The sequence below is a fragment of the Pan troglodytes genome, chromosome 18, assembly GCF_028858775.2.
Source record: "Pan troglodytes isolate AG18354 chromosome 18, NHGRI_mPanTro3-v2.0_pri, whole genome shotgun sequence".
Classification (NCBI taxonomy): domain Eukaryota; kingdom Metazoa; phylum Chordata; class Mammalia; order Primates; family Hominidae; genus Pan; species Pan troglodytes.
In genome coordinates this window covers 13,164,596-13,236,049 of record NC_072416.2, presented here as the reverse complement: position 1 = coordinate 13,236,049, position 71,454 = coordinate 13,164,596, and the positions used below count along the sequence as shown (strand labels likewise).

General features: G+C 47.9%; 1 protein-coding gene across 3 annotated transcripts; it reads left to right on the top strand.

Moving 5' to 3' along the window:
• Positions 1-11,918: 11,918 nt before the first annotated feature.
• On the top strand, positions 11,919-64,084 carry EMP2 (epithelial membrane protein 2). 3 transcript variants are annotated; one of them, NM_001105239.1, is given in 6 exon segments: positions 12,123-12,206; positions 45,003-45,140; positions 49,018-49,108; positions 54,620-54,766; positions 59,587-61,029; positions 62,977-64,082. In NM_001105239.1, coding segments are annotated over 4 exon segments (504 nt in total). In that variant the 5' UTR covers positions 12,123-12,206; positions 45,003-45,062; the 3' UTR covers positions 59,775-61,029; positions 62,977-64,082.
• The last annotated feature ends 7,370 nt before the right edge of the window (positions 64,085-71,454 follow it).

The following is a 71,454-nucleotide window of genomic DNA, read 5'->3' as shown; positions in this document are numbered from 1 at the left end:
TAGTTGAGATGAATGGCCTGCAAAAGTTAAAAATATTTGCTATCTGGCCCTTTACAGAAAAAGTTTCGTGACCTTTGATTTTACTTCATTTAAAAAAAATCAACTTATGTTTTTGACTTAAATTTATTTTAAAATGAATTTTTTTTACCACTACCATAAACAGAAAATCACAATCTCAAGCCTGAATGGAAGGAAATTAGAAAAATGAGCCAAAGCAAAACAATGATTTTCAATTCTACCTGGAGGCTGTTGCCTAACCAAACTTCTGAGTTGAGGCCTGTGTGCTCTTTCTTTAGGAGAGATATTATTCTTTCATTCATTCGACAGGTATTTGTTGAGCACCTACTATGTGCCATGATCCCTTACCCCCCACTCCTTTAGGTCTGATTTATACATTCTGTTCCCCACAATATTTCATTTGAACAAAAAGATAAAAGATTCTGATTCTTAAAAGGTTGAGACCAGGCACGGTGGCTCACATCTGTAATCCCAGCACTTTGGGAGGCCAAGATGGGAGGATCACTTGAGCCCAGGAATTTGAGACCAGTCTGGGCAACAAAGTGAGACCCCATCTCTTTAAAAAAAAAAATGGTTGAAACCAACCAAATTAGGGGAAAATCCACTGGACCAGGAGCTTGGTTTTCTTCTTGTTTTCTTGACCAACATCTTGTGTTGTCTCCTGACCTGCCATGTGCCCTTGAGCAAGTCAAGTCCTCTCTGAGCTTGTTCCTTCCACATCAGATTTTCCAACTCGCCTGGACATACAGTCGCCTAGTGCTCCACCCCTTACTTCTAAAAATGATAATTCTCAGTCCCTTCCCCTGGAGATTCTGATTCAGTGGGTTTGGATGATGGACCCAGTGATGTAAATTTTTAGCAAACACTCCCCTCCCGCCCAATCCACCCCCGCCCGGGGGATCACCTCCATTGTATTAGGTTGGGAAAAAGTCTTTGTGGTTCCCTCCGTCATTTCTCCAGCTTCCCAGTATTTTTTCAGCTCTGAGCACCCCGTCCCACCTGATGCCTCCTCTCTCTGGTTAGGGGAGTCTGGAGTGCTGCCACGGGAGGGGGTGACCATGTGGAGACTTATGCTGTAGGCTCCTGTCATGCCATAGGAACTGGCTGGTTGGAGAGGTGATTAGTACCCTTGGGAGGGGGAACATTTAGAAACCATTTCAGGAAAAACAGAACAAAACATCTCCTTCCCTAATCTTTAGGCAAAGGCTGATTTGCCAGTTTTCTGGCCACAAAACCTCGGATCCACCCTAGAAGAAGGAGGCCCTAGAATAACAGTTTCCAAGCACTAGGACTGGTGTCTAACAGGCTTTTACAATCCTGGAGCAAGGAATGAGCCCGGGCATCCTCAGCCTCCATGCTTCAGCACCAGGCTGAATAGGGCTGGGTTGAAGAGGATCCCATGGGCGCAGATGGACGGGATGAACTTATAACCGTGTATGGTCAGCGCTAGCTGCTTCTCCAGGAATCTTACAATCTGAGCTCTGACATTTGAGGTTCTAATTCACTTGCATGATCCAGGACAAGACCTGGGCATCCATTCTAGAATCTTCCAACTCCTTCAAGGACCACCCACTTTCCATGCTTAAAAGACACGTCTTCAGAGAGGCCTTCCCTGGCCCTGGCTGTCCTTGGTCCTTCCCCTCCTTTTAACTCTGTGTCTATTCTGTCTGCCACAAATCCCTCTCCAAGTCTGCTGTTTGTCTTATGACTTTTTTTTTTTTTTTTTTTTTTTGAGATGGAGTTTCGCTCTTGTTGCCCAGGCTAGAGTGCAGTGGCATGATCTTGTCTCACTGCAACCTCCGCCTCCCGGGTTCAAGTGATTCTCCTGCCTCAGCCTCCCGAGTAGTTGGGATTGCAGGCATGCAGAAACACGCCTGGCTAATTTTGTACTTTTAGTAGAGATGGGGTTTCTCCATGTTGGACAGGCTGGTCTTGAACTCCCGACCTCATGTGAGCTGCCCGCCTCGGCCTCCCAAAGTGCTGGGATTACAGGCATGAGCCACCGCATCCGGCCACAACTTTTTTTATACTTTATCACTTGGATCTTTTTTTCCTTCTTGAATTTCAGCTGCTACAACTTGTAATGGAATGTTTGTTTGCTTGGGTATTTATTAATATCTCATAGCCCCCTCACTAGTCTGTTCCCTTCACTGAGTCAGGGACTATGTCATTTTCATTTGTCACTGTGCCCCAGCACTGGGACAGAGTCTGGCCCTTGGGAAGCCCTCAAAAAATAGTTGTGGGATGAAGGAATAAGTACAGCAGCACTTCTCAAACTTTAACACGCAGGTGACTCACCTAGAGATTTTGTGAAAATATAGATTCTGAGCCACCAAGGCTGGGTGGGACCTCAGAGTCTGCATTTTTCACAAGTTCCCAGGGACGCTGATGCTGCTGGTCCATGGACCACACTTTAAGTAGCAATGTCCTAGATAAAGTCTGTCCTCATCAGTCAGCCACCCCACCATCTAAGTCTCCCTCCCATTGCTCAATGCCTGGGGAGAGGTTTCAAGCTTTTCAGAAGCAAGGAAAGGGCTACTGAAACCTAAGAAAGGATTAATAAAGAAGTAGGAGAAATTGCAAGGAGCACAGAATCAAAGATGCTCTGGAAGCTTAGCTGAGGACAGCACACACACTAGATTTTCAAAAGCATCACATCGCTACACTGTCCACTTTGTCTGGTCCTGGAGGCTGAGCAAACATGGTCCCACCTTGTCTGCCCAGAATCACTCCCAGGAGGGAGAGTGGCTGTTCCAGGGCTGGAAATGTTAACCCTTATCTTACCAGCTCATCGTCATTCTCAATGCCAAGTTGACCATGCATATTCCAGCAGTTTACACACTTAGGCTGGTTATTCCAGTGCTGTTTGTGCCATGGTGCCTTGGTGGCAAAATCCGACTCCTACCCTAGCCAAGGATTCACACAAAGCCCTCTCTAGTAACAGAGAGATGCAACTGAAGGTCAAGGTAGTTCAACTGAGCCAGTGATGCTCTCCTATGGGCCACCTCTGTGGGAATATAAGGCGGCTCTCCATCAGCCAAGAAAACCTTTCTCAATAGGATGTCAGCTCACCATCGTGCCTAGGGTGTCAGGGGCTCCAGCGTTAAATCTGATACTCACTTACTATGACTGCATTTGCTGAAAGGATTAAAGCGGTGTTTCTTGAAATGTGGTCCATTCATCACCTATGTCAGAATCACTTTGCAGGGGAGGGAGGCTTGTTAAATATGCAGATCCCTGGGCTTTCACCCCAGATCTACTGTACCAGCAGCTTAAGAAGTGGGGTCTAGAAATTTACATAGTTACTGTGTTCCTCGGTGACTCATAGGTGCATTCATCTTTCAAATCTCTGGGCTCATGTATTTGCTTCCTCCTCCATCTGTGTAGTTTGTATTCCTTTTGTGTCAGCTCTATTGTGTCTGTGTCTTTGATGGTAAGCTGCCCTAAGCTTCCCTTTGGAAGCCAGACGGGTAAATACATGAAGCTTCATTTGTGACCAGGCATCCTCGGGAACCGCCCCTGCCCCCTGCTCTCTGGCCAACCACTCCATCATCAAAATGCAGCTCACATAGAAGCTGCCCAGTGAATTATTCCTTATTACCTGAGTTAGACCATCCTATCCCCAGAGTTCAGTGTGTCCCCAGCACTTTAAGAAACATCTGCACCATCAGACACTCCAAGGCACCGAGCCAAACCCTTCACATATGGCCCCCAGAGAATTGTCCATTTCATCCGACCCCCAGACTCTTCAGTCCTATAAATAACATGATTTTCTCTAGACATCTCCCCAAAAGAACCTCGGAATCCCCTTTGGATTATTCTTCTCCTAGACCCAGCATCATTCTGCAGTATGAATGAAATCTTGATTTTCAAGTTACTATCATTTCTCATCTTGTTATTTCTCCACCTGAGTCCACACTTTCCCTCCCCAAATTTCTCCACAGAGCAGTCAATCAGATCATGTTGCTACTGACTTAAAACCTTCAGCTGGGCACAGTGGCTCACCCCTGTAATCCCAGCACTTTGGGAGGCTGAGGCGGGCAGATAATTTGAGGTCAGGAGTTCGAAACCAGCCTGGCCAACATGGAGAAACCCCGTCTCTACTAAAAATACAAAAATTAGCCAGGTGTGGCAGCAGGCACCTGTAATCCCAGCTACTCAGGAGGCTGAGGCAGGAGAATCACTTTAACCCAAAAGGTGGAGGTTGCAGTGAGCTGAGATCACGTCACTGCACTCCTGCCTGGGTGACAGAGTGAGACTCCATCTCAAAAAAAGGGGGGGAAAAAAAAGAGAAAAATCCTTCAATGGTGTTCCATTGCTCCTAGAACGAATTCCCCAGCCTTACCATAGCCCTACCATCTTTCAAGCCTCATCCTCACTCTGGCCTTTCTAGCTGCAATGGCTTCTTTCAGGCCCTCCTGACTTTCATGTTCCCATCCACGAGGCCTTTGCACAAGCTGCCACCTCCACTTGGTGCTGTCTCCCATTGCTTTCTGCGAAGCAACTCCTACTTACCATTTGGATCTCCGGCCTAAGCTCCAGCACCCTTCCTCAGGGAAGCCCTCTTGATATCTCTGCTCGGATCAATCCCCTTACGCTAGATTTGCAGAGCACTGGGTTTCTCTTCCTTCATAGCACATTGTCATGCTGATACATTCACATTTAGTTGAGGGATTACTTAGTTGATTATAGTTAGGGCAATTGCACACCCTTGTCACCCTGGGATAGTTCTAGGTATGCTTACTGTCCCACTGCAATTACTAATAGCACCCTTTTCACTCTCAGAAGTGTCCTACTTTGGATGATACATGTTGTGGCCATCCTAATAGTAGTGCATCCCACCAGACTGTAAACTTCATGAGGCATTGAGCTGTATTTGTTTCTGCTCATCATTGTAGTCCCAGTGCCTGGCTCAATGCCAATAAGTAGGTGCTCAGTAAGTAGGTCCTCCAGAGAACCAGGCTGAGCATGCATGGTCTTTTATGACCTGGCCTTGGAAGCCACATACTTGCTTGCACCATATACTGTTGATTGACTGGACACCAATCAATGGGTCCAAAGCTCTCAATGGGCTGTCACAGAATTTGCAGACATTTTTAAAAACCACCACACATCCCCCAAGGATGTGCCTTTCATTCGTTAACTCATTCATCAAATATTTATTGGTTCTCATGCCCCTTCCTCTTGTATAATTTGTGCCCTGCACAAGGATTCCCAGCCTGGAGATTAGAGGGTGAAATGCAGCCTACAGACTCTTCACCAAACCATATGCCTGGCTTGGGGTTGTGTCTGCCTAGAGGAAGGGGCATTTTTTTCTCTTTGCACCGAGGTGCTATTTGTCAAGCTACCTGCCCTGAGAGGTTACTATTTTCTAAATCATTGGCTCAGAAGAGGCACATTTTTCTAATTGTCATATAGGCACTGTAAAGATTAGTGGGGCTGGGTGCAGTGGCTCGCACCTGTAATCCCAGCACTTTGGGAGGCCGAGGCAGGAGGGTCACTTGAGCCCAGGAGTTCGAGACCAGCCTGGGCAAAATAGTGAGACTTCGTCTCTGCATAAAATAAGAAAATTAGCCGAACATGGTGGCACACACCTGTAGTCCCAGCTACTCAGGTGGCTGAGGCAGGAGGATCACTTGAGCCCAGGAATTTGAGGCTGTGGTGAGCTATGATCTCACCACTGCATTCCAGCCTGAGCCGCAGAGCGAGACCTCCATTTCTAAATAAAATAAAATAAAAATTAAATTAAAATTTAAAAGACTAATAGGAACACTGGTTGTTCACCCACTGTGTGAAGACATTGGTGGAAAAGCCACGGGTAAGATAGATGAAACCTCTGCTCTCGGTAAGCTTGTGTTCTATTGGGGAATGAAGACAATAAGCAAGAAAGCACACACTTGAAAAAAATACAAATCTAATTACAGATTGGAAACAGCATTATGGAAGAAAAGCCCCTCACGTGAGCATCTCCACTGTGCTGGTTGCTGAAGGCAGAGGCTGGAGTCTGGAGGCTGAGGCTGCCTTATCTTGGACCCCCACCTCTCAGAGGACATCAAACAACGGAGGAACGAACAAGAGCAAACAGACATAGCCTGTGTCCAAGAGGATTTTAATCCCACATTACGAGGGAATTCCAGAATGTCAACATATAAGGCCTTTAAAATCAAGAATCTCATTCATCCAGAATAGTTTACATACCTTCCTGCCAGGAGGAGAGAATGGGGAGGAATTCCTAGGCCTCCTCCCGCCACGTCATTCTTTGAATTTTGAACTGTTGGACCATGCATGGGGCAGTAGGGTAGAAATGGAAGGCATCCTCACTTCCCCAGATCCAAAGATTTGTAAGGATGCGAGAGTCTGGCCAGAGTCCTAAGGTTGAAGTTGCCTGCGGCGGGGTAGGCAACTGAGGTCACTTGGATTAGGAAGATATTTCCATGGTTTTATAGCCTAAGAGACACCTCACAAAAAGATACCCGGCAATCTTGGAAAGAAAAATAAAACACATATCGGTATGAAGAAGGATAATGAGCAGAACTGACCAGGGTTGGATAGTGAGTTCCATCAGATCAAGGGGTTTTGGGGACAAGTTGTTTCACTCACTGCTATATTCCCAAAGTCTCCAATAATGTCTGGCACATGGGAGATTCAAAGTATGTATACATTGAGTGAATAATTGGAAAAAAATCACCTTTTTGGCAGAAGGGAAATAATTTTTTTGTAAAATTAAAAAAATATATTTAGAAAAGTACAAGGATGGCGCAGTGGCTCATGCATGTAATCCTAGCACTTTGAGAGGCTGAGATGTGGGGACTGCCTGAGCTCAGGAGTTCGAGACCAGCCTGAGCAACATAGTGAAATCTCGTTTCTAACAAAAATGTAAAAATTAGCCGGGTGTGGTGGCAGGTGCCTGTAATCCCAGCTACTCAGGAGGCTGAGGCACAAGAATTGCTTGAACCTGGGAGGTGGAAGTTGCAGTGACCTGGGATCATGCCACTGTCTCCAGCCTGGGCAAACGAGTGGGATTCTGTGTAAGAAAGAAAAGAAAAGTACAAGGATGCTCTCATAGACTGAGGGATCGCTTTTATGACTGTACTTGGGATCCTGGGAAAATGACAGCCCACTCCTGGGACATTATTAACAACAGAAACATCTTTTTTTCTTCTTCTTTGCAAAACTTTTTAGTGCCAAACTGTTCTTTTCAGAAGACAGGCCAAGAGAGCTGGCCTCCATCCTCCTTGCCACTCTGGGGACACCTGGGGACTTTCTTCTGTGACTTGCCAAGAACATCCCATGAGCCATGCTGGGTTCCAGACGTTTGGGTAGTAATGACTCTGGTGATGGAGCACAACCCCCACCCCCTGCTTCCTGTTATCCTTTCTGACCGTATTTCAGGGAAATTCAAATCTGGGAGAGCTCTGAAGCTCCATTCCTGTGGTGCCAAACCTCCTGATGAAAACAGAACCAGAGTCAAGCAGCCAGATGTTTCTATAATGGGAAAAACCCGGGCACAGCCACTTACCTTTGTTCTACTCACAGACATTTGCATTCATTTCATGTGATGGCTTTAGGAGACACGAAACAGCCTAAAACAGCATGGTTTGGGGCTGTTTCTCCAGAAGTTTGGAAATTCTGTGGTTGTTGCCTTTGGTGCTTAGTCAAACCTTTGTCATAAGTCAAACGGACACTATTTGTACTGTTCATTCTTATTGCATTTGCAGGATGTTTTATGACAGCAGTTTGTAGGTATTTCTGTGACAGAAATCAGAGACAAAAGGAAGCAGGAAAGGTCAGACTCAAAAGGTATGGCTTTACCCCCTGACTCCTGGTGAGAAGCTATGAGACCCAGAGCTCTGAGCTTTAAGTTGGACGATACTAGGGCTTGAAATCATTATCCCCATCCTTCCCCCAACCCAGTCAGTGGAGGTGGGCGGCAGGGAGGAAATGGCCTCAAGAAAGCATGTTTCTCAGGTCCCACTCTAAGGAATTCAGATTTCCTGACTCTTCATACAGTAAGGACTTGGGGGCTACCCAACCATCTGTCTCACACCAAGATGGCAGCCAGCTGAGCCACACTTAGAAGTGCCTTTGTGGCTGGGCGCGCTGGCTCACACCTATAACCCCAGTACTTTGGGAGGCCGAGGTGGGTGGATCACCTGAGGTCAGGAGTTCGAGACCAGCCCGGCCAACATGGTGAAACCCCCGTCTCTACTAAAAATACAAAAATTAGCCAGGCATGGTGGTAGGTGCCTGTAATCCCAGCTACTCGGGAGGCTGAGGCAGGAGAATTGCTTGAACCTAGGAGGCTGAGGTTGCAGTGAGCCGAGACTGTGCCACTGCACTCCAGCCTGGGCGAGAGAGCAAGACTCTGTCTCAAAAAAAAGGAAAAAAAAAAGAAGCAAGTCATTAGGTGCAGCCCACTCTCAAGGGGAGAGAATTACACAAAGGCATGAATACCAGGAGGCAGGGGCATGGGGGTTATCTTAGCAGCCTATGAACAGTTTGTTTTCAGTGGAAGCAGCCACTGAATGGAAGTTAGTAAAACCCCTGGCATCTGTTAAGATTCAGCTAACCCACCAACTAAAAGTGGGTTATGATGGTTGAATCACATTCATATTCAATCTATTCCCATCAGGAGTTTGTGGCTCTTTGAAAATATCTCCATCCTTCTTAACAAGAGTCCACGTTGTCTTCTCCATGACCTATGCTGCTACAACGTTGAGTTCTGTTTGGCTTTCTTAAGGTTGGGGATCAGATTTGCACCCAGGCATGGGCACCCCTAGTCATTCCTTCTAAGAACAAGAAAGAGTGAACAGGATCCAGGTACAAGAGACTGCAGAACCCTAAAATGTTCAAGCCAGGAAAGACACATGAGAGATCACTGCATAATCAATTATCTTCTATCCCACCCTGAACCAAGCCCCCATCCTTGATGACTTTCCATACCTTCAAATGCCTTCCTTACAGTTCTTTCTCTCTCTCCATATAGACCAGCTACTGCTGTGAAACAAACAACCATGAGCTGCAGTGGCATGCAACAATTAGCATGCATTTCTCATTTACATGTCTGTGGCTTGACTGGAGTAGCTCTGTGTCTCTGACAGAAGTTCTGTAGGTCCTCTAGGGTAGCTCTACTTCACATGTCTTTCATTTTCTGGGACCACTAAGCTGCCAGCGGTATACTATGCTCATGGAAATGGCAAAAGAGAGAGAGGGCAAATCCTACCACCCAGGCACCCTTTCTTTCTTTGTGTGTGTCATCTTTGCTAATATCTCATTGGGCAAAGCAAGTCACATGGCCAAGCTCAAGATCAAATTGAGGAATATATTCCTCTCATCACAAGGCTATGGCCAGGGTCAGGATGTATACTATTAGTATAAGGGGCTGAAGGACTGGGACCAGAACTCCATCAAAAACACTCTTACTTTCCCCCACACCAAGTTCATTATGGAAACACCAGAAGCAGGAATACAAGCACGTATGAGGCAGGTTTCTGTCTCCCATCTTCCTAGAGGGACAGGAGTATATTTAAAGACAGAAAACAAAGAATAGCAAGTAGCAGGTGAATGGGACAGACAGGTTGGGCTCTGGAGAGGGTTTAGAAACAAGGGAGAGGAGCAATTGTCCTGTTTTTTTCTCTGGGTCTTGGAGAGGGATCTTGGGGGTCTGGACGGGTTCTTTCAGGTTGGGACACACCCCACCAGCTGGTGGCTTGGGAGACAGTACAGGGAGGAGGCATCTCCTGGCTCTGAATCAGAGTGAGAACATGACTGTCTTTTCCAATGATCTTGCAATAGTTCTGATAACAGAAGAAAGACTTCTCTGTGTTAGCATGCTTTTAACATCTTACTGATCACCCCCACTGTTTTTTTAAGAGACAGGGTCTTGCTATGTTGCCTAGGCTGCCTCGGAACTCTCAGGCTCAAGCGATCCTCCAACCTCAGCCTCCCGAGCAGCTGGGATTACAGGTAAGCACCACCGCACCTGGCTCCCTTTTTAATAGACCCTAAACCTCAGACTCATGGACTCTTTCAGGCAACAGTATCTGGCTACAATTTACTAACACTGTTTTATTTCAATAGTGTTTATATTCATAAGTTTGTCTTCTATTTTTGGCAGATGGCACTGGTTTCCTGTTTACCATGGCAATATAGGGCTTTCTTTTCAAATAAACATATTAAAATCAACGGAGTTAATTTAAAGAAAACAATTAAGTGAATACCAGTTCAGGTGGAAGGTGGATATGGCAAAAATTAGAGCTTGAGTGTGGTTAGCATTTGGTAAATAGTGATAGAGTGGAAAGAGGAGAATGGGGTTTGCTGCAGTGAGTCTGGGTTCAAATCCAAACTTTATCAACTGCATAGAGACTTTGGGTAAGTTACTGGTGTAGCTTCTCTGAGCCTTAGTTTCTTCATGGATAAAATGAGGGTAACTTGTTTTGCAGGGCTGCCGTGTTCTATTGAAGGTTATGTTTGTAAAGTAACCGGCACACACTAAGCCCTCAGCAAATGCAGAAACCTGCCTGCTCCATCCCCTACCTGGCCTTTCCATTCTGGGAGACTCTGGAGTTTTCTCTGTCCTCCACGTGGCCATAGGCAGGTAGGTGGGCCCTTCCTGGTCCTCCTCTATAGCAACCAGACCTCACCCTCCTCCCCTTTTATGGAGGAAGAGGACTCAGTTCATATTAGTGCCTTCCTGTCCCCTCTCCAGCTCCAAACACACACACACACACACACATACACACACACACACACACACATACACACACACAATTATCTTGGGGGATGGGAGTCTTGGTTAACTGTAGAATTAAAGGAGATTTGGCAGGTCAGACCCTAGGCCAACTTGGGAAGCTCAAGGCCTGGGGGAGGGGGTGGCCCTTTAGAGGGGATCTCAAATCCCCCAAGGATCTCTAATTTAGAGCCAACAAGGCCCTCTCGTGACAGAGCTCCTCAGCAGGATTAAAAAAAGATGCTCAACAGAAAATACAAACATGGAGTCCAACCAGAGCACAGGATTGCACAATAAATTAACATTTCTTAAAAGGGTTTCTCATTCTCTTGTCAGTAGCACAAGTCAATTGCCTTGTATTCTGGGGTATGTGCAAGTAACATGAACTTGTTAAATTAAAAGTTTAAAATATACTGTTATATGTTGTGACCCTGTTTTGGAATTTCTTCAATTTGTAAAAATACACTGACTCCCACTCCCTCCTTCCACACACACACGATGGGGCTCAGGCGCCTCTGGTCTCCTCCCCCATCCTCCCAAGAGCCCCTAGAGCAGATCAGCCCTCCCAGTTTCCAGATGGGGAAACTGAGGCTGGAAAGAAAGGCAGTTCCTTTGATGTCATTTCCAGGGACACTAAATACCAGGACTGTGGGTTGAAAGGCTGTGGGGAGTGCTTTGTGTGAGTGTGTGTGTGTGTGTGTGTGTGTGTGTGTGTGTACTGGTGGGGTGGGGGGAGTGAACGGGGGGTCCTGGAAGAGTCTGAAGACTGGTTGCTGGGCATCTCGCACCAAGGCCAGGACTCCAGGTGAGATGATAAAAATAACAATGGCTGACGTCTACGGAGCAGGTACCATGAGCCAAACATTGTGGACGTATTATCACCTTCCGACCTATAATCACTCCCATTCCCAGAAGAGGAAACTGAGACAGGGGAGATTATGGACGAGCTCAGGAAGTTCATAAAAGGCCACAGAAGGGGTTCTAGAGCAGGGAGCCCGGATTCCAAAACTCCTTAGCGAAGAGGAAGAAAAGGGGAGAAGAGGAGAGGAAAGAGAACGAGAGGGATGTGGAAACCTGCAGAGAAGGGAAGCCCCTTGCTCCCAGGAGCCTCCCTTTCTCCCTTTTCCCCCGGGCCCGTGCCACCGGCTCCGCCCCAAAGTTGGCCACAGAGCCGCAGGGAGGCGGGCGGGGACGGTGGTGGGGGGGCGCCAGGGCGCTCCCGGCCTCGGCCTTTCCCTCCAGGGCCCCCTCCTTTCGCCGGCGGCCCCTCCCACTCGGCTCTCCTGGCTCCTGGCGTCACGGCCCGGGAGGCGGGATCGGGGAAGGAGGGGCCCCGCCGCCTAGAGGGTGGAGGGAGGGCGCGCAGTCCCAGCCCAGAGCTTCAAAACAGCCCGGCGGCCTCGCCTCGCACCCCCAGCCAGTCCGTCGATCCAGCCGCCAGCGCAGCCGCCAGCGCCGGGTGAGTTGTGGGCGCACCCAGGGCGCGGGGCGACATCGGGGGGCCCCGGGATCGTGTACGCCCGGGCAGCAGGGACGCGACCCCTCCACTTACTGGACCGGGAGCAGCCCCCGGAATTGGTGACAGTAACGGGAGGGCCGAGGTGCCACCCATGCCGCCGACCTCTGGTCTGCGCCACGCTCGCTCCGGCCCCAGAATTCCACTTCGCCATCCCGGGACAGCTTCCCACGCCTTTTGAGCCGAAGCAGGCGGGAAAAGTTTGGGGAGGAGTCAGGGCGCCTCCCCTCGCCCCGCCGGACTTACACCCGGGGCTCTCGGAGTCCAGGGAGATCCCCAGGTCGCGTGAGGGATTCCCGGGCAACGTCCCCAGACTCGCCTCGCGGGCAGGACTGGTGCGCCAGGCCGGGCCAGCGGGTCCTCCTGGGCTGCGTACCCCTCTAGGCCCCCGCCGCTGCTCCGTCGCGCCCCCGAGCGGCGAGGAGCGACTTCTTGGGGGTCAGGAACGGTGGAGGAGCCGGGAAGCGCTGCTGGGATGACACCTCTCTCCCTGCCAACTCTAGTAGGGCTTGGGGGGCTTTAAAGAGGCGAGACCACACCCATGGGTTCCAGAGGGAGGAGTGGCTGCAGCTCGTAGTGTGTATTCTACGCCCTCCCCAAATCCAGAGATCTGAGCACGCTCCAGGGAGGTCTTTTAGGTGAAGATGTGGGGCTGGACATGGGGACTCCGAAGACACCACAGGGCAAAGCTCTCCCTCCAGGCCAGCTTCAGTTTTGGGGAAGGGAGCACTGCCCCTCCCAAGCTTTGAGGGGGTGTGTGTGTGTGTGTGTGTGTGTGTGTGCACCTTGATCTTATAATTCAGCTGTGTCTAAATAAGGGGCTTGGAGAGGGACTTAAGAAGCCTCCAGTTCAAATACAGTGTGATTCCACTTTTATGAGACACCTACAATAGGCAAATTTTATAGACAGAAAGTAGAATGATGGTTGCCAGGGGCTGGGGGTACCTGGGAACCGGGAGTTACTGTTTAATGGGACAGAGTTTTTGTTGGGGAGGATGAAGAAGTTTTGGGTATACATAGTGGCAATGGTTACACAGTATCGTGAAGGTATTTCATGCCACTGAGTTGTATGCTTATCATCGGTTAAAATGATGATTATGATGTTATGCATATTTTATCATAAAAAATTTTAAAAGCCACCTTTAGCCACCTCTGCACTCCAGTCTGAATCAGAGAGAAATCTAAGAACCGACACATTATTGCTGGGCACCTCTTCCTGGAATTCGGCCTTCAGTTAAGAAAGCTTAAAGAGGACGAGGAAGGGACGGGGTCCTGGTTTCCCAGGAGTCACACAAGGGGAAGGATGGCGACCTGAGCTGCTGGAGGTTTGCAGTTGGCTGGTGCTCGCCCTCCATCTCCGTTTCTCCCTGGGAGCCTCACCCCTGAGCTGTTTCCAGCACACTCTCCTGTTGCAAGTAGGGAAACAGGCTAGAGATCTAAGTCGGTTTGCTCAAGGCCACTGAGCTGGTAAATGCAAAGAACTAGACCTTGAACCTCCATCTGCCTCCCAAGCCCTCCCCTTCTTTCCACCTGGAGATGCCCTGCTGGTTTGCAGGGAATGAGGGGAGACCCTTCTTGGGAAAACAGGGCGTGGATGCCCACGGGGGCCTTGGCAAATGCCAAGACCACAGCCCAGGGAGAGGCGTGGAGGTGGCAGGAAGGTGCAGAACCTGTTTTCCCACTGAGGGTTTTTGGATCTCACCACCTCCATCCCATGGGGAACCAGGGAGTCGAGTAGGAGGCAGAGGGCTGGCCACATAGCCTGGAGCCTCCTCTGCCCCTCAAGTGGAGAGATTGAGGTGCGCCTGAAATCCAGAGAATGTGTTTGTGTTGGAAACCACGGAGTCGACCAGCTGAGTGGGTGAGGGCAGGGCCAGGCGGAAGCGTCCCTGTGAGGAGGGTGAGGCTTGGGGCTGACACTGCCCCACCTCGGGCCGGAGGAGGGGGTGCACCTGCTCTGGCTGGCACCACCCCAGATTAGGGTCTAGCTAATGAGGGGCTAAAAGGGCTTGGTGGCATTTTATTGTGGCTATGGAGCATATCCATTTAGCAACCCGTCCCTGCTTCTCCACCCCTACCCCAGTAATGGCACTTAAATCCTTTCTTCCTGGAATGGAAGTGAATGTTTCACCTCAGTTTCTTTTCTCTGCCTCTCACATATCTTCGTAGTAGGAGCTAAAACCACATGCATATGTGCACAGACTCCCTATTTTCCAGCAACAGGTAATTAACAGGGAGGATCAACCAGCCCATTTTTCACCCTAGGCATAGAGTGACACTCTCCTGCCCTCGCCTCTGATATACAGCCTTCCAGGTCAGTGAGGGCACAGCAAAGGCCACTTCTTTGTCATAGTAAACTCCGCCAGACGGGACCAGGAAGGGAAGTCTGTCGAGATGAAAATATATAAATGTCCTTCCAGGCCAGATGGGCTGGCGCTGGACTGCTGGCTGCTTGGCGAGGTTTGTTTGGGAAGCAGAAGTCCAGCCTCCCTCCTTTTGCCGGGGTAGGGGGTCAGATAATTGTGTGGGGGGGGGTGGGGGGGGGCAACATTGGCTGCTTCCCAGCTCTGTGGCCAAGTGGGGACTCTGACACAGGCTACAGGGGCTAAGGTGGGGACAGGGCGGGGCTCTCCAGCCACGGGAGTTCCAGAGGGGAGGCGGTGATGTTACTTACCCAAAGGTGGGGTGGGGCCCAGGCACTGGGATTAAGGGAGCAGATCTCTCCCAGAGGAGAGAGTTAAAGGCCAGCCTCGGGAGGCCTGTGCAGGAGGGGTGTGTGTGTGTGTGTGTCGGGGTGTCTCAGGAGGGCAGGTGATTGGCAGCAGCAGCTGGAATGAAGGAAGAGGGCAGTTGGCATCATAGAAGGGATGGAGGCCTGACTCTTGGACGATGGCCTCAGCATGTGCAGGGAAGGAATGGGGATTGGTGTGGTGGTGACAGGCAAAGCAGTCTCCCCTTCTCACCCCAGGAGTGGTGAAGCCTGGCTCCCTGCAGAAGTTAGCCAAAGAATGCAATTTCAGCAGCACTGTGGCAGGAATCAGATGCATCTGGCTCTTGTTAGGGACAGGCCAGGGGGGAGTCTAAAAATATCAGAGGCAGAGCTGCCACCCAGCGAGAGAGTGCCGGGCTGGTAACCTGACACCTGAGCAGAGGCTGGTGGTGGTGATGAGGGCACCCGTCCTGCACGGCTCCAGAGGTACTCATGCTCCTTCAGGTGCCTGAAAGGGTGAGAGCTCACTGCATTCGGGACAGCCCTGGGCTAAGATTGGAGAATTTCAGGGCATAAGGACCTTAGAAGTCCCAGTATGACACTGACAGCTAGGGACACTCAGAGAGGTGGAGTGACTTGCCCAGGTCACACAGCAATTTGGCAGCCGACCCAGGACTAGATCTAGGCCACAGCTGAGGGGAGTTCAGTGGGATTCCAGGCCCAGGTCCCCGGGGCCTGGGACCCTTATAGCACGTGTCATCTGTCCAGGATGCTGGATTTCCGTGCTCCCGTGCTGATGGGACAATGGTGAGCAAGAGCTCCGCTCAGGCAGTAGGTCACTTCCCACTGAGCACTGGGTCGCTCCCGGGCAAAGCTGTTGAACCCTGGGAATGCTGGCCCATCTTGGGGCAGGATATAAGGAGGAAGGAGGCTGGAGGAGAACTGGCCAAATGAGTCTCTCCCTCCTTCCTGTGCAGAGACACTGTTGGTTTTGTTCATGCAGTATCTCCGGTGCTTAATGAGTAGTTGCTAAAGTGAATAATTGAATTCCTGGGGCCCTCATCTTCCTTGGCAAGCTGGCCTTCTGTTGATCTAAAAGGGACTGAGGATGAAGAAGAGACTTCTCCAGTTCCTGCTCTTTAGGGACAGGCTAGATGACATCAGCTTCTAGAAGCTTCCTGGAACTCTGGGTCCAGAGCTGAGGGAGGGGTCACCAGGGTGATATTTGACACCATGATTGTCCTGAGAAATCTAGGATGCAAAATCGCCATCACCATGCAGGATATACAGACAGACAAGCCAAGCGTCTCAGTGCACACCGCTCATGTTCTAAGATCAAGCAAGTTTTTCCCAATAGCAAAGTCGTGCACTTTGAAGATTTCTCTTTTGATGACCTGATCACAAACTTCTCTGAACTGTCTTTCCTCAAAATGCAATGAATTTAAGAAATTTGCAGTGAATAAATAAGAACCAAAGTTTTTTTGTTGATCTTATGAATGTTTTCCAAAATGTGCTACCACTGGCGGCACACAAGATAATTCTCAAAGGCCCATGGCATAAAAACAGAAAAGAATAATTGTGTCTTCTTCTTAATTGGTATTGGGGGAAAAAATGTAAGTAGCACACAAACCCATGGTTTCACAGATACTTCTGCTTGGGTTGAAACAAAAGTTGATCCTGTAAACTTTAAAACGTTTTAAGATACTCAAAGAATTTAGTTAATAAGCACAGTGGTCCTTGCTTTTGGCAAAAATCTGAGTACTAGAGTGCCTGCTTTTGGGGAGATGGTTTTATAAGAGGGGCTGGGATGGACGTGTCACACTTTTTGGAAACATGACTCATCCTGAAATATCTGAGAGCTTCCAGACCAAGCCCCTCTTTTGCAAAGAGGCCCCTATGTTCAGCTTCAGACCGAGACCTGCCACTTAGCTTCCAGGGGAGTCCCTTCATCTTTAATGAGGGTCATGATTCCACTCTGATGACCTTTGCCAGTTGTCTGTGGATCATAAGAGATGATATATTGATGCACATGGAAGTGGCTTGATTTGTTTGTGGTTTGCTTGAACCAAAGGAAGGCTGAGGGAGAGGCTGGCTTCCTCACTTTAATCTTGATGGGTTATTATTAAGCAACTCTGTGCAGTGAGCCGCTGCAGGCTTTGGCAATACAATGGGGAATTTTCCTGTCTTCAGAGGAGGTTATCATCTAGCGATGGGGGTGACAAGTCCAAGAATGCAAGCTCCTCACGCCTGTAATCCCAGCACTTTGGGAGGCCGAGGCAGGTGGATCACGAGGTCAGGAGATCGAGACCATCCTGGCTAACACGATGAAGCCCTGTCTCTACTAAAAATACAAAAAAATTAGCCCGGTGTGGTGGCAGGCGCCTGTAGTCCCAGCTACTTGGGAGGCTGAGGCAGGAAAATGGCGTGAACCTGGGAGGCGGAGCTTGCAGTGAGCCAAGATCACGCCACTGCGCTCCAGCCTGGGCGACAGAGCGAGACTCTGTCTCAAAAAAAAAAAAAAAAAAAAAAAAAAAAAAAGAATGCAAGCTCCAGGACCAAGGCCACCAGATGTGGTTTCAGGGAAGCCCACCATATGTGGTGTGCAAAGGTTTCCTTAAGCCTGTAGTGTTGGAGATGGGCTTGGGAGGATATTTCAAATTCCCCAAGCAGTGATGGTTTCAGAAAGGTCAGGCAACAAGGAACAGTGAGAGAGTAGGCAGAGGTTAGCTGGATGTGGTGGCACACACCTGTATTCCCAGCTACTCAGGAGGCTGAGGCGGGAGGATTGCTTGAGCCCAGGGCTTCGAGGCTGCCACTTCAAGTCTGCGGCCACTTTGAGGATGCAGTGAGCTATGATTGTTCCACATACTCCAGCCTGGGAGACACAGTGAAACCCATCTCTTAAATTAAAAAAAATACATATACGGGCCGGGCATGGTGGCTCACGCCTATAATCCCAGCACTTTGGGAGGCTGAGGTGGGCGGATGGTGAGGTCAGGAGATCGAGACCATCCTGGCTAACATGGTGAAACCCTGTCTCTACTAAAAATACAAAAAATTAGCTGGCATGGTGGCACGCACCTGTAGTCCCAGCTACTTGGGAGGCTGAGGCAGGAGAATGGTGTGAACCCAGAGCTTGCAGTGAGCCGAGATTGTGCCACTGCACTCCAGCCTGGGTGACAGAGCGAGACTCCATCTCAAAAAAAAAAAAAGTATAATTTTTAAAAAGAAAAGGCAGTGATTGCGAGCAGGGACCCTGCTGGAGGAGCAGTGGGTGCCTGGTTTGTCTTTAGTGCTGAGTGTATGAAGGGAGGGAGATGGAGCAGGGAGGGATGAGGGGGGCCACAGTGTGAAGTGGGCTTCCCTTCCACATCCCCAGGAACCTGGCTAAGGAAGCAGGCGTGAGGATGCTCACGGAGCATTACTGGAATAGAATATCCAATGATAGGTAAGAAATAAAGAAAAGGAAAAGTGGAAGCAACCTAAATATCCATCAGCCATTTTGCAGAATATTTTACAGCAGTTAAAAAGAACAAGGGGCCGGGCGCAGTAGCTCAAGCCTCTAATCCCAGCACTTTGGGAGGCCAAGGCAGGCAGATCACTTGAGTTCAGGAGTTCAAGATCAGCCTGGCTAGTATAGTGAAACCCCATCGCTACCAAAAATACAAAAATTAGTTGGGCGTGGTGGTGTGCACCTGTAATCCCAGCTACTTGGGAGGCTGAGGCACAAGAATCGCTTGAACCCAGGAGATGGGGGTGGCAGTGAGCCGAGATCATGCCACTGCACTCCAGCCTGGGTGACAGAGCCAGACTCTGTCTCAAAAAAAAAAAAAAAAAAAAAAAAAAAAAAAAAGGTTTATCCATTGTACCCATATGGAAAGAGCTTTATGGCATTACTGAGTTTAAAAAAAGAACAACCAGGAGAAGTATATGTGGAAAAGTGTATTATTCATATAAACATAAACAGAAATTCTTGTTGTATTTTCTGTGGCCTCACATGTTTATACGAGGAACAATGTCTGGAAGGAGACATCGGAGTAGGTCCATGTGGTTGTCTCTGATGGGATGGTAGGGAAGGAACTGGATTGAAAGGATACAATCTTATCTCAAGCCTTATCTGTAACCAAGAGAGTATCTTCAGGAATTACTGACTTCAATAATAATGCCCTCATTTTCCCTGAGCTTGGTAAGCAATGGAGGTTGTGCAGGTGTGAGGATGGGGAGAGATGATGCCTTTGGCTGTGGGGGGTCAGAGACTCCATGGATGGACCAGTTAGGGACTGTTTTGAAAATCCAGAGACAAGGAAATGGTGACCAGTGTGAGCAGGTGTCATCCAGTCCACATGGAGCATCCCCCTTGGAACATCACATTGCAGATGCCAATGAACATAATGTGTTTCCAGTCTGGGTGCTGTTCACGGGGGTTAACCGTGGCCAGGTGTGGTGGCTCAGGCCTGTAATTTTAGAATTTTGGGAGGGTTAGGCAGGAGAATTGCTTGAGCACAGGAGTTTTGAGACCAGCCTGGGCAACATAATGAGACCCTGTCTCTACAAAAAAATACCAAAATTAGCCAGGCATGGTGACACGCACCTGTAGCCCCAGCTGCTCTGAAGGCTGAGGCGGGAGAATCGCTTGAGTCCAGGAGTTTGAGGCTGCAGTGAGCTGAGTTTGTGCCACTGCACCCTAGCCTGGGTGACAGAGCAAGACCCCATCTCTTAAAACAAAAACAAAAACAAAACAAAATAAACCCATGCTGACCACTCCCTTTCACTGTGAAGTGAGGGTTCTGTTTCTCTCATAGAACTGATGGAGGAGATGCTTTGGAGTCTCAGTTGTCTTATAGTGGACATTTGTCTTTGGAGTGGGGATGGGAGTTTCTCTAACTCATCACAGTTTTCCAGCCTTGAGGTCCTCATCCGTCCCAGAATGAGTGCTTAGTAACTGTGGCATGAATAACATGGTGTCTGCTGAGGGGTGACAGGTGCATTCTGAAGACAGTAGGCAGATGCCAGTGGGATCAGAGAATTGGATTGCGGGGTGCTACAGGGGGGCTGTGTACAGACATGTGGAGGGTCGAGGGGGTGCTATTTGGAAACTAACTCCCAGGCTGTGACATTTATTCTGGAGATAATCCTTAATTCCTGAACTTGGGAGTTCTGTGACAGGTCATCTATTCTGATTTATTCCTCACGTGTTCATTCTAATATTTATTGGCTGCTTACTATGTGCCGGGTAGTGAACAAAAATGGACTCGGCCCCTGTAATGGAATTTATCTAGCAATGGATGGAAGATCATCTACGGGAGGGTCAAGAGAAACCTAAATCTTTTTTTTTTTTTTGAGACAGGATCTCGCTGGGTCACCCAGGCTGGAGTGTAGTGGTGCAGTCACAGCTCACGGCAGCCGCGAACACCTGGGCTCAAGTGATCCTCTGTCCTCAGCCTCCTGAGTAGCTGGGACCACAGGTGCACCCAGCTAATTTTTAAATTTTTTGTAGAGACTGGGGTCTCGCTTTGTCACCCAGGCAGCTCTCAAATTCCTGGCCTCAAGTGATCCTCCCTCCTCAGCCTCCCAAAGTGCTGGGATTACAGGTGTGAACCACTGTGCCCAGCTGCAACCTAAATCTTTTAAGGGTCTTTGCCCTTGTCTGTCTAGGGTACAGAAGAAAAATGAAAAATCCCCTCTTTCTCCTGCTCCCTCATTGACTTTTTTGAATATATTTAGATCATCAGGTGATATGATGTTTTGAGTAAAATGTGGCCAGGGAGCCTTGAGTCCTCTCTGTTATTAATGTGGAAAGTGTCTTGAAATTCAGATGGATGGTCATGAGCCCTAAAGCCCAGGGCCTAGAGCCCAGGAGAGGCTGACAGCAGTGGACCAGGCTGGTGTTTGAGCCAACAGTGGTGGCCTCTCAGTATACACCACCACCACCCATCACTGGCTTACAGTGGAAGCCTGGAGCAGTCCTCTGTCTCTTCATGCAAACCTTCAGTCCTTCTGGAATCCATCCCCTCTCTTCATCTCAGTGGCTTCTATCTTGGCCCAGACCGCTGCCATCTTTTGCCTTGACAATTGCACAAGCTCCATGACCTGTGTCCCCGCAGCCACTATGGCCTTGCAGTCCGTTTCCCATATGTATCCAGAAGGATCTGATAGAGAGACAAAGCTGACCAAGTCACTCTTCCCCTGCCCCACTTAAAATTCTTCAGTAGTTTCAACTGCTCCTAAGCAAAAACCAGGCCTTACATGATCTGACTCAGAGGTCCTTGGCTGACTGCCCTTCAGAATCTCCTCAGGAATCTGGATAGAATGCTGATTTCCTGTCCCCACCTGAAAGTAATGATATCAGAATCTCTGGAGGCAGGGGCCAGGGCACAGGGGTTTAAGGTGCCCCCAGTGTGGTTGGTGGTGAGACGTACTGGTCTAACCCCTTCTCTGGACTCATCACTCTCCCCTGTTGCTTTCTCCTCTAGCCCACTCTTTTTTCTTAGTTCCTGCAACTCTTTTTTTTTTTTTTTTTTTTTTTTTGAGACCGAGTCTTGCTCTGTCACCAGGCTGGAGTGCAGTGGCGTGATCTCAGCTCACTGCAGCTGCCGACTCCCTGGTTCAAGCGATTCTCCTGCCTCAGCCTCCAAAGTAGCTGGGACTACAGGTGCACACCACCACGCCCAGCTAATTTTTGTATTTTTAGTAGAGGCAGGGTTTCACCGTGTTGGCCAGGCTGGTTTCTATCTCTTGACCTCATGATCCACCCGCCTCAGCCTCCCAAAGTGCTGGGATTACAGGCATGAGCCACCGGACCCTGCCAGTTCCTGCAACTCTTAATCCTCTCTCACCACTGCTTCTACCTGCTCTTTCCCTCGCCCTTCTTCTTCTTCCACATTGCCTTCCTCTTTCTGTCCAGCTAATTCTTTATCCTTTAAGACCTTTAAGACTCATACCAGGCCAGGCATGGTGGCTCATGCCTATAATCCCAGCACTTCGGAAGGCCGAGGCAGGAGGATCCTTCAGGCCAGGAGTTTGAGACCAGCCTGGGCAACATAGTGAGACCCCATCTCTACAAAAAAATAAAATAAAAATTAGCCAGCCAGATGTGGTAGCTCATGCCTGTAATCCCAGCACTTTGGGAGGCCGAGGTGGGTGGATCACTTGAGGTTAGGAGTTCAAGACCAGCCTGGCCAACGTAAAGAAACCCTGTTTCTACTGAAAATACAAAAATTAGCCAGGTGTGGTGGCACATGCCTGTAGTCCCAGCTACTCGGGAGGCTGAGGCAGGGGAATTGCTTGAATTCAAGAGGCAGAGGTGACAGTGAGTTGAGATCACGCCACTGCATTCAAGCTCTGGGTGACGGGGCAAGACTCTGTCTCAAAAAATAAAATGAAATAAACATTAGCTGGGTGTGGCGGTGTGCACCTGTCGTCCTAGGTACTCCAGAGGCTAAGGTGGGAGGATTGCTTGAGGCTAGGAATTCAAGGCTACAGTGAGCTGTGATTGCACCACTGCACTCCAGCCTGGGTGACAGAGTGAGACTCTGTCTTTAAAAAAAAAAAAAAAAAAAAGCCACCATTTTTTCAGGGACACTTTCTAGCCCTAAGTTAAGTCAGGTTTTCTCCTCTGCCATTAGTTCTGATGGCATTTGTTTAAGCCCAGCAAGAGCTGGCAGGCACAGGGACCATCGCTTCCTATCTGATAGTTCACCAGGGCACCCCAGTAACCATCGCGATGTATCCCCAGCGTCTCAGCAGACCCAGGGGAGGAGTGGGAGAAGGGAGGCTTGGGTGAGCATTGAAGGGGAGGCTGCAAGGGCAGGGGGTTTGGAAGCCCTGAGAAGTCACTAGGGTCAGGGCAGCTGCTCCCTCTCCCTCCTGCAGTTGGCTCTGTCTGGAGCCACATCAGGCCCGCGTGGCGTGATCAGCATCTGTTTATACCAGTGTGACATGGGGCCACATTCTTCCCAGACCAGAGCCTGAGAGAGGCTTAATCATCGACACACCCAGAATGGGGTCTGCACGCCCGCAGGCATTTGGAAATGACTCCTGTAGCATACAGGCGATGTTAAAGACTGTATTATGCTCGTGTTCATTTCGGTGTATTACTTAAATGTCCCTTGGCAAGTGATGCTGATTTTCCATTTACAGCGTAATGCATGTTTAAAAATGAATCGGGCTGGGTGTGGTGGCTCATGCCTGTAAACTCAGCACTTTGGGAGGTTGAGGTGAGAGGATCACTTGAGCCCAGGAGTTCAAGACCAGTTCAAGGAACATAGGGAGACCCCCATCTCTACAAAAAATAAAAAAGTTACCCAGGTATGGTGGCATGCACCTGTAGGAGGCTGAGGCAAAAGGATCACCTGAGCCCAGGAGGTCAAGGCTGCAGCAAGCTGTGATCATGCCACTGCATTCCAGCCTGGGCAGCAGAGCGAGACCCTGTTTTAAAAACAAAAAACAAAACAGAATAAATATTTTAAAAATGAATCAATTTAAGCTTAATGTGTTTTAAGGAAAGCTGTTGAATAGTGAGTAGAACAGGTGGTGCACCCACAGAAATGATCACAGTGGTGTGATTGACACTGAGGGCCCACCCAGGTCCCATTTGCTGGATCATGTACTCCTCACCTCCAGCTGTCATGAGTGCAGGCTTCGAATGAATTTCTTCTTGGTTTCACCCAAGAGTATACCTTAGAAAATTCCTAGCACAGCTGGGCGCGGTGGCTCACGCCTGTAATCCCAACCCTTTGGGAGGCCAAGGTGGGTGGATCACCTGAGGTCAGGAGTTCTAGAACAGCCTGGCCAACATGGCGAAACCCCATCTCTACTAAAAATACAAAAAATTAGCCTGGCGTGGTGGCAGGCGCATGTAATCCCAGCTACTCAGGAGGCTGAGGCAGAAGAATTGCTTGAACCCGGGAGGCAGAGCTTGCAGTGAGCCGACATTGCGCCACTGTACTCCAGCTTGGGTGACAAGAGTGAAATTCCATCTCAAAAAAAAAAAAAAAGAAAAAAGAAAATCCTAGCACAAGAATCCACACCCCTCCCTTTGCTTCTAGGTAACTGGACCTAAGGCAGTGATGCTCAGGGAATGCAGCTTTAATCCGACCGTCCTCTTGGTCTCTGTCGGAGGAACTGTGGGCCCAGTGAGCAGGTGCCACTTGCCCCAGGTTACCCTGTGACACCCTGGCAGGGCCAGTTGGAGGAAACAAAAGATAAAGATGCACCAACGACTTTTCTTCACTCACTGGTGTGTTAGTGGGACCGGATTTGCCACTCTAGCAGCAGGGTCTTGGTGTTGGGAAAGTAAGTCTGTTCTTTTTCCCAGGAGGCATCGTGAAAAAAGCATTTAGTTCTCTCTCTGGAACCAAGCAATCTGAGAGGCACCTGTGAATACACATGTAAATATATAATAATACATAAATATATACATATATAAAATACATATATTGGTGTATATGCTATACTTGACCTCAATTCACCAGGAACGTGAGGCAGCTGGTGCTTTGAATGTTTTCATTTAAGGACCAAGGGAAGTGGTTTGCAAACCTTGCTGTTTATTGGAATCACTGGGCATCTTTTAGCACCTATTGGTGGGGGCTGTCCCCAGAGGTTCTGATTTAATTGGTTTAGAGTAAAGCCCCAATGCTGTGCCCTTCTACTTCCTGCAGCCTGATTTTTCTGCAGCCCTGGTATTGCTGTAAATTGATCATGCCTAAGCCTTTGCTGTGTTTTCTGTGTCTGTCTTCCTTTATTCTATAGCTCTGGGCTTCCTGAGGCAAGACGGTGGTGAAGGGTATGAGTGTTCCACTCCCAGCTCTGCCACTTACTGGGGGTGTGACCTTTGACAAGCTACCTAACCTCGCTACCCCTCCGTTTTCTCATCTATAAAATGGGGATTGCAGTGAACCCAAGCAGACAATATTCTGGTGGAGACTCTCTCCAATGCCTCAATTCTTCCATTTCCCTCTTGCTTTTGTGGTATTTCATGCTGCGCACAGCGGGAGTCCATGTACAACCCTGGGAGGATGTGAATCAAGGAGAGCTTTGGTTTGCTGTATGAGGGTGTTACGGCCCTGGCAGTCCTCTTTGGGGAAACCCGAGTCTCTCCACTTTGCCTTTTCCTCAGGGGGTCTTAGGGCTCCTCGAGAACCAGTGTCCCATCCTGCTAAAGCCCCACCTTGGACTTGACCCTCCACACCTGGCCTTACCTTGAGCTTCCTGGCCCTCCCTGGGCTGTGGAGCGAATGCCTGGCTCACCCACCCTGGTGTGTTCCAGAGCCTGGTCTAAGCCCCTGCTCCCCCCGCCCCAAGCATCCTCATTGTGTTTTTCCCACAGTTTGCAAGCAGATCATGAGCCATGGAACTATTCATGCTCCCTGCCCTCAGAGGAGTCAGAGAGCTGGAGGCCGTGGGGCTGCCAAGGGGAAGAGAATGCTATATTGTCATCTCAAGGCTTGAGGCTTCTTGGCGAGACCTGGAGTGGGGAGGAGAACACTCTTGAAAACAGCATCCCTCACTCCACTGATAATGACTTAATATCTGCTGTGGGCCAGGCACTGTGCTGGGCACGGGGACAGAGCAGTGATGAGACAGACATAAATCCCTGCCCGCTGGGAGCTTCCATTCCAGACAGCAAGACACAAAAAAGAAGTGCACAGCGATACATAAGAAAATGGCAGATAATGTTTAGTGCTTCAAGAGCTGAAGGCAGGCGGATCACGTAGACCAGAAAAGTGGGGGAGGCTTCTCTGCTGACTTAGGAGTTGGGGCTGAATGAAGACAAGAAGTCAGTTACACCAAGATCTAAGAACATTCCAGAAAGAGGGATACGCACATGCAAAGGTCCACTACTCTGAGGGGTGGGAGGTGAGCTTGGTTTGTTGGGGAGAAAGAAGGGGCTCTGGTTTGAGGCATGAAACCAACCTGACAGTTTTTTTTTTCGCTCTCTGTGAGGGCCGCCACCTTGTGGTCCATGTCTTTCTGTCCTCCCACAGTGCCTGCAAAGAGCCTCGCATGCTCTGTGTACTCAGCGAACACACTGATGGACAGGTAGTCACCTGTGAAAATGGTGACACACACGCCCCACCTCTTGGGGCATTCAGAGAAGTGGAGAACTGGCTTCCTGGTTGGAGACCACTGAAGACAGAACTGGAATCAATAGAAGAGAGATCCCTGTTTAATGCTGTTTTCTGCACAGTGGGATTCATGATGCTGGGGTGATTTTAGATGGCTCTGTCATCACATGACCTTAAATCACTGGTGGGAAAGCGATTCCCTTTTCAGTTCTCTTTCAGTTCTTCTGATTCCATGAAGGGGGGAATCTTAGCTGAGGCTAAGGTGTTTAGTGCCTCTTTAACTCTAGTTTCCCCTCTTTAACTTAGAGCAGGTCTGCAGCTTAGTTCCTATGGCAGGCAACAGCCTTGAACCAGAATTTGTGAACTTTGGGGGCAGGGGGTATTTATTTTCACAATTAATTTCTATTTATGGCAAATGATGCTGATTTTCCATTCCCAGGGAGCCAAAAGATTTCTTTTTAAAATACATTTATTTATGTTAGAAAGTGGGTTAAGGACAATTATGAAGGAAAATCTTTCAGCTGTACTCGAGAAGGTGGTAGACAAATGACTGAAGTTTGGGAACCCTTGTTCTGAAGCTTAGGGTCCGGTAATCAGATGTGGTCTTGGCAATGGTGAGGTCCCCAGTCCCGGGGCATGTTCAGATGGAAACTGGATGCTAGAAAAATAATCCAGGCAGAGGCTGGGGGTGGGGTGTTCTCATGGTCACACCAGCGCCTTTCAGCTGAGACTGCATGAGTGCGTGATTCCCATTGTGTTGAGTGAGTTTCCCAGTTGCACAGCTGCACAATGTCATTGAGCAGATGCAATATCATCAGAAGCACTCCAATGGGACAGGCAAGGGGTTGGGAGGTTGTCTTTCTTTCCAGCATGGCCACCTCATAGCCCCCTAGGCATGCTGGTAGGGAAATGTTACTGTGGGATTCCAAGTGCATTGGAATGGGTTCCCATGGTGCTGGCTCAGCATCTGCCCTAGTGCTAAATTTTTCATGGTGATACCACTTCCTGTTGGATCCCTCCCCACCTCAAGTCCCTGGTTAAGGGGCTCAACCTTCCAGCTCTGAGGTTGGTGAGTCCATATGGGCTGGGTACCCTGAGAGAGTGATGCTATATTAGGGTTCTGCAGAGAAACCAAAGGGGTGCATATATATTTAGAGAGAGAGTTTGTTTTAGGGAATTTGCTCATGGGATTATGGAGGCTGGCAAGTTCAAAATCTGCAGGGCGGGCCAGCAGGCTTGGAGATCCGTGGATGAGCTGATGATGTAGTTCAAGTCTGAAGGTCATTTGCTGGCAGAATTCCTTCTTGTTCGGAGGAAGTCAGCCTTTTGTTCTACCAGGCCTTCAACTGATTGGATGAGGCATAGCCCGTTAGGGAGGGCAATCTGCTTGACTCAGAGTCCACTGATTCAAATGTGAATCTCATCCCAATGCACCTTCACAGAAACACTGTGACCCAGACAAGTTGACGCATTAAGTGAACTATCTGAGATGCTTTCGTTGGACCAGACACATAGCATTAAGTAACATAGAATCCTTTTCAAATCACTCCCTTTTAAATTCTCTTTTACCTCTTCCAAGAGGAAATCTCAGTTTTGTGCAAATATGACTTTAAAACTTCCCAAACATGAGTGACATCTTGTTTTAGCAAAGAAATAGAAACCCAGCCTTGGACTTGGAGGTTTTGAGCAGCAAGAGCTTGGAGCTGGAATTTAATAACAATGTTTTGTTTTCATTGTTTATTTTTTCCAGCACCTTCTATTTATGGCAGGTGATGCTGACTTTCCATCTCAGTTGCGATATAAGGTTGCCTTTTATAAAAATATAAGTTTAAAAAGTGAGTAAGCTAAACAGGAATGGCAGATTTGGGGAAATGTCGACATAAGCGTTGCTGGGACAGTGCCTGAAATGTCTCCTACTTGTCCACATGCCCCGAGCTGCCTGTTTGCATTTCCTTCCCTCCTGGAGGCTGCCCTGGTGGTTTATTTCCATTTGGTGGCTTCCTTTCTGAGAATGGTGGTGGTGGATGGGAGGAGAGAACACTGGCTTTCTGGGGAAGAAAAAGGCCTGGGGGTATCTATTCTATGACAGATTCCTTGACTACAATGCTGGTGATGATTGATAATGAGGTAGGAGGTGGGACTGGGAGGTAGGGCCCACACATCAGACCACCAAACTAGCTAAAATAGGGACAGGGCAGAATTACCTTTTTTTTTTTTTTTTTTTTTTTTTTTGAGACAGAGTCTCACTCTGTCGCTGAGGCTGGAGTGCAGTGGCGCAATCTCAGCTCACTGCAACCTCCACCTCCCAGGTTCAAGCAATTCTCCTGCCTCAGCCTCCCAAGTAGCTGGGATTACAGGTGCCTGTCACCACACCCAGCTAATTTTTATATTTTTAGGAGAGACAGGGTTTCACCATGTTGGCCAGGCTGGTCTTGAACTCCTGACCTCAGGTGATCCACCCACCTCGACCTACCAAAACGTTGGGATTACAGGCGTGAGCCACTGTGCCTGGCCAGAATTACCTTTCCATAAGACATGTCCACACAGAAGTGACTGCACCTTTCCACGGCAACTGCCTGATGCCTCACTTTTCCTAGAAATTTATGCATAACCCACTCCCTAATTTGCATATACTTAAAAGTGGTGAACTACCTCCAGGCATACTGCCTATGGGGTAGCCCTGCTCCCCAAGGAGCAGTCCCTCTGCTGCTGTTGTACATTGCCACTTCAAGAAAAGTTGCTAACACCACTGGTTCACCCTTGAATTCTTTACTGGGTGAAGCCAAGAACCCTCCTGGGTGAAGCCCCAATTTGGGGGCTCGCCTGCCCTGTGTCAGTAACACTTCATAGCATTTGCTACATGCCAGATGCTGTTCTAACTACTTTCACTTCATTATCTCCCAACAGTCCAAGGGGTAGGGATACCAATGTTATCCCCACTTTAGAGTGGAGAAATAGGGACACTGAGTGGTTGTTAGTCTACAGTCCAGTCAGTCTGGCTCAAGTCTGTGCCCTTACCTCATTTCACTCAAATTACTTCCTGCTCATCTTCTACCCTGTGACCCCTTCCTATGTTAACTTCCAGGTTAACCAGGTGGGGCCCTGGTTTCCTAGTCTTGAGACTCCTTGGGCCTGGCTGAGTTGTCGACAGTGATGTACAGTCTTTAACTCGCCAGCAAAGATCCATCTATAAAAATGATAGGTCTTGTCACTTATGAAAGAGGAAAAAGTAGCTGGGTGCAGTGGCTCATGCCTATAGTCCCAGCACTTTGGGAGACCAAGGCGGGTGGATCATTTGAGGTCAGGAGTTTGAGAACAGCCTGGCCAACATGGTGAAACCCCATCTGTACTGAAAATACAAAAATTAGCTGGATGTGGTGGTGCGTGCCTGTAGTTCCAGCTACTTGGGAGACTGAGGCAGGAGAATCACTTGAATGCAGGAGACAGAGGTTGCAGTGAGCTGAGATCGTGCCACTGCACTCCAGCCTAGGTGACAGAGTGAGACTCCATTTCAAAATAATAATAATAATAATAATAATAATAATAAAGAGGAAAAGCTGTTAAACCAAGAGTGACTGATGGGCCTGGGGATTACTTGAAAGTCACCAAGACAAGGTGCTCTGTGAAGGAAAGAATATTCCTAAACTAATGGGTGTGAGGCTGGGGAACACCCTGCATTTGACACCTGCCTCACCCCGAGCAACGTAATCCACATCAACCTCACTCTCATGCTGACATGCTGTGTGCCTGTAGGTATATCATTAACCCTCTCTGGGCTGCAGTGTGGTTTTACTGGGTAGCATAATTATAGGAGCTCCTTGGATGACAGCAGCCAGCAGTGAGCTCTTTAATTGACAGGGTCAGGCAGCAGTCATTGGCAGGATGGCAGTTATTAGCTGCTCTGTGAAAGCTGCACAAACTAGCAAACATTTAACAAGTATTTGCTGAGCAACCTTGGGCACTGGGGAAGGTCAGTGAGTCATGGTTTCTGTACTTGAGGAACTCTAAATCTAATACAGCAGTATCTCCACTGTATCAGTTAGCTCTTGCTGGGTAACAAACCACCCCAGAATGTAATGGCTTAAAATAGAAAACACTGATTTTGTTCATGATTCTGTAGGTGGGGAATTTGGGCTGAGCTCAGGTGGGTGGTTTTTCTGATTTCAGCTGGGCTCATTCATGTGTCTGTGGTCAGCTAGTGGGTCAGCTGGGGGCTGGCTGGTCTAGGGTATCCTTCACTGGTAAACCTTGTCTGTCTTCCAAGTGGTATCTTATCTTCCAGCAGGCCAGCCTGGGCTTGTTCACACAGTTACTGGGCAGAGAGAGAGAGAGAGAGTGGACATGCATGAGGCTTCTTGAGGCTTTGGCCCAGAATTGGCACAATGTCACACTTCTGCCACCTTTTATTGATAAAAAAAATCACAAGGCCAGCTGGGCGTCAGCAGGTGGAGAAATAGATTGGATTGTACCTCTTGATAGGAGGATTTGATCTGCTAAAATTTTGTTTAATTTTTTTTTCACTCATGCACATGTGGGATATTGGTCTGTCTTTCCTTTCTTGTGTAATGTCTTTGTCTGGTTTTGGAATCAAGGCAATGCTGGCCTCACAGAATGAGGTGGGGTGTCCCCTTCTCTTCAATTTCCTGGAACAGTTTGTTTAGAATTGGTATTATTCTTCCTTAAGTGTTTGCCAGAATTCACCCATGAAGCCATCTGGGCCTGGAGTTTCCTCTATGAGAAGAGACTCCAGGCCCTGGATAAACCCTTTTTTTCTCCTTTTATTGCCAGATTTTAAAGAAAAGTCTAGCTTCATTTTTTACTTGTTATTAGCCCTTTAGCTCCTTGAAATCTGGCTTCTTTAGTCATTCATTCAACACATATTCACTGAGCACCATCTATAAGGAAGACGTGCTCCAAGTGCTGTGAATACTGTCCTTCAAAAACATGCCAGGCACCTGACACTGTAGCAGGCAGATATGTAATATCCAAGTAAACAACTACAAGGCAACATCAGGCCCTGAGAGATGCTACAGGAAGAAAAATGAAGGGCTTTAGTTCCCTTCCCTAAAACTGTGGTTGCCAATTCGGCCAATGAGCTAATTCTCCCTCCTTGTCCCATTTTTCTAGTCTTTTCTCTCTTGGCTTCTGGGTCCCACCATATGCTCTTGGTTGCCCTCCCACCTCTGTGCCCACTCCTCCGTCTCCTTTCCTGGCCTTCTCTCTTCCATCCTTTCTTCTCCCTTAATGCTTTCTCCCTGAGCAGGATTTCTCATCTACCAGTGGCTTTGTCTGCCACCTGTGTACCCATGACACCAGGATTCCTGGTTCTAGCCCGTTTTCTCCTGAGTGACAGTCCTGACTATATTTCCAACTACCTGAATGCATTTCTACCATGTCACCAATTTCTAAAACCAAATGAACTGTTTCCCTCATCCTTCAAACATGCTACTTCTGCTTCCCGTCCCAGTGCAGACCATGGCACTAGAATCATGTGTCCCGTTCCCCAGCCCATCATCAAGTCCTGTTGCTTCTGCTTCTGGAAGCTCTCTTGGCCCCCTCCCTTCTGTCCACCCTCTGTTCCCAACTCATTTGAGACCCTCATCATTTCTCAACAGGGCTGCTCCAACAGCTTCCCCACATTTGCCTCCTGCTACTCCATCCTTCTGACTGTGGAATGGTTTTCTTCTAGAAGCAGATCATGCCTTCTCTGCTTACAAAGCTTCCCCAGCCGCCTTGGCCTCCAGGATAACATTTGCTCTCCTTTGTGTGGTCTCCAAGGCCCTTAAGCTTCTTGGTCAGTGGAGAACCCTGGTCCATCTTGGGGCCCAGCCCGGCACGTGCTCTCCTAAGTGTGCCACTCTGCACTGTGGGGCATCCCGAACTCCTTGCCTGTGACACCCTCTCCCCACCACTCCGCCCATCCTTAGAGACCCAGCTCAGGTGTTGCTTCTTCCATGAAGCTTCTGATGCTGCTCCCACCCCAACACAGGGCCAATCACACCACAAGTGTCTCCCATCACGTGCCATCACGTCATGTCCGTCCGTTTACACACCCTTGCCCTTTAGGGACCCGGCAGCCCCAGGGCACACAGAGCATGCCTTACTCATGCCCAGTACATAGCAGGTGCTCAATAAATGCTGGGTGAATAACTGCTTCATTTTTAAAGAACGGGCAATGAGACAGTGATCGGAAGCCTGCCACCTGCAAATTGGATGATGTGAACAAACTCCTTAACTTTGATTTCTCACCCACAAAGTGGATCACAGTCCTTGCCTGTCCTTCTGACAGGACTGTCCCCTCACTGACAGGTACTACCCTGCGTGCAGCGGTGGGAAGAGCCGTCAGCCTGGAGGACTCGGGGATGACCTGTGTTCTCTGCTTCCCTTGTCCCCACTGTGCTTTGCAAAGCATGTTCCCAGGATGTGGGACCTGGAGGAATAACTTAGCAGTGGCCAGCATCTGAAGCTATGTGCGTGAGCCTAGGACTTTTGCTAGATCCCTGATCAGCTCTTAAAGTAACAGGACCCCAAAAGGGAAGGGAAATTCAGATTTAAGTGGGCTAGATAATGGTTTCTCTGGTGCCACGCTGCTTGGGTTCAGATGCCAGCTCCAGCTTTTACTAGCTGTGTGACATTGGGGAAGTTGTCTAACCTCTCTGGGCCTTATTTTCTTTACCTGTAAAACAAGGCTGCTGGGCACGGTGGCTCACACCTGTAATCCCAGCACTTTGGGACGCTGAGGCAGGCAGATCACATGAGGTCAGGAGTTCAAGACCAGCCTGGCCAACATGGTGACACTCCGTCTTTACTAAAAATACAAAAACTAGCCAGGCATGGTGGCAGGTGCCTGTAATCCCAGCTACTTGGGAGGTTGAGGCAGGAGAATTGCTTGAACCTGGAAGATGGAGGTTACAGTGAGCTGAGATCGCACCATGGCACTCTAGCCTGGGCAACACAGCGAGACTCTGTCTCAAAAAAATAAAAATAAAGCAAGGCTAATTTAAAAACCTTCATCAGAGTTGGTGAGTAATGAATAAATTAATCCAGGCAAAAGGGCTTGGAACAGTGCCTGGGACACACTAGACAACTAATGTTGGCTATCATTATTGTTGAAATTGTGGTTGTTATTATTCCAAGAGATTGGAAGACCCAGGGCTGCACAGACAGAATGATCCTCAGTGGCTTCTGTCCTGGGGCACTGCCAAATTCCAGTGTCCCGCCTGTTGCCATTTCCGGAGAGAGCCAAATGCTGACTTTGTGCCCAGAGCTCCAGCCACAGTGAGCATGGAGCTGGGCGGCCCAGGGTAAATGGACTTCCTCCTTCCCCATGGCATCTCAGACGCCTGAATACTCCTGGCTGGCTGGTGTCCAGATACTAGGGCAGGAGGCTGGGCTGACCTCTGCCTTCCTGAAAACAGAGGCCAAAGCCACCGTCCCCTCGGAGTGCTCTGGGCAGTGGGAGGGGCCTGGGTTCTGGCCAGCCTGAGGTTGAACCACCAGCCCCGGAGCAGGCCTGGGAGTCCTTGCAGGGTGGCCTGGGTGACTGCTCACCAGCCCGGCCCTCCCCAGGGTTCTGGGCCAGAGCCTCCCTGGCCGTTGGAGCGGGAGCTGTGGGTGGAACACTTCTGAATTGGGAGATTGCCTCGGACCTCCAGACGCCAAACATCTCAGGTCCGTATTGAAAGGTTCCACACCTCGGGATTGTCCTCTTGCCTACAGTTCCGGGAAAAGGCTCCAACTCAGACTGGGAATCGGCTGTGGTTTAAATAGTAGGAAGAACTCCCGAGGGTGGGAATGGAGTTGGGCGGACGGAGCGGTCATCTTAACAGCACGTTCTCCCTCCGCGGGAAGCCAGCTGGGCTCTCTGACTCTTGTTCCCTGGCACGTAAGGGAGCATGTGCCAAAGTGACTTCCTTTGGCAACAGCAAGCAGGGGATGGGGCTCACGGGTGGAGATTCGTGGTTATTATGAAGAAGAGGACAGCAGTGGACCCTTACCCTGTCCGTGGGCAGATCCCACAGACTTTTGTTTATCCATGAGAACCTCATGGTGACTTTCCACGAGCAACAGCAAACCAAATGTTGCTTCTGGAAGAGGGAGGGCCAGTGAGCCTCCAGAAGGTTGTTTGTGTTTCTCAACACCCAGAGCTAGACGTGCGACACACACATACACACGCGTGCGCGCGCACAGACACACACACACACACACACTTTAAGCAAACATTGGACTAAGGCATAGCTGGACGGCACCTCTACTTAGGAAACAGCGAGGAGATGTCAATTCTCTTTGTTATCTGGGGTCAGGATGGACATTTCTGGGAGCACTATCCTTCTTCCTGTCAAACTGTAGAACTTGAAACTCCAGCTGGGCACCTTGGCTCATGCCTGTGATCCCAGCACTTTGGGAGGCCAAGGTGGGAGGATGGCTTGAGGCCAGGAGTTTGAGACCAGCCTGGGCAACACAGCAAGACTCCATTTCTACAAAAAATAAAATTAGGCGGGCATGGTGGTGCACAGCTGTAGTCCCAGCTACTGGGGAGGCTGAGGCAGGAGGATCGCTTGAGCCCAAGAGTTCGAGGTTGCCGTAAGCAATGTTTGAGCCACTGCACTCCGGCCTGGGCAACAGAGAGAGATCCTGTTTAAAAAAAAAAAACAAAACTTGAAACTCACTGAGCCACAAATGTTCCACTTTGTGTGCAGAATTTCCATAACGCCACCCACAGTTCCCAGTGTCTCACCCCTTTCTCCTCCCTCTTGTTCCTCCTCCACAGCCCCACTCTCTCCAGTTCTGATGCCCGGAGGTTTCTTGTTGCTGCTTGAAAAACCCATTTGCTGTTCTTCTACCCTGGTTATGGGTTCTTTTTCCCTTAAAAAGAAACTTATGTCTGAAGTTGTAATTTCCTGTGTTTTATATTATTTTATGTGATTATTTTTATGGGTATTTCACAGAATGGGGAGTATTCAGGCCTTGAATCTGAAGACAGCTCACCATGGTACCTACAATGCATCGAGTCAAGGTTGAGGCATCCAGGCCATTTAGTGTACACAGTGAGATCCACCTCACCGAGTTTCTGGATACTCAGAAAAAGTGATTCATTTAGAAGTTAATTTTGAAAAGAGAATTGAACCCATTCTACCACATGTGCTTAGTTCCTTTTAGATATCAAGGAAAAACTTTATCCATAATCCAAACCAGTCTCAAAGTTAGATCAAAAAAGACAGCAAGCGCTTCAGCTTGGCCGGTGAGCTAACAGGATGAAAAATGCAGCCAACCCTATGCAGCCTAAAGCATAGGGTTTTTTTGTTTGTTTTCTGGGTTTTTTTTTTTGAGATGGAGTCTCACTCTGTCACCCAGGCTGGAGTGCAGTGGTGGGATCTCGGCTCAATGCAACCTCCACCTCCTGGGTTCAGGCGATTCTCATGCCTCAGCCTCCCAAGTAGCTGGGACGATAGGCATCTGCCACCGTGCCTGGATAATATTTGTATTTTTAGTAGAGACAGCGTTTTGCCATGTTGGCCAGGCTGGTCTCGAACTTCTGGCCTCAAGCGATCTGCCCGCCTCAGCCTCCCAAAGTGCTGGGATTATAGCCATGAGCCACTGAACCCAGCCTAAAGCACGATTAGCCCAGTCATCCCTCAACGTTAGCGAATGGGCCAGCGCAGAGAGAGGTTACCTTCACAGATTCCCCCTGCCTGGTACAAAGCTCAGTGGACACAAAGATGATTTGATACTGCCTTGTGCCCTCTCTGCTGATCTTAATTAGGCTGCTGCGTGGTTTTCACCAGGCCCTAAGCATGTGAGAGGAAAGAGAGTCTTAGAAAAATGCCCTGTATTTGGAACTGGAAAACTAGTGAGTTCCAGTCCTGTGAATTTTGGCAAATCACCCAGAGCCATTAGGACTCTTGGTTTCTCATCTGTAAAATGGGGATAATGATACCTTGCTCTGCCAGCATCATAAGATTGACATGAAAATCCTGTGCAGGATGTGCTGTGTAAGCTGAAGCTTGACCTTTAGTCATGAGGAGTCTCGTTTTCATGTGGCATGACCCCTGTGGGCACCCCTTCCCCAGGGATCTGCCTTATTGCCTACTTATCTTGGGGTTATGTTGAACCCCTGTATCCTGCCCACAGTTAGAAGTGAATTTGCTATCTTCCCTGAAAAGTGCCACACATGGATTGCTTGTCCTACTTGTCCTGTGACAGCAGCAGTTGCTGAGGCTGCACCTGGCAGGCAGCAGGGAAAGGCAGAGTCAGGAGAGAGACTGGCTGGAGAATGTGCACTGCAAAGAATCAGGCCAACCACAGGCTTGTAACCAAAACCATACATTTGTTGCATTTGGGGTTCTGCAACAGAAGACTTGAAATGATTTTTAAAAAAATTGGAAGGAACTGAAGCAATATGGAAAATAGATGGAACCACAGACAAGAAGGAAGGAAAGATGGAAGGAAGAAAAGAAGGAAGGAAACTGGAAATACTAGGGGAAAAGGAGTTTTTCAAGGAAAAGTGCAATCATAGTACACTATTTGGCTCTGTAGAGTACAATATTTATATAGCAATCATGTAAATGACAATTATTGATCTAAATGTAGACTGTATTGAGATGATGGAAGGAAGGAGATGGGGTGCAAATGATGGTGAAAAAGAGACATTTTTCCCTAAGCAGGAAGTTAATAATGAAGTTAACCAAGAAATAGAAGTGCATGAGTATTGTTTGGAAATATGGAGACGGGAAGTAGAGTAGAAACAGCTGAAAAGATTAAAAGTGATTGCTTTGGTGAGGTGTCGTGGCTCATGCCTGTAATCTCAGCACTTTGGGAGGCCGAGGCAGGTGGATCACCTGAGATTGGGAGTTCAAGACCAGCCTGACTAACATGGAGAAACCCCATCTCTACTAAAAATACAGAATTAGCCAGGCGTGGTGGCGCATGCCTGTAATCCCAGCTACTTGGGAGGCTGAGGCATGAGAATTGCTTGGACTCAGGAGGCAGAGGTTGTGGTGAGCTGAGATCGCTCCATTGTACTCCAGCCTGGGAAAAAAAACAAAACTGCATCTCAAAAAAAAAAAAAAAAAAAAAGTGACTGCTTCCAGGTTGTAGGACAGGGGTATGACAGAAGACTGTTTTTCACCATATGCCTTTTGGTTCTGTTATCTTCTTTTAAAAATCATCATTTTATGTAGATCAAAACATTTTTTAAAAGAGAAGTTCTGCAAATCATAGGACTTTGATTTCTACACAGAAACTTGAACACTTCATCTAGTGCAGTCTCCTACCTTCAGGTGGGTAAGCGCCCAAACTCAGGTGGCCTTTTAGAATGTTCTGCTTGGCCCCTAAAGAAATTGAAGAAGGAAAAAAGCAGTTTGTATTCCACAGAGAAAGTTATGCTTCAAAGTGGCAGAGGCTTTTGGGGAACATCACTGACTCTTGAAAGATTGTCTTGGGCATTCTGAGGAGTCTCCCACTGAGATAGGGTGATTGGAGTAGTAGCCAGGAGACCCTGGTCTAGTCCTGACCTTGTTCCTGCTTTGCTGTGAGATGGAGCAAGTCTTGGCCTTCCTTCGTTTCTGTTAATACCTCTGGACAATAGGGCTTTGAGTTTTCCAAGGGCCTTTACAGCTCTACATTTCTAGAACTGGACAATGATAGCAAATAGCTGTCAGAGGGGGAGAGACAATAAACAACTGAACGAATAAGATGCTTTCAGACCATGCAATCCTCCAAAGAAAATAAACTAGGGGGATGGGCTAGATTATGCTGGAGGGGGCGTGGTTACTTTACACGGTATGCTCAGGGGTGCTTTTCTGGGGAGATGATGTTTGAATTAAGACCTAGACAATGCCAGAGAGCCAGCTGAGGGTGAAACGGAGAGACCGCTCCAGGGAACCGTGTTCAGGGGAACTGAGACAAGACTAGTTCCCCTAAAGCAGCAGAGCACTGAAGCCTGCAGGCACAAGGGCAGGTATAGGGGTTGGGGTGTGGTGGGGGAAGGAGATGGATCTGTATTTACTGTTACATTTTTCGAAGGGAAAATAACTTTTTGTGAATGGCAAGGATTAATTCTGATGCCACCTTGGGCTTGGTGGACCAGCCTTCATCCAACACACAGCCCTGGGAACTGTTTGTTTGTTCTTTCGTGTCATCAGAGAGGGCAGGATGCAACATGGGTGTATGTAGTGGCAAGGAGACAGCACCACTTGGAAAAGCCCTGGGGAAGCTGGTCTCTAGGGACCAGAATTATATTTCTTCGGGGCAACTTATGTCAGGAGCCAAAGACATAACATCAAGGCTTCTCCACCCACTCACATAAATGCTTAAGAGTTGATCCAGTGCTTGGTCGGGCATGGTGGCTCACACCTGTAATCCTAGTGCTCTGGGAGGCCAAGGCTGGTGGATCACCTGGGGTTAGGACGTCGAGACGAGCCTGGCCAACATAGTGAAACCCTGTCTTTACTAAAAATACAAAAATTAGCTGGGCATGGTGGCGCATGCCTGTAATCCCAGCTACTCAGGAGGCTGAGGCAGGAGAATCGCTTGAACTCGGGAGGTGGAGGTTGCAGTGAGCCGATATCACGTCACTGCACTCCAGCCTGGGTGACAGAGCGAGACTCCGTCTCAAAAAAAAAAAAAAAAAAAGAAAGAAAGAAAGAAAGAAAAAAAAGGTTTTGATACTGTCTGAAGATCAGGGCTGACACAGTATGAACAGTGTCCAGTATACATGGCAGTAAATTAAATTGTTTAAATCACAAGTAAAATAAATGCACATACTCTTTGATTCAACGCCTTCACTATTAGGAATCTATCTTTAAATGTATCAATGCAATGTGTGCAAAGAAATAAGTGGAAGGTTGCTCGTTGGCAGTGCCGTATGGAGCCGCAGAAAGTCTGGAAGCGACCTAAATGGCTACCAATAGGGAACCAGTTAAGTAAATTGTGGTGTAGCCGCACAACAAAACACCAGGCAGCCATTCAAGGAATGAGGTGGATTCGTAGGCACAGGGAAAGAATGTTCTCTGAGGGATATTATTAGAAAAGCTAGGTTGGAGGATGGGGCTTAGACTTGTGGCCAAAGGAGCTTGCTGGAGCTCCCAGCTCCACGCTCTTGTGCCCTACTAGCCTTCGGCCCCTCCAGCCAAAGAAAGTTGACTGGGGCTTGGTGGGAGCAGCCATGCCCAGGAGAAGGTGCCGGGAAGGGCAAAGCACTGCACCGGGGCCTGAATAAATGCACTCCACCAATCCAGAAAGCGGACAGTGGCGTTTCCTCCAATCAGGTGTGAAGAGATGAGTGAGGGGCGGGACGAGGCAGAGAGTGTTACTCTGGTACGGCTACCGCCACACGGAAACGTGGAGTGAAGAATAAGTGTTCTCGCAATAAATATCTCTGGAAGGAGGCAGAGGAAACTGAGAAGCGTGGTTGCCTCTAAGAGGGCAGTGGCTGACTGGCGTCGGGAATAGTGGCGCAGAAGGGAGACTTATTTTGGTATAGAGATGCAGGAGTAAAGGGTTATTTTTATTCCCTCTTAAACATTCGGGGGATTTCCGCTACTTGTGAATAACTTCCTCCAAAGCCTCGGGTGAAGTCACCAGCAATGTCCTGGGTTCACAAGTCCTAAAATTGAGCTACCCCATTTTGGTTTTTACTGGAGATCTGAATTCCAGATGTCATAGGAGACCTTTACTTCTCTGTTATTTTTCGGAGTGCCTAATGGTTGAAACCAACCTCTAACTGCCATTTCCCTTACACTGTACTAGAAACCTTACTTGACTTCTCGTGAAAACGTATCCCTTTCTCTGTAGAAGCTTGTTCCTGATGTCTGAAATGTCCAACTGAAACCATTCCCAGAGCTTAAAGCAGTACTTCCCAGACATCAGCATTTGACAACCACCCTGAGGATTTCTACTGACACTGAGGACCACCTGTCCTTTACTTACATAACATTTTCCCTAAATTGTTCACTTTTAAAGCTTCAATAACTTGGCTTTAAAATACTTTATATCACTACTATACGTGGTGTTTCTTCCTTATAAAAAGAAAGAACGTTAAAAATGAATACAATAAACTCAGAATGATGTTATTAAATTCTAGCTACAAATACATTTTAACCAAAGATCTGCTTTCTCTTTTTGTCAAAAAGAAATTAGCAAGTATTGGAGACTGACTAGCACCAAACTGGGTCTTTTCCTTGGTGAACTCAGTAGGATTGGAATGGGAACTTTTTCACCATGTGGTTCAATGTTGCTTAATGCCCTATCAATGCACTGTCCAAAATCATGCCTTATAACATTTTAATTCCATCCTTTGGGAAAGAATGGGTTAAAACCTTTTTTCTTTTTAATTATTATTTTCTAGAAAGTTTTAGTTACATGTCCATATGCATTTGTGTCATCCTAGCTGGAGAACATATGAAGCTATTATCGCCCTGGAGTTAATGGCCCTGGTGAAGTTGGCATTTGGGCATTCCTGCTGATGTTAAAGTAACAGGGCATTCAGCGTGGTACATGAGCCCTTTTCCCCCCCAGGGTCAGAAATGCATCTATTAAAAAAAAAAAAGGAATGCATCATTTTGGAGGCAGCAGCATATGATGGCAGCTAAGAATGACGCAGGCCTAAACAAAGGGGAATTTGTCTTTTTTGAAAGAATTAGAAGAATCTCTAAGCTGGTTCATTGGGTCCTTCTAATTGGTGATGCACAGAATCACAGCCAGGACCTCTCAGACTGAGTTCTGCAGCCATACAGCTCCTGGCTCATTGTTAGTGCGTCCTGGGTCTCAAGGAGTGGACCCTGTACGAGCCCATGAGCCTTGATCCATTCCGTGGGGGGATAATGGGGATGAGAATGAGCGTAGTTGGAGAGGAGAGCTGGCAGTGAAAAGGTGGAGGGTTTGTGCAGTCAGTGCATGTCCACTAGAGGAGGGGGAATAGTTGGTACCAGAAAAAGGCCTTTTAAAATGATCCTATTTTGCGCTGGGGATGGTTGCTCACATCTGTAACCCCAGCACTTCGGGAGACCAAGGCAGGCAGATCACATGAGGTCAAGGGTTTGAGACCAGCCTGGCCAACACAGTGAAACTCTGTCTCTACTAAAAATGCAAAAATTAGCCAGGCGTAGTAGCACGTGCCTGTAGTCCCAGCTACTGGGGAGGCTGAGGCAGGAGAATCGCTTGAACCCGGGAGGCAGAGGTTGCAGTGAGCCGAGATTGTGCCACTGCACTCCAGCCTGGGCAGCAGAGCAAGACTCTGTCTCAAAAACAAACAAACGAAAATCCTATTTCAGAAATATCAGTGAATGCTTAAACTCTGAGTGAAAGTTTCTTGAGAGAGGATCTTTACATTATCTCAAAATACCTTCCCACACATGCCACATCATGGATGGACCTTTGAAACACTGTGCTAAATGAAAGAAGACAGACACAAAAGGCCACACTATTGTATGAGTCCAACGATATGAAATATCTAAAATAGACAAATCCATAGAAACAGAAAGTATATTATTTGTTGCTGGGGGTTAGGGGGAAGGGAGAATAGGGAATAACTGCTTAGTGAGTACACAATTTACTTTGGGGGTGATGAAACGTTCTAGAACTGGATAGTGGTGATGGATATACAATATTGGGAATGTAATGTGTCTCATTTACACTAATAGTAAATTTTATGTGTATTTTATCAAATATCACTTCTACAATTTTTTTTTTTTTTTTTTTTGAGATGGAATCTCTCTCTGTCACCCAGGCTGGAGTGCAGTGGCGCGTTCTTGGCTCAATGCAACCTCTGCCTTCTGGGTTCAAGTGATTCTCCTGCCTCAGCCTCCTGAGTACCTGGAATTACAGGTGCCCACCACCACACCCGGCTAATTTTTGTGTTTTTAGTAGAGACAGGGTTTCACTATGTTGGCCAGGCTGGTCTCGAACTCCAGACCTCAGGTGATCCACCCACCTCGGCCTCCCAAAGTGCCGGGATTACAAGCATGAGGCACCATGCCCAGCCTTACAAAGTATTTTTTAATGACAAAGGGGAAATGTACAGTGAAAGAATCTGGCAGAACACAACCCAGTGATCAAAGTTAGCATCACCAATGATGGGACAAACTGGCATACTGCACCTCCTGGTGGGATCCATTGAGGACACATGGCTCATATGCCATTCCTGCTTAAAAAATATAATCTGGATCGAATCATCAGGAAACATCGAACACAAATTTGAGGGACATTCTACAAAATAAGTGGTCAATATTCTTAAATAATATCAATGTTATGAAAAACAAAGACAGACCTGAGGAAGTATTCCAGATTAAAGGGGACTAAAGAGACCTGAAACTAAAATGCAGTGTATCAGCTTGGATTGGATCCTGGGGCAGGAAAAAGAAAGCCATGTAGAACATTATTGGGATAATTGGGGAAATTTGACTATGGACTGTAGATATGATAGTTATATTGTATCACGTTAAATTTCTCCATTGTGATCATCATAGTGTGGTTATGTAAGAAAATGCGCAACCAGGTGCGGTGGCGCATGCCTGTAATCCCAGCACTTTGGGAGGCCGAGGCAGGCGGATCACCTGAGGTCAGGAGTTCGAGACCAGCCTGGCCAACATAGTGAAACCCTGTCTGTACTAAAAATACAAAAATTAGCTGGGCGTGGTGACATGTGCCTGTAGTCCCAGCTACTCAGAAGGCTGAGGCAGGAGAATCACTTGAACCTGGGAGGCAGAGGATGCAGTGAGCTGAGATCGCACCACTGTACTCCAGCCTGGGCAACAGAGTGAGACTCTGTCTCAAAAAAAAAAAAAAAAGAAAAGAAAAGAAAAGAAAGAAAATGTCCTTGGTTTTTCAGAAATACACACTAAAGCACTTAGTTGTATGGTTTAGGCAACTTACTCTCAAGTGGTTCAGAAAGAGAGAGAGAGAGTGTGTGTGTGTGTGTGTGTGTGTGTGCGCGCGTGCATTAATCCATTTAAAACTGGGGCTACAATTTCATCCCAGTGAACAGAAGGTCTGATTTGCACTGTACTTCAAAACATGAAACTACAAATTAATTTTCCAAAAAAATGTAGTAACTATCTCGTCACAAATTGTTGGAATAAAAGAAGAATGAACCAAGTGTTGATATTAGGAGGCTGCATCTTCCAACCAGATCATTTGATGTGACATCTTCCTTTGACATTTGAGTTTTGTTGACCAAGATGATGGTTATAAAATACTCAAAGATTTTATCAATTTTTCCCAGTGTGACTTTTAATTGTTTGATAGTTAAAGCATTCTTTTGAATGCTTTTTCCTCGTTTATTGGGAACTTCTCCAGCTCAGACAAGTCCTCATGTATTCATGCCCTCAGTGGCTTTTCATCTGATCTCCCATGACATTTTTATCAACTTTGGACAACTGTAGTTCTGTTGTAAGACTTCCAATTTTACTTTGCAATTGCTTCCTCTTGTATGTCACTCAAACTGTCCTGCCAAAGTAAAGCATTACCCTGAAATCTCAGTGGTTTAACATCCAGAGGTTTATTAATTCCCCAATCATAATATCTGTCCAAGGTGTGAGGCTTCAACCTACTATGGCTGCACCATCCCCAGCTACCTCCTTAGGGAGAGGGAGCATGGAGAACTCATACCTGCTGTCTTCTGCATCAGCCCGGAAATGGCCATGTCATGCAGTTCTGGCCCATTGGTTTGAATTAGTCACAAGTACCTGCTGCCCTCTTCAACAGCCTGGAAATGGCCATGTCATGAAGTTCTGGCCTATTAGTAATGAGTTCCCCATCTAGCTGCAAGGGAGTCCAGGAAATATAGTCTTCCTGTGTGATCAGAGAGGGGAAAATGAAATGGCAGCTGTCTGCCACTTGTTGTATTTTTTTGGGGTCCAGTGTTGTTCAAATGGGAATATATATTAAGAAGAATGGTGTCTGAGTGGGTATTTATTTTATTTTATTTTATTTTTATTTTTATTTCTTTGAGATGTGGTCTTGGTGTGTCACCCAGGCTAGTGTGCAGTGATGAGATCATGGTTTATTGCAGCCTCCACCTCCTGGGCTCAAGCAATCCTTCTGTCTTAGTTTACCAAGTAGGTGGGACCACAGGCACCTGCCATAACACTAGGCTAGTTTTCCAAATGTTTTGTAGAGATGGAGTTTTGCTCTGTTGCCCAAGCTGGTCTCAAACTCCTGGGCTTAATTAACATCCTCTTGCCTTGGCCTCCCAAAGTGGTGAGATTACAGGCGTGAGCCACCATGCCCAGCTGGGGATTAATTTTATAAATGGTCAGATCGTTAGGAAATATTTCTGTATTGTGATCACTTTTGCTTTGTTATGAAGTAGGGGCTCTGATCAGGAATCCTCAGAAAATGAGCTTCTGAGCATGGGGAATCAGGAACAGCATCTTAGCACACACAGAGCCACTCCTTCCTGCCCAAGAGGCGTGATGCTTTTCTCAATTAGGGATTCTAATGGGTCCTCACCCTCCTCCTCCACAAGGAATATTTGGCGTCTGGATGCAACAGCAGACAGCCCCTCTCATGCCAGACTTTTGTCCAGTAAAGTCTCCAGGCGAGTAAAGATGGGGAGCACTGTTTTTGCTTTTCTAAGACCCCATGAAATGTTGCCTTTTCTTTTTAACAGACAGAGCCTTGCTTTGTTGCCCAGGCTGGAGTGCAGTGGCGCAATTATGGCTCACTGCGTCCTCAACCTCCCAGTCTCAAGCGATCTTCCTGCCTCAGCCTCCTAAGTAGCTGGGACTGCAGGTATGATGACCACGCCCAGCTAATTTTCTTTTATTGTTTTTATAGACAGTGTCTTACTATGTTGCCCGGGCTGGTCTCAATCTCCTGGGCTCAAATGATCTTCCTGCCTTCTCCCAAAGTTCCAGGATTATAGGCATGAGCCACCACGCCCAGCTAAAAGGTGTTTATTTTTTATTGTAATTTTGTTTTGTCATTGACAGATTTTGAATTTCTCTTTCTTACCCTCTTCAGCACATCCCGCTCTGGGCTTTAAACGTGACCCCTCACCTCGACTCGCCCTGCCCTGTGAAAATGTTGGTGCTTCTTGCTTTCATCATCGCCTTCCACATCACCTCTGCAGCCTTGCTGTTCATTGCCACCATCGACAATGTAAGTTTCCTTTCCTGCCACTCACACAGAAACCTGGGTCCTGGAGTCAATAGAAGTGGGTTGTATTGGTCTGTTCTCATGCTGCTGATAAAGGCATACCAGAGACTAGGTAATTTATAAGGAAAATGAGGTCTAATGGACTCACAATTCCACATGTCTGGGAGGCCTCTGCAGAAGGCAAAGGAGGAGCAAAGCCACATCTTACATGGCGGCAGGCAAGAGAGCGTGTGCAGGGGAACTGCCCTTTATAAAACCGTCAGATCTCGTGAGACTTATACACTACCACAAGAACAGTACGGGATAAACTTGCCCCCATGATTCAGTTACCTCCCACCGGGTCCCTCCCACGACATGTGGGAATTATGGGAATACAATTCGAGATTTGGGTGGGGACACAGCCAAACCATATCACAGGTTGAGAACCCTGCCAAAGTTCTCAACGTTGAACCTGCCAAGGTTCAACCACGATTCGGGGTTGTCCTCCCTGCGAAGGCACACCCATCTTCTGACCCAAGGGCTGAGGACTCTTGGCCTAAATGTGAAGGTTCAGGCCGTCCCATGTTCAGGTTTTGGTAGCAGGTCCTGGCAGGCAGGGACGTTTGTCCTCCCATCCATGATTCTTTCATAGAGCCTGGCTCTAGGAAGCCCTTTGAGGATGTTGTGTGACTTCAGCTTTCCTCTAGATCAGAGTTCTCGACCTTGCCACTATTGTCATTTTGGGCTGGATAATCCTTTGTTGTGGGGGCCTCCCTGTGCATTGTAGGAAGTTCAGCAACGTGTCTGGCCTTATCTGCTAGATGCAGTAGCACCCCCACCCCTGGTTATGACAATCCAAAATATCTTCAGACATTGTCAAATGTCCCATGGAGAACAAAATCACCCTCTGTTGAGGACCACTGCTCTAGATCTTCCATGTGACCCATCCCAGGTGACCTCCGCCCCCAACCCCTGACACCTCCTTATCAACCAGGGTCCCTTGTTGCTAGCCCACCCGGCCATGTCCTCCCCAGCAGAGCTCATGCATGGAACTTTGCAGACTCTACCTATGCCCCTATGAAAAATTTAATGTTTCCCTTTAGTATCCAGCTTGCAGCCATATGGCAGGAATGTATTGGATAAATAACCTCTTGGCATAGATTAATATCCCTCCAAACAGGGAGTGACATCAGGGAAGCTTCTTAACAGCCTATACACTGTTCCAAAGGCCTGGCTTCCATCCTGCTCATTTTAGACTGCAGAGATAATTAAAGGGCAGAAACATTGCTCAGAAAGCCAAAAAGTACACCATACGAGTGGCCACCAACTCTGCCTACATATACGGCTCCCGTTGATGGATCATCATGACAATAATAACATAAACTATAATGCCTGTCACTTAGCGATTACTGTGGCCCTTTTATGCGTGTCATCTCATGTGATCCCCACCCCAGCTGTACCAGGTAGGGCACCGACATCTCCTTGCACCGGGTTACAGGTGAAGGAACTGAGCCTCAGCGCCATTCGGGCACTTGGCAGAGTTTACAGTGCAGTAAGCAGCAGAGCCAGGATTTGAGCCATTCCAGAGGCTCCTGGTCCTAGAGCCTGTCAGGGGAGATGAGCACAATAATCGCATTTGGGTTCTGGAGCTTCTTGCTGAGCTGCTGTGAGTGGCCTGGGCAGGGACCACATTGATGCTATGGATTATAGCAGTGGTCTCCAACCTTTTTGGCACCAGGGACCGGTTTCATGGAAGATAATTTTTCTACAGACTGGGGAGGGGGCATTGCAGGGGGATGGTTTCAGAATGATTCAAGTGCATTACATTTATTGTGCACTTTATTATTATTACATTGTAATATATAATGAAATAATTATATAACTCGTCATAATGTGGAATCAGTGGGAGCCCTGAGCTTGTTGTTCTGGACTAGACGGTCCCATCTGGGGGTGATGGGAGACAGTGACAGATCATCAGGCATTAGAGTCTCATAAGGAGCGTGCAGCCTAGATCCCTGGCATGCACAGTTCACAATAAGGTTGACACTCCGATAAGAATCTAATGCCCCTGGTGACCTGACAGGAGGCAGAGCTCAGGCAGTAATGTGAGTGATGGGGAGCAGCTGTAAATACAGATGAAGCTGCCTTCACTGGCTGCTCACCTCCTGCTGCGTGGCCTGGTTCCTAACAGGCTACAGACAGGTACCAGTCCATGGCCCATGGGTTGGGGAATCCTAGATTATAGTATTTGGACCCACCATTCCAGGAGCTCACTGTGAAATAAATGGGACCGAATGTTCTTTTAGAATCTCCTTTTTCTATTTCTTCCCATCTAGTCCTTTGGGATCCTGAAAAGGTCCCAGACTTAGTGAAAAGGATAGACAGACATTAGGGGCAGGAAAACCATCAGCCTTAGTGAATCGTATCCAGCACCCCCAGGGTATATTATCATGGCACATACTAAGAAGACGCAGATGGACTTTTTGTCCATCGGTGAGTCTGAGGGTGTTCATTATGCATTTGGAATTGTGCTTGGCAACTGGAAAGTAGAAGGAAGGCCATCTTGGGCAGTGGGGGAAGGGCAGCAGCCACCAAAGCACAGAGGGAAATGAATGCTTTTGGCTGAAGACAGGAGAATCTTGTCTGGTCATCCCATCCATTGCAATGTTTGTTTGTTTGTTTGTGACAGGGTCTCTCTCTGTCACCCAGGCTGGAGTGTAATGTTGCGATCACGGCTCACTGCAGCCTCTACTGCCCAGGCTCAAGCGATCCTCCCACCTCAGACTCCTGAGTAGCTGGGACTACAGTCACACACCACCATGCCTGACTAATTTTTTGTATTTTTTTGTAGAGATGGGTTGCCCTGGCTGGTCTCAAACTCCTGGGCTCAAGCAATCCTCCCACCTCGGCCTCCCAAAGTGCTGAAATTATAGGCATGAGCCACTGTGCCCACCCCTGATTGCTATTATTTCCACCAACTCAGCCTCATCTTTTCTCCCATACTCTCTGAGGGCCTGGACCACCTCTTATCCTTTGGGAGAAAGTAGCAGGGCATCACCTGGAGCCGGTTAGAAATGCAGAATCCTGGCCAGGCGTGGTGGCTCATGCCTGTAATCCCAGCACTTTGGGAGGCCAAGGCAGGTGGATCACCTGAGGTCAGAAGTTTGAGACTAGCCTGACCAACATGGCGAAACCCTGTCTCTACTAAAAATACAAAAATGAGCCAGGTGTGGTGGTTCATGCCTCTAAATCCCAGCTACTCGTGAGACCGAGGCAGGAGAATTGCTTGAACCCTGTATGGGAGGTTGCAGTGAGCCAAGATCATGCATCGCACTCCAGCCTGGGCAACAAGAGTGAAACTCCGTCTCAAAAAAAACAAAAAAAGAAAAAAAAAAGAAATGTAGAATCCCGGCTGGGCACAGTGGCTCATGCTTGTAATCCCAGCACTGTGGGAGGCTGAGGTGGGTGGATCACCTGAGGTCAGGAGTTCAAGACTAGCCTGACAACATAGTAAACCCTGACTCTACAAAAAATACAAAAAGTAGGTGTGGTGATGTGCACCTGTAGTCCCAGATACTCAGGAGGCTGAGGTGGGAGGATTGCTCGAGCCCAAGAGATGGAGGCTGCAGTGAGCCAAGACTGTGCCACTGCCCTCCAGCCTGGATGACAGAGCAAGACCCTGTCTCAAAAAAATAAATAAATAGAAAAGAAAGAAATGCAGAGTCCCAGTCCCCACCCCAGACCTCCTGAGTCAGTCTGCATTAGAATAAGCTCCTCAGGCAATTCTCACATGTGTTGCAGTTTGAGAATCCCGGAAGCCCACCATGCCTCGTGCCTAATTAGCAGTCAGTGTTTGCATCATGAACGGATGGCCTTTCTCTATTTCCATTTTGTGTTACAGGCCTGGTGGGTAGGAGATGAGTTTTTTGCAGATGTCTGGAGAATATGTACCAACAACACGAATTGCACAGTCATCAATGACAGCTTTCAAGGTAAGTGCGAATGAAGGAAGCTGACTGAGAAGCACTGAGGGAGGAAGGAACGGTCAGGAGTGAGGCTTCGGGTTCCCCGACTCCGTACCCTCTCCTCCACTCACTGCATACTCCGGTGGGCCTGGCCGCGTTTGCTCAGTGTGTGCTGGAGCGGAGGACAGCACAAGCTGGAGATGCCAGGGGTGTGGAGAAGCCGGAGGCTGGAGGGAGACCAACTCCAGCTAAGTTGGACCTCATGCCTTCTCTTCTCTGCCTCTTGGCACAGCCGAGTTTCCCGTTCTCATCCTTTCTCCAGCTTCAGCTCTCATCTAGAATTTTCTCTTCCCTTCTTTTTTTATCCAAGCCTCGCCTCTAAATGGGCTCAGAGACCATAATTTACTCTCCAGTCACTTTTCCCTGTCCAGCAGTAAGAAATCCGAGATCTGGCGGGGCTCAGTGGCTCATGCCTGTAATCCCAGCACTTTGGGAGGCAGAGGCGGATGGATCACTTGAGGTCAGGAGTTTGAGACCAGCCTGGTCAATATGGCGAAACCCCATCTCTACTAAAAATACAAAAATTAGCTGGGCGTGGTGGTGCACGCCTGTAATCCCAGCCACTGAGGAGGCTGAAGCAAGAGAATTGCTTGAATCCAGGAGGCGGAGGTTGCGGTGAGCCGAGATCACGCCACTGCGCTCCACCCTGGGTGACAGAGTGAGACCCTGTCTCAAAAACAAACAAAAATCCAAGATCTGGCTTCCGTTCCTAGACAAGCTGTGTAGCCTTGCATTGGGCATGTCAATTTCAACATCCTCAGCTGTAGAACAGAAGTAATAATGATGCCTTTGCTGTGCCCACCTCTTCAATGAGCTAAAATACATGAAAAGGCTTTAAAATACAGAAAATCCCATTCAAAAACATGCTAACCACTGTTTTTCATTATGAAGTGAATGGTTCTGTTTTTCCTCATGGAACTGATGAAATAGATACTTTGGGATCCCAGTTGCCTGATAAAATACAGTATACCCGGTTAAATTAGAGATTTCAGATAAACAATAAGTACTTTTTTTTAGTATGACTATGGCCCAAATATTAATATAACATGGGACATACTTATGCTAAAAAATATTTGGTTTTGTTGGTGGGGGGGGGAGCGTTTAGTTTTTTGGTTTTTGTTTGTTTGTTTGTTTTTGAGACAGGGTCTCACTCTGTCACCCAGGCTGGAGTGCAGTGGTGCAATCACGACTCACTGCAGCCTTGACCTCCCGGGCTCAAGTGATCCTCCCATCTCAGTCTCTCAAGTAGCTGGGACTACAGGTACTCACCACCATGCCCAGCTAATTTTTGTAATTTTTGTAGAGATGGAGTTTCACCATGTTGCCCAGGCTGGTCTCGAACTCCTGGGCTCCAGAGATCTGCCCACCTCAGCCTAAAGGAGGAGGAGGAGCCACCATGCCTCTCCTAAAATTTATTTGTTGTCCATCGGATATTCATGTACTGGGCATCCTGTCTTTGTGTTTGTTTTGGTTTGTTTGCCAAATCTGACAATCCTATTAGGGAGCAAAGGAGCCTACTCCCTGGGTCCCAGATTCTCACCACACTCAGTAACAATATCCATATTCATCATAAAAGCAGCAAAAATACCAGTAGAGGCACCATTTACTTAAAGTTTACTGTGAGGCATGGGTCTAAGTCCTTTACATAGGTGATCTCATAGCCCCATCAGGCAGGGACCATAGGCCCCATTTTAAGATGGGGAAACTGAGGCAGAGAGCAGTTAAGTTACCCAAGGCCACATAGCCAGGAGCGAATGATGGCGGCAGGATTCCAGTCTAGGTGTGACCAGCTCTAAAGCCAGTGCTCTTAACCACGGAACACCATCGGTGCTCCTTTCCATCTCGTCTGTTATTCTGTCATGCTAACCTCTGGCCCTGGGAACAGCCCTCCTTCCCTGAGCTCTGCAAGCCCCAGCTGTCGCCAGTGTGCAAGGCCAGCTGGGAGGGCTTGCTGTGCTCTGTGGCTGTTTTTCTGAATCCTCCACATGGGATTATTCACTTATTTTTCTTTAAAACAGGGGTTGGCGAACCGCTGGCCAAATTCAGTCCAAGGCCTGTTTTTGTTTGGCCGGGGAGCTAAGAACAGTTTTTACATTTCTAAAAGTTGTTTACACACACACACACACACACACACACACACACACCCCGCTAAAAACAAAACGAACATTTGACAAGAGACCATATGGTTCACAAAACCTAAAATATTCACTGTCTGTCCCTCTACTGAAAAAGTTTGCCAACTTTTTTTACTTTAAAAAGTTTACTTTTAAAATAGCCCACTTTTCTGTACATAAATCTCCTGTATTTATTTAGTGGAGACAGGGTCTTGCTATGTTGCCCAGGCTGGTTTTTCATGCCTGGCTTCAAGTGATCCTCCCACCTTGGCCTCCCAAAGTGCTGGGGTTTATAGGCATGAGCCTCTGCACTCACCCATAAATCTATTTTCTTTTTTTTTTTTTTCCGTTTGAATCAGGGTCTCGCTTTGTCACTCTGGCTGGAGTGCAGTGGTGCAATCACAGCTCACTGTAACCTCTGCCCCCCAGGTTCAAGTGATCCTCCCACCTCAGCCTCCCCAGTAGCTGGGATTATGGATGTGTGCCACCACACCTGGCTAATTTTTGTATTTTCTGTAGAGACAGGGTTTTACCATGTTGCCCATGCTGGTCTTGAACTCCTGAGCTCAAGCGATTCTCCCACTTCACCCACTATGGCCTCCCAAACCATAAGTCTATGTTAAAGAGAATGTCACATCCCTCCCATGAGTGTTATCACTCATATAAACTAGTATCACTTGCCATAAAAGAAGGGAAGCTTTCTGAAAATACTAGATGGAAAGCCCAATGATGTTATCAAAGTCTGGGCAGACACACTTCCCTCCTGAAGCCTCTAAGCCTGTTTCTGGTCCTTTTCATGTTAAAAAACAAACAACCCCAAACACCCAGATATTAGTGGGTGTTTTTAAAGCACAAAAGCAGCTGGTAGAGAACTCCTCCTTGAGGTCCTTAGAGAAATCTATTTATTTATTTATTTATTTATTTATTTATTTTTGAGACAGAGTCTCGCTCTGTCACCCAGGCTGGAGTGCAGTGGCGCAATCTCTGTTCGCTGCAGTCCCCGCCTTCTGGGTTCAAGCCATCCTCCTGCCTCAAACTCCCAAGTAGCTGGGATTACAGGTGTGTGCCACCACACCCAGCTAATTTTTGTATTTTTAGTAGAGACAGGGTTTTGCCATATTGGCCAGGCTGGTCTCAAACTCCTGACCTCAGGTGATCCACCTGCCTCTGCCTCCCATAGTGCTGGGATTACAGGCGTTGAGTCACCATGCCCAGCCCTTAGAGGAATTTAAACTGAGCAAAGTGAGCATCCCTCTCATTCCGTGAATTTGTGTAGTTTCCCGTCCTCATTGGGTTCCACATACACCCATCTCAGGGGCTGCCTGGCAGGCACATCCTGCACCCCCTTCCAGCTTTGAGAAACCCTGTTCTAGGAGCATCTATTCATCCTTTCCCCCAAAGGCATGTTTTCCCCATTTGCCCCATCATGGGTCACTTGTTGCTGAAAATACAGATTCCTGGTGCCCACTCCAGGACAATGGTAGCAGAATCTCCAGGGGGAGAGGCCTAAGAATCTGTATTTTTAATAAGCAATCCCAGGTGATCCCTGGGATTGGGCAGATTTGGGAAGTACTGCTGTAAGCCAGAGGGTCACCACTTGGGCTCCATATTGGAATTCCCTCGGTGGCTTTACGAAGCCCTCGTGCCCACTCTCAATGCCCGACGTTGTGATTTATTTCATCTCAGTAGAGCCTGCTGGGTTTTCTTTTTCTTTTTCTTTTTTTAATGGAGTTATAATTTACAAACTAGGAAACGCAGGCTTCTTAAGGGCTCAATTTGGTGGGTTTTGACAATTGTATAAACACCCATGTAACCACCATCCAAAAGAAGACAGAGAACATTGCCAACTCTCCAGAAAGTTCCTCGGGCCCCCTTCCACACAGTTGCTACCGCTTTCTGCCCCGAGGGCAACCACTTCTGACTTCTGTCACTATAACTCACTTCCACCTGTTCCTGGGCCTCATGGGAATGGGGTCATGTGGTGTGTGTCATAGTGGGGGAGCCAGTCTGACTCCTTTCGCTCCCCATAAGGAACTGGGGGAAAGGCTAGATGCTCTCCAAGTAACCATAATCTGTAGCCAGAATGGATTAAATCCACAGCTCTAGACGTTTCATTAAGTACTTACCAATTATATTCACTCCAGTGAGTTTTCAGGCAAAACTGCAAAATCGAAGGAAAAAAAAGACAGAAAGAAAAAGAAAAGGAAGGTGTGTCCTTAGATTTTCTGTGCAGCGTGGACGCTGTCCCCTCATCTTATCTTTTGGCCTCATCCTGGTGGTAACATTCAGCATTCAGCTCTTACACAGGACTCCCACCTTGCCTGCACCCTCCAAACCCCCTTATGTAGGAGTTTACTCTCCCTTCCCAGCCCGATGAGGAAGGAGCTATTAGTATCCCCATTTTAGAGTTCAAGACCACCGTGAGCAACATAGCGAGACTCCATCCCTACAAAAATTTTTTAAAAATTAGCCAGACATGCCTGTAGTCCCAGCTACACAGGAGGCTGAGGCAGGAGGATCACTTGGGCCCAAGAGTTCAAGGCTGCAGTGAGCTACGGTTGTGCCACTACACTCCAGCCTGGATGTCAGAGTGAGACCCTGTCTCAAAAAATATATCTATATCCCCATTTTACAGGTGAGGAAACTGAGGCCCACAAAGGTAACCCATGTGCAGGATGCCTTCCCTATGGCCACATAGCTTTCTACACATAGCCTCACTGTGACCTGCCCCCATGTGACACCCTCCACCCTAGGCCTCCCTTCTCCACTGAAACTTCTCTGTACTGAGCCCCAAACCTTCATACCCCAGTCTCTGTTAAGGCTGACCTGAAAAGAAAGGAGCTTTCCTCCTCTTTGTAAGTAGTGACCGTGAAGATCAGCCTCCGATACCTACAGGCTACTATGGCGTCCACAGAGCACTTCACAAGGTCACAGTCCCATGAGCCCTGAGTCCATGGGAATCCCTCTCTAAAATGGAGACCCCCAAGACCCCATCCTGATTTCTTGAGTCACAATCTACCATGTTGGAACCTGAGGTTTGTCCTTCAAAAGATTCCCCTGTCCATGAGCCAAGCATGTGGGATCTGTGACCCAGACCAGGAAGAATGCAGAGCAGGTGGTTCTTGCCTCGTCTTCCAGATAAGGGGGTCGAGGATTGTCCAGTCAAATGGACACTGGAGGTGAAGGGCAGGGGGTCTGGAAGACTCCTTGGCTGCCCTTGTGCTCAGACCATGTAGACGACTGCCTGAACCCCTTCCCGTTTGCCTCCTGTCACCCCTACTCTGGAGCTGCTGCGGTCACTGTGTACCCCGCAGTGCCGGCTGGCCAAGGTCCTCAGTCCTGCGCCCCTGCCCTTTTCCCGCAGAGTACTCCACGCTGCAGGCAGTCCAGGCCACCATGATCCTCTCCACCATTCTCTGCTGCATCGCCTTCTTCATCTTCGTGCTCCAGCTCTTCCGCCTGAAGCAGGGAGAGAGGTTTGTCCTAACCTCCATCATCCAGCTAATGTCATGTAAGTACATCAACGGGCTTCCCTAACAAGGGGCTTTCTGGAATAAGCACTCCCTTCCCAGCCGCCAGGAGGGAAGCCAGGAGGAGGGAGAATTTGGAAAGGAGAAATTGGCAGCTGCGCGGTGCTGTGTGCCAGTGTGTGTTTGCGTGTGTGTGTGTGTGTGGGCGCATGCATGCTGTACCACAGTGGGACGTTTATATTTGGGAGTTTGGATTGAGTTGGGAGTCCAGGGAAGGCATCCTGGAGACATGAAGCCAGAGGATCTGGAGGGTGAGTAGGAGTCGCTGTCGACAGTGTTGTGTCTCAATAGAGAGAGGAGGGAACAGTGTCCTGGGTAGAGGGAACGGCATGATGGAAGCCCTGTGATAGGAGGGACGGAGAGCTGCCCAGTGGGGCTGGAGTGCAGTGGGAAGTGAACCAGCAGGGCAGGCAGGGCCACGCCCCATGGAGTCTTGCAGGCCATAGAAAGGATTTGGGGTCTTTGTTCTAAGCTGATGGGAAGCCATCAACAGGTTTCAAGCTGGTGGGTGACAGAGGTGCCCACGTTGCACCAGGCCTGTGCTGGCTGCAGGGGCTCAAGAGATGAACAAGGCACAGCCTCAGTCCTGGAGGAACTTGGAGGAAGCAGAGGTCTCAGAGCATTTTTTTCTACTTAGGAATTTTAGCAAGGCTTAAGTCAGATCAGAAGTCAGAAGCCACACCATGATCATTTGTTGTTTCTCAGTGACGATTTAAAGCTTTCTGATGACAAAATACAGAAGTCCCTTCTAGGGTGCTTTCCAATCAGGAGTTAATGAGTGGCTTGATGAAGGCAAGAAATCTGGGTGTGGGAGCCAACTTAGGCTGCTTGGCCCTAACCACTCTAACTACCACCTCCTTCCAGCCCTCCACCTCCCGGGCCAGGGTCAAGTCCAAACCTGCCATGCCCTCAGGATGACCCTGAGACGTGTCATCAGTGCAGTGCAGTGACAACTTGTTCTAGTTTGCCTGGGACCATCCTCTGTTTTAAAACTGAAAGTCCCGATCAGGTGCAGGAGCACTTTGGGAGGCCCATGCAGGAGGACTGCTTGAGCCCAGGAGTTCAAGACCAGCCTGGGCAACGTAGTGAGACCTCCTCTATACAAAAAGAAAAAAAATTAGCCAAGCATGGCGGAGCACACCTGTAGTCCCAGCTACTTGGGAGGCTGGAGTGGAAGATCATTTGAGCCTGAGAGGTAAAGGCTGCAGTGGGCTGTGGGGTGCTGTACCACTTGTATTAGTCCATTCTCATGCTGCTAATAAAGACATACCCGAGACTGGGTAATTTGTAAAGGAAAGAGGCTTAATGGACTTACAGTTCCACATGGCTGGGGAGGCCTCACAGTCATGGCGGAAGACAAAGGAAGAACAAAAGGGCTTACATGGCAGCGGGAAAGAGAGCGTGTGCAGGGGAACTCCCATTTATAAAACCATCATATCTTGTGAGACTTACTACCACAAGAACAGTATGGGGGAACCGCCCCCATGATTCAATGATCTCCACCTAGCCCCGTCCTTGACATGTGGGGATTATTACAATTCAAGGTGAGATTTGGGTGGGGACACAGCCAAACCATAGCACCACTGTACTCCAGCCCGAGGGATACAGTGAGACTCTTCCTTGAAAAAATAATAAAACAAATAGAGTAGAATAAAATATAATACAATATAAAATAAAAACACTGAAAGTCCCGCATCCTAGGAAACCCCAGTCCAGGGCAAAGTGGGGTGGTTGGTCACACTCAGCGTCCCCTCCCCTTGGCGCACTTTTACTGGACAGCCAGGTGCCACCCCTTCTAGGTACAGGCGGAGAATGAGAGTGTTTTCAAGTGCAAAAGACTCCGGAGGGTCACTTGATCTTGAGAACCCCCCAAGTCCACCACAGTCCTTCCGGGGACCTTTCTAAAGTGCAGACTCCCAAGGCCCCAGCCTGCCCTCTTGAATCAGCCTCTGCTGGGTTAGAGCCTGGGGATTTGTACTCCTGTCCCTGAGCCAAGCGTTGGAGAGCAACAAGCCAGAACAAATGAGGCCTAAAGGGAGAATGTGTTCTTCCCAAGGACCCTGGGCGAGGTAGTCAGGAGGTGTCTGATCCCCCTCCTTTACTGTCTCTGTATCTGCCAGTTAGAGGCATGGACCCCCCACCCTCACCGACCCCATTAAAGGCAGTTGAATCCTGTCATTTAACTTGGGGTGGGGGGACTTGGGTGGTTACTCTGTTGCCCAGGCTGAAGTACAGTGGCGTGATCATGGCTCACTGCAGCCTCGGCCTCCAGGGCTCAAGCAATGCTCCTATCTCAGCCTCCCAAGGAACTGGGACTACAGACATGTGCCATTATGCCTGGCTAATTTTTGTAGAGATGGGGTTTCACTATGTTGTGCAGGCTGGTCTCGCAATCTGCCAGCATCAGCCTCTCAAAGTGTTGGGATTCCGAGCATGAGCCACCGCACCCAGCTTCTGAAGTTTATTTTCTGTTATTGTCTGTGTTTGTCTGTTGATCTGTAAGGCTACTTAGTCAAAATTGATTACCCTAATATATGTATTTAGGAATTTTATATATATAAATTTTCACATATATGAAAATTCCCCCGTATTTTAATATGAAAGTCACGTCTTCCCATTTTCCTTGCATAGCATCCCATTCTCCCCAACTCCTATGGCCATTTTCTGGTCCAAAGACCTGGCCCTCCCTGTTCTGCTTCAAACTGCAGAGTGTTTAATGCTGTATCAGGCAGGGATCTTTAGACGCAAGCAGCAGATACTCTAACTCATGTGAGAGATGGGATTCTGGGGGTAGCCTGCAAGAATCAAAGGAAAAGCTGAAAAACCAGGTGTTGGAAAGAAGATCCAGGCACCAGCAACTGATAGGCAGCGGCTCCAGGGAGGTGCTGTCAGAATCAAGGAACCCTGACAGGGTCACTGTTTAGACTCAGGTTTCCAGGAGTGAGAGTCTGATTGGCGGAGATTGTCTACGCGCTTGGCCCCTGGCCAGAGAATGTCTGAGCATCTTGAAGGATAGTCCCACCAAAACTGCCTGGCCAGGAGACAGATAGGTCCCCCAAGGAAAACCACAGAACCTAACCTCATCTTAGCTCTAATGTCTGTAAATATTGGGACAGCAAGTATTTCTTTTTTTATTTTTTGAGATAGGGTTTCGCTCTGTCACCCAAGCTGGAGTGCAATGGCTCGCTGCAACCTCCGCCTTCCGGGTTCAGGCGATTCTCGTGCCGCAGCCTCCCAAGTAGCTGGGACTACAGGTGTGCACCATCACACCCAGCTAATTTTTGTGTTTTTAGTAGAGGTGAGGTTTTGCTATGTTGGCCAGGCTGGTCTCGAACTCCTGGGCTCAAGTGATCTGCCCGCTTCAACCTCCCAAAGTGGTGGGATTACAGGCATGATCCAACGCACCCAGCCAAGGACGACAAGTACTAAAATTAGGGTGCTTTTGGCCTTATGTGAGAGAAAATCGAATTAACTGTGATTTCAGCCACAAAGATAGTTACTATTTTTACATAACAAGTACTCTGGAGGTAGAAAAGTTTCTAGAGCTGATTTAGCAGCATCTGCGTCAAGCACTTCCGCTCACTCCATCCTTCTATTCTGTCATCTTTAGTGTTGGTGTTGACCCCTTCGTGGCTCCAAAAAGTTTGCTGCAACTCCAGATATTTCATCCTGCCCCGACAATATTTAAAGCAGTCAGCAAGAGAAAGGAGAGCAATTTAAAAAAGGTTTCTCCTCCCTCATCGCTCTCTTTTCAGGCAGTCATATTTTTCTTTTTTTTTTGAGAGGAAGTTTTTGCTGTTGTGCGGGCTGGAGTGCAGTGGTGCGATCTTGGCTCACTGCAACCTCTGCCTCGTGAGTTAAAGCGATTCTCCTGCCTCAGCCTCCCTAGTAGCTGGGATTACAGGCACCTACCACCACACCCGGCTAATTTTTTGTATTTTTAGTAGAGACGGGGTTTCACCATGTTGGCCAGGCTGGTCTGGAACTACTGACCTCAGGTGACCCACCTACCTTGGCCTCACAAAGTGCTGGGATTACAGGCATGAGTCACCGTGTCCGGCCCAGGGAGTCATATTTTTCACTGAAGGTTTTCTGTGGTCAGAACTGGGATACATACTGACCCATCAGCTATAACAAGTAAACAGGAACCAGATTGCCAAGAAGAAGGTTGGCAAACTATGGCCCATAGGTCAAATCTGGCGTGCCACATGTTTTTGTAAATAAAATCTTATTGTAACACTGCCACTATTATTCATTTTTGTATTGTCTATAGGTGATGTCATGCTACTGTGGCAGACTTGTGTGACCATGGCCCACAGAAAACCTAAACTGCTTACTGTCTGGCCCTTTACAGGGTACGTCTGTGGACCTCTGGCTTAGACAAATTATGTTCACCCTCTGGGTTGGTGATGTGGCTGCCCAAACAAAACTGGGTTTAGTTAGCCAGAATGGGAAGCAAAATAGCTACAGGGTAGGTGACAATATCCTTCCACAAAATATCAGTTGTAATTTTTCCAATAGACTAAAATAAATACCTATTAATAATAAGAGCTTAAGGCTGCACGCGGTGGCTCACGTCTGTAATCCCAGCAGTTTGGGAGGCCGAGGCAGGAGGATTGCTTGAGCTCAGGAGTTCAAGACCAGCCTGGGTGACATGGCAAAATCCTGTCTCTACAACAAAATAATAATAAACAAAGAATAAAAGCTGAAGTTTGTCTTCAACTCTGGCCGTATGCCCCTGGGCTACCCAGGGTGCACTGTGGTCCATGATTTATTGAAAATTCACCTTTCTTCCTGACAGGTCTGTGTGTCATGATTGCGGCCTCCATTTATACAGACAGGCGTGAAGACATTCACCACAAAAATGCGAAATTCTATCCCGTGACCAGAGAAGGCAGCTACGGCTACTCCTACATCCTGGCGTGGGTGGCCTTCGCCTGCACCTTCATCAGCGGCATGATGTACCTGATACTGAGGAAGCGCAAATAGAGTTCCGGAGCTGGGTTGCTTCTGCTGCAGTACAGAATCCACTTTCAGATAACCATTTTGTATATAATCATTATTTTTTGAGGTTTTTCTAGCAAACGTATTGTTTCCTTTAAAAGCCAAAAAAAAAAAAAAAAAAAAAAAGAAAAAGAAAAAAGAAAAAAAAATCCAAAAGACAGAAGAGTTTTTGCATTCTTGAGATCAGAGAATAGACTATGAAGGCTGGTATTCAGAACTGCTGCCCACTCAAAAGTCTCAACAAGACACAAGCAAAAATCCAGCAATGCTCAAATCCAAAAGCACTCGGCAGGACATTTCTTAACCATGGGGCTGTGATGGGAGGAGATGAGAGGCTGGGAAAGCTGGGTCTCTGGGGACGTGCTTCCTATGGGTTTCAGCTGGCCCGAGCCCCTCCCGAATCTCTCTGCCAGTGGTGGGTGGAAGAGGGTGAGGTGGGGTATAGGAGAAGAATGACAGCTTCCTGAGAGGTTTCACCCAAGTTCCAAGTGAGAAGCAGGTGTAGTCCCTGGCATTCTGTCTGTGTCCAAACCAGAGCCCAACCAACCCTCTGGTATTGGGGTGGGTCAGAAAAAGTCTCACCTCAATTTGCCGACAGTGTCACCTGCTTGCCTTAGGAATGGTGATCCTTTACCTGCGTGCCAGATTTAGATTCATCTTTAGGAAAACCTACAGCGCCCCCCCTCACCCCAGACCTACAGAATCAGAGTCTTCAAGGGATGGGGCCAGGGAATCTGCATTTCTAATGCGCTCCCTGGGTAACACTTCAGATGCGTTGAAGTTGGGGACCACGGTGCCTGGGCCAGGTCAGCAGAGCTGCCTCATAAATGCTAGGATGTCATCATGTGGAGATGGGGAGGTGAATGTAACCCCCACAGCAGGCCAAAACCTTGGCCTCCATCGCCACAGCTGTCTACATCTAGGGCCCCCAAACTCCATTCCTGAGCCATGTGAACTCATAGACACCTTCAGGGTGTGGGGTACAGCCTCCTTCCCATCTTATCCTAGAAGGCCTCTCCCTTCTTGTCCAGCCCTTTATGCTATACCTGGCTGGCCTCTCACCCCTATTTCTAGAGCCTCAGAGGACCCATCCACCATTCATTCATTCATTCATTCATTCATCAACATAAATCATAACTTGCATGCATGTGCCAGGCACAGGGGATACCCTCTCGAGACAATCTCCTCCTAGGGCTCATGGCCTAGTGGAGGAGACAGATTAAAACTTAATTAGAAAAACTGGCTGGGTACAGTGGCTCATGCTTGTAATCCCAGCACTTTGGGAGGCTGAGGCGGGTGGATCACCTGAGGTCAGGAGTTCAAGACCAGCCTGGCCAAAATGGTGAAACCTGTCTCTACTAAAAATACAAAAATGAGCTGGGCATGGTGGTGCATGCCTGTAATCCCAGCTGTCAGGTGGCTGAGGCAGGAGAATCACTTGAACTGGGAGGCGGAGGTTGCAGTGAGCCGAGACCGTGCCACTGCACTCCAGCCTGGGTGACAGAGTGAGACTCCATCTCAAAAAAAGAAAAAAAAGAAAAGAAACTAATTACACACTGTGATGGAGGCTGCAAAGAACATCACTAAGAATTCAAAATCCGCTGGGTGCGGTGGCTCACACCTGTAATCCCAGCACTTTGGGAGGCTGAGGCAGGTGGATCACAAGGTCAGGAGTTCAAGACCAGCCTGGCCAACATGGTGAAACCCTGTCTCTACTGAAAATACAACAAAATTAGCCAGGCGTGGTGGCAGGTGCCTGTAATCCCAGCTACTTGGGAGGCTGAGGCAGGAGAATCGCTTGAACCTGGGAGGCGGAGGTTGCAGTGAGCCGAGATTCACCACTGCACTCCAGCCCAGGCGACAGTCTGAGACTCCATCTCAAAAATAAAACGATTCAAAATCGAGGCCTGTGGCATGGGAGGGAGGCTGCTTTACGCGTGCCTATTATTAAATGCTCCTGGAGGCATTTAGGCATTTAGATCAGTCTAAATATAGCTCCATTCAGTTCGTGCAGATGACAGTTATTGGGCAGTACCTGTCTGTGTAACACCCAGAAAACATGTCTGTGGAGGGGCCCATGGTCCCAACAGTAAATGCGGTGAGAGGGTCCCATAGAGCTGGAGTTTTCAAGCTTTAGGGGTTCCCGTGCCGCTTGGGACAGGCTGATTCAGAGGGTCTGGGTGAAGGATTTCCAGGTGCTTTTAAGACTGTGCTGAGAAATAGGGCTTTTGGGGCCTTGTCCTTCAGGATCAAAGCATGATGTGCTGTGTGGCAATGCAGACCACCCAGGAACCATCCCAGGAGATAAGCTCTTTGCACCTCATTGTCTTTTTCTGCTTATGTTGGAGCAGGATGCTGGGGGCTGTCCTGGGATGGGGTGTGGGACCTCGTGCTATTTAAATACTTTTGCACTTGACCTTCTGCTGAGTGGAGTGGTGGTTTGCCATCAGCTCAGTTCCAGTGGAGCTGAAGAGACATCTGGTTTGAGTAGTTTTAGGGCCACCATGGATATCTCTTCAATGCAGGATTGGCTCTTTCCATCTACTCTTTCATTCATTTGTTTTTGACAGATAGTATTAAATGTTTACCATGTTCCAGGCACTGTGTGAGGCTCTGAAAATACAGGGGTGAGCAAATCCAGATATCCTCCCTGCCATCATGAAGTTTGGAGTCTATGAGATAGGACCCCCTCCCTATGGAGAAGCCACCAATGCAGTACAGGGTGACCTGGGGCCAGAGACAGGACAAATGTCACCTCCTGCCTCCATGAGATACTGTCACTAGTCATATTGTGGGCAAGAATGTGGCTTACACCCCTAGAGTTAACAGGATGCTACCCAAGCTCATGGAGGAAGTTGAATCTTAAGTTCCCTTGAAACTTTCTACCTTGGTGGCTTTTCTATAATTTTCTTTTTTCTTTTTCTTTCTTTTTTTTTTTTTGAGACTGAGTTTTGCTCTTGTTGCCCAGGCTGGAGTGCAGTGGCACCATCTTGGCTCACCGCAACCTCTGCCTCCTGGGTTCAAGTGATTCTCCTGCCTCAGCCTCCCGAGTAGCTGGGATTACAGGCATGTCCCACCATGCCCAGCTAATTTTTGTATTTTTAGTAGAGATGGGGTTTCTCCATGTTGGTCAGGCTGGTTTCGAACTCCCAACCTCAGGTGATCCGCCCACCTCAGCCTTCCAAAGTGCTGGGATTACAGGCATGAGCCACTGCGTCTGGCCTTCTATAATTTTCTGGTAGTCACATTGGAAAGAAACAAAACACCTTAGAACCAGAGATCGACCCCCTCAAGCAATACATCAATTCCCTTCACAAGAAACGTCGGGGCTACATGAGTATCTGTGTTGAATGCGGTCTGAAATGATCCTATGGATTTTCCCGGCTGGTTGCCACTACAGTACAACATTCAGTGCCCACATCCACCTGTGCCATTAAGCTTTTTTGAGACATGAGAGATGCCTCTTCCCTGCTGTATGACATGCATTGGGGAAATTGGAAAGAAATGACAAAATCAGGGAGAAAACATCCAAGCTTCTTACCTGTAGATAGAATCAGCCCTCACTTGGTGCTTATTACCAGTTATTCAAGAACAATAACAACAACAAAATTAGTAGACATCCAAGAAGCACATATTAGGACCAAAGACAGCATCAACTGTATTTGAAGGAACTGTAGTTTGCGCATTTTATGACATTTTTATAAAGTACTGTAATTCTTTCATTGAGGGGCTATGTGATGGAGACAGACTAACTCATTTTGTTATTTGCATTAAAATGATTTTGGGCCTCTGTTCAAATGAGTTTGGAGAATGCTTGACTTGTTGGTCTGTGTGAATGTGTATATATATATACCTGAATACAGGAACATCGGAGACCTACTCACTCCCACACACTCTGCTATAGTTTGCGTGCTTTTGTGCACACCCCTCATGAACAGGCTGGCGCTCTAGGACGCTCTGTGTTCACTGATGATGAAGAAACCTAGAACTCCAAGCCTGTTTGTAAACACACTAAACACAGTGGCCTAGATAGAAACTGTATCGTAGTTTAAAATCTGCCTTGCAGGATGTTACTAAACTCGCTAATAGTTTAAAGGTTACTTACAATAGAGCAAGTTGGACAATTTTGTGGTGTTGGGGAAATGTTAGGGCAAGGCCTAGAGGTTCATTTTGAATCTTGGTTTGTGATTTTAGGGTAGTTAGAAACTTTCTACTTAATGTACCTTTAAAATAGTCCATTTTCTATGTTTTGTATAATCTGAAACTGTACATGGAAAATAAAGTTTAAAACCAGATTGCCCAGAGCAAGACTCTAATGTTCCCAACGGTGATGACATCTAGGGCAGAATGCTGCCATTTTGAGGGGCAGGGGGTCAGCTGATTTCTCATCAAGATAATAATGTATGGTTTTTACACTAAGCAATTGATAAATGGACAATTTATCACTGGACAATCTCCCTCTGCTTCTTTAATGGGGCCAGCTTTGCAGCCCTGCAGCCTGGGTAGTCGCACACAATTCCATGCATCCAAGGCCCCCATGCTTGGGAGAATGATCTGCTAGTGCCATTTTAAATTATTTTATATGTATTTCTTGTAGAGACAGAGTCTCGCTGTGTTGCCTACACTGGTCTAGAACTCCTGGCCTCAAGCGATCCTCCTGCCTCGGCCTCCCAAACTGCTGGGATTGCAGGTGTGAGCCACTCACTGTGTCCGGCATAAAGTAGAACATTCTTACAAGAAATAAATATTTCGTAGTCATGGAGAAGAACGCTCCTAAAATGTATGTATTCGTTCATTCATCCATCCATTCATTCATTCTTTTATGGGGCGGGGGGTCTGTTGCCTATGCTGGTTTTGAACTCCTGGGCTCATGTGATCCTCCCACCTTGGCTCCCAAAAGCATTGAGATTGCAGGTGGGAGCCACTGCGCCCGGCTTTAAAGTTCTTCATATTTGAACAAGCAGCCCCATATTTTCACTTCTCAGGGATCCCCACAAATGACTGATCCTGTTTGTTTTTTTAATCTTCCTGTTCATTGTTACTAGATCGTGTTCTTTCATTTCATTTGTATTTAATAAAGACCTCTGCTTTAAAGGATGAGGTCATGATGGAATGAGACTATCTTCTACCACATATTCTGCTGAAAACTGAAAAATTCAGACAGAGAAGGAGAGAGAGAGAGAGACAGACAGATCCCTTTAGCTTTTATCTAAGGAATGCCAAAGATAGCAAAAACTATCTTTGTATCTTGAGAACACTCATTTCCATACTGTCACACAGGGTTTACAAACTAAAATCTTCAGAGGCTACTGTCTGCCTTCTTTGTGTTTCTAGATTGGATTTTTTTTTTTTTGTCCATATGGCTGGGGGATGGTGATCACCCCAGAACACTCAATTTCATATTTCTTCCATTCAGGAAATCAGCCTCTCATTCATTCATTCACCAAATATTTGCGTAGCTGTAATGGTACAAGCATTGTGCTAGGTGTTATGGTGACATCCTGTGCCTTTGTCTCCATTACATACTAGGAACTTTTGGAAGGACATGATTGAACCTTTACCACCCATTACCAGGCCATGAGGAGCCCCAGCTGGACACAACTGAGATCACAACACATCACCCATCGCCCTGGAGTGGGAGCCGCCTTGATGAACTCAGTCCCTGCCTTGATCTAGATAATATTAGTCTCAGTTTCAAGTTTCCAGGGCTAGATTCTGATGAGTCTGTCTTGGGTAACACACTCACTCATCATTGCCCCAGTACTTGGCTGGAGTCAGGAGTGAGATCAAAGTATGCAAACATGAGGGTCGCGGTGCAGTGGCTGATGCCTGTAATCCCAGCACTTTGGGAAGTGAAGGCAGAAGGATCACTTGATGCCAGGAGTCTGAGATCAGCGTGGGCAGCACAGCGAGACCCCATCTCTATAAAAACTAAAAAATTAGCTAGGCATGGTGGTGTGCTCCTGTAGTCCCAGCTTCTCAGGAGGCTGAGGTGGAGAATCGCTTGAGCTTGGGAGGTCCAGGCTGCAGTGAGCTGTGATGACTCCACTGCACTCTAGCCTGGGTAACAGAAACTCTGTTTCAAAAAATAAAAATTCTTATACATTCGTGAAATGAACTAACCCCTTCCCAAGAGGGATCTAACCTGAAGTCTCAACCGGTTTCCACTTCCAGCTCCCACTCCAGGGCGATGGGTGATGTGCTGTATCTCAGTCGGGTCCAGTTGGGGCTCCTTATGGCCTGGTAATGGGTGGCTAAAGGTTCAATCATGTCCTCTCAAAAGCCCCTAGTATGTAGTGGAGACAAAGGCACAGGATGTCACCATGAATTGTCCCCTTGGAAAAGGGACAGGCAGAGAACCAATGTCCAGTGGCCACAGGTTCATTATTGGTCACAAATACCAGGAAGCCCCTTCCCTGGCGGGAGGGAGATTGGTGGCTGCTCAATCCGTTGCTCTTGGTTCTGCTTAGTGGAACCATCTCCCTCATCCACTGTCCCCTGTGGTCAGATTTAAGATGGGTAGTGTGGAGCAGGCCCTTTCTTTCTTTTTTTTTTTTGAGACGGAGTCTCACTGTCTCCCAGGCTGCAGTGCAATGGCGCGATCTCGGCTCACTGCAAGCTCCGCCCCCCGGGTTCACGCCATTCTCCTGCCTCATCCTCCCGAGTAGCTGGGACTACAGGCGGCCGCCACCACGCCCGGCTAATTTTTTTTTTTTTTTTGTATTGTTAGTGGAGATGGTGTTTCACCGTGTTCGCCAGGATGGTCTCGATCTCCTGACCTCGTGATCCGCCCGCCTCTGCCTCCCAAAGTGCTAGGATTACAGGCGTGAGCCACCGCGCCCGGCCAAACGAAGCGTGCATTGGCCGGAAACTTTCTTTCTTCCTCTGGGTGTGAGGCCTAGTGTCTCAGAGGTAATTTTCAGGGTTGTATAGTTACAGGCTCTTCTCAGTCACAGATGGGGTTCCTTTGGCCATGCAAGATCTTGTCTCGACCCAATTTCTTCAAGTTTTTTTTTCAAAGCACAAAACATTTATTATCACAGAGATTTTGACAGTCAGGAATCCAGTAGTGGCTTATCTAGGTAGTTCTGCCTATGGCTTTTATGTGATGGGCCTAATAATTTGAGCCTCAGAATTCCTGGCCCCATGCCTCTGAGCTTTACTGCAGCCTTGAGGCAATAACTGCAAAGCCCTTCTAATCTGAGCTATCTCTCTATGCCTGTCCCTCTGTCTGATGAAAAATGCTAAAGGATCTAACATATCTTTTGCTGGAATCCCATACATCTTATCTTCTGCTTAGCTTTTTGCCGCCACACTATTGATCCTTCATTTATAGCAGGGCTTAGCAGATTACTTGCTTTTATATGGTTTACAAGCTGAGAATTTGTGTTCTTAAAAAGTTGTGAAAATGGTTGGGCACGGTGACTCATACCAGTAATCCCAGCACTTTGGGAGAGTGAGACGGGAGGATCGCTTGAGCCCAGGAGTTTGAGACCAGCCTGGGCCACATAGCAAGACACTGTTTCTACCAAAAAAAAAAAAAAAAAAAATGCTGTGAATGGTGGCGCAGGCCTGTGGTCCCAGCTACTTGAAAGGCTTAGACAGGAAGATTGCTTGAGCTTGGGAGGTGAAGGCTGCAGTGAGCCGTGATCTTGCTGCTGTACTCCAGCCTGGGCAACAGAGTGAGACTCTGTTTCATCAAAAAGGAAAAAAATGTTTTAGGCTGGGGCAAGTGGCCCACACCTGTAATCCCAGCATTTTGGGAGGCCGAGGTGGGTGGGTCAGTTGAGGTCAGGAGTTTGATACCAGCCTGGCCAACATGGTGAAACCTCATCTCTACTAAAAATACAAAAATTAGCCAGGTGTGGTGGCAGGTGCCTGTAATCCCAGCTACTTGGGAGGCTGAGGCAGGAGAATCGTTTGAACCAGGGAGGTGGAGGTTGCAGTGAGCTGAGATCACACCACTGCACTCCAGCCTGGGCAACAGAGCAACACTCCGCCTTTAAAAAAAAAAAAATTGTAAAATAATGCAAAGAAGAATATACAACAGACTTTATTCGGGCTGGGCGTGGTGGCTCATGCCTGTAATCTCTGCACTCTGGGAGGCCCAGGTGGGTGAATCACCTGAGGTCAGGAGTTTGAGACTAGCCTAGCCAACATGATGAAATCCCATCTCTACTAAAAATACAAAAAACTAGCCAGGTGTGGTGGCGGGCACCTGTAATCCCAGCTAGTAGGGAGGCTGAGGCAGGAGAATCGCTTGAACCTGGGAGGCAGAGGTTGCAGTGAGCCGAGATCACGCCACTGCACTCCAGCCTGGGTGACAAGAGCGAAACTCTGTCTCAAAAAAAAAAAAAAAACAAACCTCACGTGGCCTGCAACGCCTGAAATATGTACTATTGGCACTTCACAGAGAAAGTTTGTCAACTCCTGGTCTTGCACTTGTCTATTTCTATAACTCTCTAAATCTTTGGATTCTCCATCACTGTAGATTGCAGGCTTCAGGCAGAAGGAATCTTAGCAAAGCTGCATTTTCTTCCATTTTGCCATTGGACCATGTTTGACCCAAGATTTACTTTTTCTTGTTGGATCTTACTGAAGACTCTAAGCAGTTGAACTTGCCAACATCCTGATATATTTCTACAGTTTCTCCTGATACTACAGCATCCACAGGTTCATGGTTGGTGTAAAATAGGTGACAGTTTGAACCAGGCTTCAACTATGGCCCGTGGGCCACATCCAGCCCACCACCTGATTTTGTAAATTAAATTTTATTGGGACACAGCCACACCCACTCATTTACATAGTGTTCAGGGATGCTTTCCAAAGCAGAGTTGGGTAGTTCCAATAGAGACCATATAGACCACAAAGTCTGAAATATTTACTATCTGGCTCTTTCCAGAAAAAGTTTGTCAAACCAAATGTTTTGCCATAGCGTGACAAGAGTAATAGCTTCCCAGCCTGAATAACAGTATCTCCACTGCCCTCTGACCTGACACTGCCATTCAGCCAATTCCATGTGAGAGTGTCTGTTGCTTGCAGCACTAACACAAGCTACCAAACTTAGTATTAGTCAAGGTTCTTAGTTGCAAGCAATAGTGACTCTGGCTGATTTAAACAGAAAAGAAATTTACTAAAGGGAAAGGTAGTAGTGCCCAGGCTTGACAGCATGTGCCAAATCCCCCCTAGTTGCCTCAGATCGTTCCACAGAACAATTTGGTAAGAAAACCACTGCTGTCAGGGCCGGGCACAGTGGCTCACGCCTGTAATCCCAGCACTTTGGGAGACCAAGGTGGGCGGATCACCAGGTCAAGAGATCAAGACCATCTTGGCCAACATGGTGAAACCCCGTCTCTACTAAAAATACAAAAATTAGCTGGACATGGGTGTGCATGCCTGTACTCCCAGCTACTTTTGAAGCTGAGGCAACAGAATCGCTTGAACCCGGGAGGCGGAGGTTGCAGTGAGCTGAGATGGCACCACTGTACTCCAGCCTGATGGCAGAGTGAGACTCTGTCTCAAAAAACAAAAAACAAACAAAAAAAGAAAACCACTGCCATCACCACAAGATGGTATGGTTTGCAGCCAATATTTGCACCTGTGCTATCCCTCCTTCTGTGGATTGGGAGCCTGGCATGGTGCCTCTGACTGGTGAAGCCTGGATCACATGACCATGTCCTGGCTGCAGGGAAGGCTGGGAAATGATGAGCAGCCATCTTCAGTTTACATCATGGTGGTTAGTTCTGCAACCCACCAAGACTCAGAAGGAAAGGAATTCCCCAACGTAGGAAGGAAGTTCAGATGTTGGGGGCAAACAAAATATCAAATGTCTACTAAATCCTATCAGAAGCCCAGTTCCCTGTCTACCCATAGCTAATTTCAAACTATATTCATCCATATCTCACCTACATATTCTTTGCTATGTTATGTACAGTCTGCACTGTTGTTACATACTTAGTTTTTTTTTTTTTTTTTTTTTTGAGACAGGGTCTCACTCTGTCACCCAAGCTGGAGTGCGGTGACAAAATCATAGCTCACTGCAGCTTCAACCTCCTGGGCTCAAGTAATCTTCCCATCTAAGCCTCCCAAGTAGCAGGGACCATGGGCGTGCACCACCACACCAGGCTAATTTTTAATTTTTATTTTTGTAGAGATAGGGTCTTACTATGTTTCCCAGGCAATCTGGAATTCCTGGGCTCAAGCGAGCTTCCACCTTGGTCTCCCAAAGTTTGTTTCCTGTTTTTTTTTTTTTGAGACGGAGTCTCACTCTGTCACTCAGACTGGAGTGCAGTGGCATGATCTTGGCTAATTGCAACCTTCACCTCCCAGGTTCAAGCAATTCTCCTGCCTGAGTCTCCTGAGTAGCTGGGATTACAGGCATGTGCCATCATCTCCAGCTAATTTTTGTTTTGTTTTTTTTTTTTTGAGACAGAGTCTCGCTCTGTCGCCCAGGCTGGAGTGCAGTGGCGCGATCTCGGCTCACTGCAACCTCTGCCTCCCAGGTTCAAGCGATTCTCCTGTGTCAGCCTCCTGAGTAGCTGAGATTATAGGCACCCCCACCACTTCCAGCTAATTTTCATATTTTTAGTAGAGACAGGGTTTCACAATGTTGGTCAGGCTGGTCTCGAACTCCTGACCTCATGATCTGGCTGCCTCGGCCTCCCAAAGTGCTGAGATTACAGGCGTAAGCCACCACGCCCAACCCACCCCCAGCTAATTTTTGTATTTTTAGTAGAAACGGGGTTTCACCATGTTGGCCAGGGTGGTTTCAAACTCCTCACCTGAAATGATCTGCCCATCTCAGCCTCCCAAAGTGTTGGGATTACAGGCATGAGCCACCATGCCCAGACCCAAAGTGTTTTACATGTCAACATGTAGAATGAATCTCTACTCCTCCCTCATAACATGTATCTCAAAAATTTCCTGCTTCCAATGCATTTGCTTCGTGGCCAGGGGAAGCCAAGCGTCCAGAAAGTGGAAGAGCGGGTACTACTACCACCCCCTAGTGGTGGCATGTGACAACACGGTACAGCAATAAAACATTGACACAAAGATACCAGTTGCACATCCAACTTAGCCAAACCCAATGCAGTTGATAAAAGCTAATGTGTACAAATCCTGATTAATTTAGAATTAAATCTGTTACTGCTAGAACATGGCTATGTACCTATTTTCATTTATCTCAATTTATTAATATATAGCCATGGGATTAGCCATGTGATTTTTGTACTTTTGTTAGTAGTATATTACTACATTGAGACAGATTTACAGTTTGCAACGGAATGTCTGTGTAGAATTGACTATACTTGCATGAGAAAAAGAACATATTTTCAGTACAAACCTATTATGAACTCTTTATTCATTCATTAATTATTTATTTTTGAGACAGGGTCCTGCTCTGTCGCCCAAGCTGGAGTGCCGTAGTGAGATCTCAGCTCACTGCAACCTTTGCCTCCTGGGCTCAAATGATCCTCCCACCTCAGCTCCCGAGTAGGTGGGAGGATCACAGGCACATGCCACCACGCCGGGCTAATTTTTGTATTTTTTGTAGAGACAGGATTTCGCCATGTTGCCCAGGCTGGTCTTGAACTTCTGGGCTCAAGTGATGCCCCTGTCTCAGACTCCCAAAGTGCTGGGATTACAGGCATGAGCTACCACACCCGTC

Bases quoted from the DNA above. Each gene is read 5' to 3' on its own strand.
- EMP2 (XM_009430279.5), top strand. From the start codon at position 45,063: ATGTTGGTGCTTCTTGCTTTCATCATCGCCTTCCACATCACCTCTGCA. The intron at 45,141-49,017 runs GTAAGTTTCCTT...TTTGTGTTACAG, and splicing joins TCATTGCCACCATCGACAAT to GCCTGGTGGGTAGGAGATGA. The intron at 49,109-54,619 runs GTAAGTGCGAAT...CTTTTCCCGCAG, and splicing joins CATCAATGACAGCTTTCAAG to AGTACTCCACGCTGCAGGCA.